Source organism: Gopherus flavomarginatus, chromosome 6 (assembly GCF_025201925.1).
Source record: "Gopherus flavomarginatus isolate rGopFla2 chromosome 6, rGopFla2.mat.asm, whole genome shotgun sequence".
Lineage (NCBI taxonomy): Eukaryota > Metazoa > Chordata > Testudines > Testudinidae > Gopherus > Gopherus flavomarginatus.
This window is the reverse complement of record NC_066622.1, coordinates 18141273-18192999: the sequence shown is the minus strand read 5'-3', so window position 1 is coordinate 18192999 and position 51727 is coordinate 18141273. Positions and strand designations below refer to the sequence as shown.

General features: G+C 43.2%; 2 protein-coding genes across 2 annotated transcripts; one reads left to right on the top strand and one right to left on the bottom strand.

Moving 5' to 3' along the window:
• The first annotated feature begins 21047 nt into the window (after window positions 1–21047).
• OXTR (oxytocin receptor) lies at window positions 21048–38733 on the top strand. The gene is made up of 2 exons (XM_050957516.1): window positions 21048–22071; window positions 38343–38733. Exons 1-2 carry the CDS (start codon window positions 21153–21155, stop codon window positions 38588–38590), a joined length of 1167 nt encoding a protein of 388 aa, XP_050813473.1. The 5' UTR covers window positions 21048–21152; the 3' UTR covers window positions 38591–38733.
• Window positions 38734–45220: 6487 nt separating this feature from the next.
• Window positions 45221–51432, bottom strand: CAV3 (caveolin 3). Its single transcript, XM_050957589.1, has 2 exons — window positions 51176–51432; window positions 45221–46246 (listed from the first exon to the last, which is right to left on the bottom strand). The coding sequence occupies exons 1-2, from the start codon at window positions 51287–51289 to the stop codon at window positions 45905–45907; spliced, it is 456 nt and encodes a 151-aa protein (XP_050813546.1). The 5' UTR covers window positions 51290–51432; the 3' UTR covers window positions 45221–45904.
• Window positions 51433–51727: the final 295 nt, after the last annotated feature.

Below are 51727 nucleotides of genomic sequence, written 5' to 3'. Positions count from 1 at the left end.
AAGCGTTTGAATATTTACTGTGCTTTACAAATGTTTAACAATTTATCATGATTTTACTTGATTGAATGATATTCCAAGTACTTTGAAAAACAGGATAAGACGTGGGGCCCATTCCTGCTCCCACTGGAGTTAATGGCAAAGCTCCCATTAATTTCGGAAGGATCAGGATTGAGCCCATGGTCCCAGCTCAGGAGATTTGACTTTTGAACACGGCGTAGGGTTTGGTGAGATTGTTGCAGGAGGGATCTGATTAGAAATGATTGGTAGAAAAATTAATGTAGAGGATGAGAGAAGGCATTTGCTGCCTAATGTCTGGGCAAGCCACATCTCCTGTAAGATCTGTAAAGAAGGGGAACTTAGTCCAGATGGGAACTCTGTTACTCTTACCTGAGAATTTTATGCACCTTATGGAGCTACATCTATAGGTATAAAGAGTGAGAGACTTTTGGCTACTGCACTAAATGTGCATGACATGGAAGGAAGGATACAAATGGGACTGGGAAAGATGACCAATTAAAAGCCATGCTAAATTCCAAGGGTCTGATGAAAATCAATGGAGTTGCACTAGGACCAGATCAGAGTTGGGCTCTTCATGTCCCTGGTCTGGAAAGTGCCTTTTCAAAGCTCTCTTCCCAGAAATAGTTTTTTGTTGGCCTTTTGCGTTATTGCTTCACTCTCTTGGGAAGGAAGAAAACCACAAGGCCGTCCTTAAGTTTTAATACATTCTTGAGAGCATGGTCTGGGGAGTGGTAGAACATTTTTTGAATGAAGAACTTCTGTTGGAGCAGCAACAACAAGAGAAGCAGCTGCATGGGGGCAAGGACATCATCACAAGTTATTGCACATTCTGATATTACCAAATCGCTCTTCATTTTGGAATCCTGGCACGACAATATTGTTTAGTTCTATCGCTTGTAGGATCATTCTCAATTAGTTAGAGAGAGCTTTTGAAGTTTATTTCACTGACAGCCTAATTAAATCATGAGGACTGGGAAAACAAGCAAAAAAAACCACCCACACAAGAGTGTAATCTAGTCCAGGAGGCAGCATGCTGCAGTAGTTGGGGCAGTGGACAGGGAGTCAGGAGACTTGAGCTCTGTTCCCATCTTTACCTTTGAATCTGACCCTTGGTCACATCACTTCACCTGTCTGTGCCTATGTTTCCTCATCTGTGAAAGGCTTCCCCTCCTTTGTGTAGTGCTTTGAGATCTGAGAATAAGAAGTGCTTTGGAACTGCTTGGTGCCATTTTACACCATTTGTTGCTTTTGACATTAAAGGAGAGGGAGGATGGTTCAGTGGCTGGGGACTTGAGAAACCAAAGATTTCCTGGACAAATCACTTAGGCCTGAGAGGATTTGGGCCTTAATCTCTATGCAAAGGCAGTAATAGTACTTCCACCTCACAAGTGTGTGGAGAGGACAAATACCTTAAAGATAGTGAGATGCTCAGATACCATGGTGCTGGTGGCCATCTAAGTACCTTAAATAGCTAAAAGGGCCACGGTTATAATGTGTCACAGCTTAGAGCAGGTGTCTTGGGGATGTATGGAAAAGTGGTGGAAAGCCTGATTTGTGCCTTTAGGTGTGCTGAATGCTGCTCCAGTGCCCCGGAGAATCAGGCAAGTCTTTGACTTCTGATAAATATTATAGTAAAGATACATTATGGAATTAATTTAATCAGTTCCCTCTGATAGGAGGGTAGAATTTAGCCTTGACAAGAAAACTCTTGTAATTGAACATTAAGATTTCTGCTACATCTCTGCCTACAAGGAAAGTCTGCAGATAGATGCTAGATGCAAAGCTGCATGGCTGAGGGTTAATATATATTTGAGTTTTGATTTACTACCATTGCTGGTAGATTTCTGTGCAATTAAAGTCCTCTAAAATGTTATAAATACACCATTTATTACAAAATGATGCCTGGACCAAGTCCTGCAGTCTTTACAAAGCGCCTGCTCAAGCAAAAATATACCCTATTGTAGTAAAGAATGACAGCAGCCAATGGGGATTTTTGTGTAAGTAATGGCTGATTTGTTCGTACTCTATTGTGTAATGGTAATGCCCTTTTGGAAGGTGGGCTGCACATCAGTTGTATATAGGAAGCATTGTACTCTGAGGAGTATCACGTGTAGGAGGCAGATTAAGCAAAAAGGGAAATTTTTGATACTGGCATAATAATGAAATATTCATGCTGAACACAACATGTCACTATCAGATTAGCCACCCCTTTGCTTGCTAATCACAATGCAGCACTGCCAACGGGGTAATCACTCAATTCATTTTAGCACCATTGGAATTTACAGATATTTGACCCAAGCCTGTCCCTTGACTGCACCTGCAATCATGACACATGCAAGGTGTACCATTAATTACACATTTCACCATGCAAGTAAGAAATGTTTCTAATTAAGTTTCTAATCAATCTGATCCCTTCTAACCTTTCAAAGCTGGCACATAATTCTGGCTTTTGCTTACCTTCCTTTAGAATGTTTGAGCCACAGTGAGGAGAAAAAGTAACAAAGAATGTAAAATTATTGTTTATTATTTGTATTCCTGAAACAGCTAGGAACCCTAATCATGGCCCAGGACCACACTGTGCTAGGTGCTGTACAAACACACACAAAAAAGACAGTTCCTGCCCAAAAAGTTAACATTTTACTCATTGGTCCATATTGTATTAGTTCCATAATAAAATTCTTGTTTTGTTGTGATGGAAATGGTTCTGTCAAACAAGCCCAGCTTTTCCTACCATGCAACTTGCTTGACACTAAAACCCTTTAAGATGCCCACATCACTCACAGATTTAAAAACAAAACACCTTTCTGGCACTCCAGATGGGAATTCTGTCCATTTGCACAAGGAGTAAAATTCTCAAAAGTGCCTAAGTGATTTAGCAATGACCTGGACACTAAATCCTATTGGCTTTCAGTGAGATTAAGGCTCCTAATCATCATTTTGAAAATGGGCCTTACATTTTGAAGTCACCCACGCCCTTTTGAAAATTTTACCCAAGGTATTTTTCATGACAAAAATGCACATTTTTTTTCCCAATAAAGTACATCGGTTTTCCTTTAGAGTGTGGAGTTATACCCGGGATTGTCACTAATGACCATAAATTATCATCTGATGCCTGTTGTCATGGTTCAGGGCTTGTTGCACCTTTACCCCCACTCTAGTGCTCTCCAAGTGCACTTGCTTGGTGTGATAGGCTCTGCAGCCTCACCCCTTTCAGGGTGGAATCCCATGATTCTCCAACCCTCAGACGGGGTCCTAGTGGACAGTTCTCTGTAAAACAGTGGTTCCCAAACTTTTGTACTGGTGACCTCTTTTGCATAGCAAGCCTCTGAGTGCCCCCCCCTTATAAATTAAAGTACTTTTAAATATATTTAACACCATTATAAATGCTGGAGGCAAAACAGGGTTTGGGGTGGAGGCTGACAGCTCGCAACCCCCCATATAATAACCTCGCGACCCCCTGAGGGGTCTCGACCCCCAGTCTGAGAACCCCTTCTGTAAAGTAACTGATTTCTCAGCAGGCCTGAGGAGATTTGAGCCTACAAATCTTCCTTTTGGGAGCTGTGATCAGTGTGTGAATAAAACAAAGCATTTAATCTCACCAATAAAAACAAAACACAAGAGCGAAGGGTTTTTAACATAGCAAGCAATCAACATGCATTTCCATCTTACCTATAGCTTAGTTAGGCCTTACTTATCCAGATACCCTCACACTGTCGGAAACGGGTTTAATCTGCTTTCTCCCAGGCTCGCTCTCTCTCGCTCTTCAAGGGCATCAGGGGCAGACATTTTATTAGACCTGTTTTATTATTTTTGTCTGCCTTGGTTCTCTTGAACCTGGTGAAACAGGTTTATATGGCCCCCAGGGAGTTGGGAATAGACTTCAAAGCAGCTGGTTTGCTGCAGCTTGAATTTGCAAATAGTTTTGGTTGATTCCAAACTGCATTTTTTGGCAAATAAACTATTTGTCCAAAAAATTTCACCCAGAGTACTAACATGGGAGCTAACTCCAGCATTGTTTATTGTAGATGAAGACATCTAGCAACAGAGGATCTGCGACAGTTTGCACCAGTTGAGGTTGTGCCCCAGAGACTGACTCTCCGGGAGGCTCCAGCTAGGTCAGAAAGGAAGTCAGTGCAGTGCATAGTAGAGGAAAATACACTCATCTGGCTTTTCTGTCAGGACTACATTTTGCATCACAAAATGATCGAAACTTAAAGATTTTTTCAGCAGTAACAGTTAATTGGACCATTCAAGTAGTGAGCTGGATGAATTTACCAGATATAACCACTTAATCTTGACTATGACCCCAGTGAAAATGAGCATGCAAAGTACTGCTGTTTGTGTTGGCAGTGGTTTTAAACCAAAGGTGTTAAATTGCCAGACTGGGGTCGTAGACTCATTGAGATCGGCTGATGGGAGGTGAAGAGTGACTGCAAAGTAATGCTATTACTTCGGCAGCAATTCGGTGGAGAGTCCTTCAGTCGCAGACGGTCTTCGGTGATATTTGAGAGGCAGGTGCTTTTGTCTTTGGCAGCAAGGTTTATTACCCACCGCTGAAATACCACCTAAGACCATCTGCGACTGAAGGACTCTCCGCTGAATTGCCACCGAAGACCAGGAAACAAAATATTGGGACAAATGGCGTCCTGACCATACTCTGGTCGGGATGCTGGACAAACTCCCCAAAATTGGGACAGTCCCAATACGTCACCCTAGTTAATGGCACAGTGGAAAGCACATGGAGGTTCCAGGGCCTTTACACTAAGGCCCCTCATCTGCTAGAGAGCAGCATTATGGGGCTTTAACGTGTGCAAGGGATCTTAGAGTAAATGAGAATCTCTAGCCATAGTTAAATACGTTGCTAAATAGAAACCGCTTGGATTTGAACAGGAGTCTTAGGAGCCTAGATCTAACCTTGATCTCTTTCCTTCAGAGGTGCTGCTATGTAGTGAGAGAGTTTTGTCACGTTGTTCACCATTTGGATACATTCGCTAAATCCCTTCAGGGAGGGGGTTATAGCACATTTATTTGTACAAGCATCAAGAAAGGAAACTCGGCAATTTCATTCAGCTGCCTCTGTGACTTTGATGCTCTGGGTCTCCCTGAGGTATCTGTGTTATCCACCATCACTGTTTAAGCCCCTGGTTTCTTTGTTTCATGGCTGACTGGGCATTCTGCATCCGCATAGCGGTACAAAACCATTGTCAGGAGAATGTGTACAATGCAGTTTATTCCTTGTATGTCTGTTTGCATTTGGTGCTCTTAATTAATTAATGAGCTGGCTGGTTTATCTTTACTTCTGTAATGGATGACAAATTACAGCTTGATTTTCTGCTTCGCTGGTCTGTTCTGCCTTTGCTTGTTTTGTCTTGGTTTTCACCTATGACAGAAACATAATCTGCTTGATTATTTTACAAGAAAGGTGTCAGATTCATTTCTGGTATAATCCCACTGAAGTCAGCAATGAATCTGATTGGCCCAATGGCTTTTCTCTTTACATAAAAAAAAATTGTATACAGCTAGAGTTTGACTACTCTCCATTGCCTTGAATCTTGTGTCGTTGTTTACATCTGCACAAAGTGAATGTAAAATAATCACTATAAAAGGGATTTGACTCCCACTTTGTATTCACTTTATATAGATGTAAATAACCGCCATGAGGTGCAAAAGCACTGAGAAGCAGGCCCCTTGCTGGATTTTTTTATTATTATGCCTTCACTTTATATCTTAGATTCCATTTTTTTGGATAATTGACGTACCTGAGAACAAATAATTTGAGGTTTTATGAAGGACAGTATGGTTGAGAGATTACTATTACATGGCACAGTCTGTTTCAAGGAGAACAGATACCGGACCAGATTCTTAGCTAGTGTAAATTGGCCTGTCTTCACTGAAGTCACAAGGGCTATCCTGATTTATACCATCTCAGCTCTAGCCCATTGGCATTGTGATACTTTGACTAATGCTTGCCTAGTGTCATCAGTTCTTTTTTGTCTAGAAGTGTTTGAGAAGTAGAGTTATATTTTGAGATTCACTTTCCTTCTAAAACTGTGATTCAGACATCTATGTTTTTAAATCTTTTCCAATTGCCTGGATGAAATGTCTCTTCAGGTCTAATAATCTCCCTTGGCAGGATATGCAGTGGAATTTTTCTACTTTGACAAATCCACTCTAATTTGGTTAAATGAAGGTCAGCTTTAAAACAGAGAGAGACCTAGGTATATGAAAATGTAAGTAAGGAGAAATCAGGACATACAGTCCCATGAAGCGAGGAGAAACTCTTAACAGCTGTAACGTAAAGCATTGTACAGCGGCATGCACAATCTCACCCATTACAGGATTTGCAGATTTGTTTCAGTTGAGTGATTGTTCTCAGCTTCTTATTTATATAAGTGATTTAGCACAAAAAACAAACAACCCCCCCCAACAACCAACCCTCCGCCCCCAAAATACAAAGGAAACTCAGATCAAACTTCTGTAGTTTCTCGGGAACAGGACAGAATTATTTCTGATGAGAGAAGTAACCACATCAAAAATATCCTGTTGGGCTGCTAAGTGTTTCATGAAAAGAGAATCATTAAAAAGCAGAAGGTTTAAACACAAATGCTTAAAGTGTCTTGCCAAGATCAAGCCCTTTAGAGTTCACGAGGAAGAGATCAAAGAGAGTACATTTTCTTATTTTGTAACATGAAATAATGTAATAAAAAGACTCAGGAACGGTGGGGTGGAGGGACTGATACTAGACAAATGAGTTATGAAGGCAAAGTGTACTGCAAAGTGTACTCTATTTACTTCTCCAAGAGAGAGACTCAGTAATTCACCATGGAAGGATATTTAGGGAGTATTTTGTGTTAGGATGTGGGGGACAATTTATTTTGTTGTCTTTTGATCTACTTTGACCTCAGTGAAGGGATATGGGTCTGTTGCAGCCCTAACTCGAGAGATTTAGTTCTGTAGTAATTCCCACTTTTAGCTCGGAGGGGCAATGGCTCAATACCCATTATGCCGGCAAAGATGGTAACTGCAACACCTGCCTAGCACCTCAATTTTTGGACTGGTGCATTTACAAATCCAAATAAATTATTAAAATAAAACAGAGAGGCTATGCCAATATTAGGTCTGCCAGGGTGCTCAAATAAGGACGAAATACAGGCTGTTGAGTGTAAGAAATGGGAGCCTAACCAAAAAAAAAATAAATTTCTGAAGCCATTCCCTATCCCAGAAGTAGACATGTTACATAAATGTATCAATTTCTCTATCCAAAAAGATCTTCCCACGTAATTAACTTTGTAAGTTACATGGACTGTGCAGGCAGATGAGGGTTGGGATTAAACATTTGGCTTGGAGACAGATATTTCAGTAATTTCTAGCATTCGAGTCTAAAAACAGATTAAATGAAAAATAAAGAAAAAGTGTCTAGAGAACAGAGAGAGAGAGAGAGAGAGAAGGCGCTGATCTGCAAGTGCACCTCTTCAGTTCTATGCTTCTTATTGTGTGGCTTGTAGTGCAAATGGATCTTAACAGAGATCTTAGGTTCTGGTTGTGTAATTACATCCCTGCAGTTATACATGTTCCAAACCATATTTATCTACTGCTCCATTTAATTAATAATTACCCATTTGAAAGCACCTTTAACAATACAAATATTTCTCTCTGATTCACTGATGTCTCATGTTACCACTTTTTTAATTATCTATTACCTCCTGCTGAATAGTATTATTATCAGAGATAATTCTACCACCTAGTTGTCTGTAAATATAGTTGTCTGTAAATATTTAAATATTAAATTCCAGGTTTGAATCATTTACAATTAGCAGGGAATTGTACAAGTTTAGAGACTTGCTTGAGGAGGATGACATTAGATCTTATTGTGCTGTGTTAATTTAAAATGAACTTATGTTATTTTGCTTGATGTTCCTTTTGTTCTCCACTCCTATTTGTGATTGCTGATATGCATATTCCTTTTAGGGGGCTGACTTCATATCTTCTTATTGTCAATGTACATATCGCGCTAGCCCACTGATGCTTTTATCTCTAAAAATGTTCCAACCTAGAGCGTTCATTTGGATGACCTTTCCCGTTGCTTAGTGCTTGCCGCAATCCCATATTATCCCACCAGTAGTAGCCAAAGGGGATGATAGTTTTGATTAAGACTGAGCAGTGCATGCTGGGATCTGTAGTTTCTGCGGACCACATTACCTAATTAAAATAAACGTAGCCATGTTATGCTGCATTTTCTGGAAAGTCACTAGTGCAGCCTTCAAATGGGAAAGTCTAGCAGCTACTGATTTAACCAAATAGTAAGACAAATATAGTGTGTAAAATGTGCATGTAAACTGTGTGAAGCAAAAAAAAAATTTTACAAAAAAATTTTAAAAAAAATTTAGGAAAAATTTCCATGTCTTTCAGAAAAATCAATTTTCAGGTGTTTGCAAGATTCTTTTAAACCTGCGCATTCAGTACATTGTGTGTGTATGAGCCCATGGGTGCTCTTTTTTACATTGTGTGTTACGTTTGGTGGTGTAGGTTATAAATATAGAGATGTGGGATCCATAAATTGGACACCATTGATTAATGTATTCAGACCAATGTCATGGAAAAGTGAATCAGAGGTATCTTGCTCAGTACATATGTGGTCTCAGCTTTTTGTTTGAATACTATGGAAAAGACTTTCTAAAGAAGAACTTTCTGGAGGGACTGAGCGTCGTACCTCTAGATTGCTCCATGAAGGTATGTAGAGTAAATATGATCATGACGACCAATGCACAATAAGCTATTTAGCCTTAATCCTTAGCCAATTTAAGGTAACCTGGTCATCAACTGCTCACCACTGCAAAAATTAACCATAAAGAAATCAGCTCCGTGTCTGTATGCTTGGTTACAGCCTGGAACCTTCCATCATGCCTTGCGCCATTGACCATAGGAAACTGGCTGTGGGAATATATGTGAATGAGTGTGTTCCCAGGTCAGGTTAACCTCAGGGTAGGTATGTAGGCAGGCAATGTGATCTCACTGTATTTATTTTGGTTGTTATTACTTGCTGTTGATGAATGACCATGCTGGGCAACTGATATAAATATGATGAAGTTATATTAAAGCACAATAAAAGAGGGCAAAGCCATTAAAAATCCCCTGGGAGCGTGAAACTGAAATCGGTTCTTGTAGCACAAAATCATTCTCCCCTCCCCCACATCATGTTCACAGACTTTGTTATTATAGGGTTGCTCATAGGTGCTAGGCTGAATAACACATGATAGAACATGGCACAGGCTTGCACACTGGTGACGTGATCCAAAACCTATTAAAGTCCATGGACATTTCTTTCATTGATTTCAATGGGTTTTGGCTGAGGCCCAGTGATGGGCAGCATTAGAGCGAGGCAGGCTTCCATGTACCCTAGGGAGTTGAGCAGTCTGTTTTGCCCACCCTCCAGGCAGGCAACTGGCAAACGAAACAATTTCCTTTCATTCTCCCCCCCCCCCGCCCCATGGCATTTTTCTGTCCTTTTCCTTCTTGTGAAAAACATGGAGATTTGGGGTTTTCCTTGACACTGTTTGCAGAAGGAAAATCCTGTTCGTGCACAGCTCTGCTCCTGAGCACCATAGGGCTCTTGACACTATCGCTGATGTTCCATGCCGGGGGCTAATTCCTGAAGCCCTTTTTTGGATATTCCTATTGAAAGCAATGGAGCTTCACTTTATTAAAGATGTCAGGATTTAGCCCTCAGTCTCTGCATACCTGAAATCGAGTGAAGGGATCCCGATCCTCATCTGCTGTAAATAAGTGCAACTTCATTGATTTGAGTGGAGCTATGCTAATTTATAGCAGCTGAAGTTCTGGCCCTTGGAATCTCATCCATAGGTCTGTATTTGCTGGCATTTGGTTAGAAACCCAGAAGTGCATTTTTAACACACTGTGTGGGAGTTCTTAGCAGCATGACTCCCATTGATTTTAATGGTAGCCAGATGGCTAAAACTCCACGCAATGCTTGGAAAATGTATCTCTTGGGTAGTGACCTAATGCCAGGAAATACAGTGTTATGGCCAACACTCCACATATAGAAGGTCAGTGGATGTTGTTTAGGCTTCGGCAATGGCATCGTCAGGAGACAAAACCATGTGAGTTAAAGATGATGTTTCAGATTTCAAATGGAATAGGATTTCTTTGAAGGAAGTCTTTTGAATCATGTAAAGCTATAAAGCCAATAAGGAGTCTGGTGTCACCTTAAAGACTAACAGATTTATTTAGGCACAAGCTTTCCTGGGTAAAAAACCCCACTTCTTATTCACCTGATGTGAAGAAGTCTAAACTTCTCAAAGGCAGACGTTCAAAGTTAAAGCGAAGTTTCCCTTGATAAGAAAATAAATACTAATTTTCAAAAAGTTCTTGATATATGAAACTTGCTTGTCCACGTCTTTTTTCAGTTGAGAAATACTTGTTCCTATATTCAATGCAATCTGCCCTTCCTCTTTTATCTGTTTGCAAGCCAATGAGATTCTTCCTAATCTGTTTTTTCCAAAGCAAATGTTCCAATGATATATTTTCAAAAACAAAATCTAAACTAATCCAACATAAAATCTATGCCCAATATGGATAACCCTACAATAACAAGCTAGTATGTGCGTTGATAGAAAGAAAATCTTTGCTATGGAAACAGATTTATATTTTATTTTTCCAGGATGTTATTTGGTTATTCTGTTCCAAGAATATTTTCTATGAAATATGGGAAACTGGGCATCTACCTGGGGGCAGATGATCCCATAATGTTATTACCAATACTTTTTTAACCTATATCTTTTAAAATATATTTTAAATCTTTTAATACTTAAGCTCAATAGTGTTACCGCTTAGCTGAAAATGGAATGTAGGTTTATGCAAAAATTTAAAATAAATATTTTGAACCAAATACTTCTATGTATTACTTATGTTACCAGGTATCCCTTAGCATAAATGCAATATGTTTTTACCACATACATACTTATCTGTATAACAACCAGTGTATCTTCTGTAAAGTATATCAGGTAGGTAGGTAGTTAGATCTCCTTCCTATCTATGCACTTTGGGGCAGGGAGTCTTTGTGTTATGTGTTTATGCCAGGTGCTGTACAATAGAGTGTGCGACTGTGGCTTCTAGGTGATATGATAATACAAACAAAAATAAGTTGTATCTACTATTTGACACATAACAGCCATATAGACTTCTAGCAACAGCAGCTAAATATTGATGAGTTTCTCTATAATTATTCTTTTTGCAGGACCTTATTAAAAATCCACTGAAGTCAGCTGGAGCTTGTCCATTTACTTGAATGGCCTTTGATTCAGCTCTGTGAATTGTTTTCATGGGGAGGTGTGTGTATTGGAGTGTGTGTGTGGCCATGTATTCCAATGTGGATGCTTAGCTTCTTGAAGACTCGCTGCAAAGGGAAGGATGTCGGGGTTAGGAAAAGATTCCAAGATAAAATAATTTCCCATGGAAAGCCAGCCAGAAAAAAACATTTTGGCTTTCTGATGTCCTAGGTTGCAACCTCTGCTACTACACATATACAGCTATGGTCCCATCTATAAAGGAACTTGACTTGAAGTGCTAACTTTGCCAGGCCTCTTGTATCATGGGGACTGCAAAACTGGGATTCAAGATGGTTATTAGAAAAAAGATCTATTTGAGATCGAGCACTGAATTAAAATGGAATTAAATTTAGTTTTTTACTATTCTAAAATATGTCTTTGATATAAAAATGTTTCCAACTGAATCAGAGAATTTTTAATGCTGGAAGGGAGCCCAAGGTGAGTCATAAAATCCATTTATTCTGGCAAGATTCTTTTCTTAAAAATCTATTTTTTTAAAAGATTGAGTATCACTTGAGGTCAATAGGAGGATTGCCTGAGTAAGGACTGCAAGACTGGGATGTCTGTTGCAGGATTGGATTTGCACTTGCTTATGCCAGGCCAAAATTTGGTTCAAGGTCCTAGGCAGAAAAGAGCACAATCAAACATCACTTTTGACTCAGTCTGTTAACAGTTAAGTGTTGTTCAATGAGATGAGATGCCATAAAGGGTAGGTGAGGATTTTTGTTATTTGCAGCAATGTCTTTTTCTGCACAGAAAATATAAAAAAAGCAACAATTAGAAACTTGTAGAGGGAGCCTTTTGATGTCATGAATAGAGACCAGCACTTGATCATCCTTTAACTGTGTAGACTCTGGCATTCAGCAACTGTGGCAATGCCAGAATCTAATAGCCAGTTTTAGCCGCAAATGTAACTTGTTCCTTGGTAAATTTCAGTCTGCATGGACCCAATCTCTTGTATCATTCATTCTGAGCACTCACAATCTAGTTCTATCTACAAGTCATTTTGACTGAGCTGATTTTTAATGAAACCCGCATTACATTTCATACTCCGTAACTCATGCCATAACTTTGATGTCCTAACTGAACAGAATCAGCTGATGAAACTTTATATCTGCTTCTCAAGCAGAACTTGGATTCTTTTTAAATATTAACCAACGAACCCAAATCAAATCCGTTTGTTCTTCTATACCACGCATAAAGTGGGACAGAGCAAACATGATTAAAAATAGAGTTTGGATTTCACCCAGCTCCAATTGTATTGTATTTACAGTTCAGGAGGGTAAACTCGCTAACACATTCAATACCACCAGAAATAGTAGCTAAATGTGTTTTTCATGCACACCATGTAACAGGATCCTTTCCTTCGCACCATTCCCTTTACTGTAGCTGGTCTCTGTTTCTTAGGCTGGCGTCAAGATTATGGGCAGAGTGGTGAAGGGCTGATGCCTTGACATGTGCCAGCTCAGTCTCCGAACAAGAAGAAATCCTATTAAATGAATTGTCTGTGTGCTCTTGGTTTACATATTTCCCTCCCATCTTCATTTACTCAAAGCTAACGTTTATAGGCCCCCAGTGCAATTGATTATGATGGCAGCTGGCATTTATGGAGAGAGTTTATTTTGATTGAATTTAGTGGCTGTTAGAGTTGATTGGGAATTTTCCTTTGAAACAAAACTTAAGACAAAAAATGGGGGGTGGGGAGGGAGGGAAATTACAAAAAATGTCTGTCATTTCCTGCTTCTTTATGCAACACGAAGAAATCGCATACAGAAACAGCTTGTTAAATATACAGTACATACACATGCTAGACCTAGTTCCTTACATACTGCAGCTCCGACGGGTTTTCTGGTTATTTATAAAACATCCAACAGGGTGAGTGCCACTAGCAGATATTACCCTCTTCCTATACATGCCAGCCCCCATTTTCTGCTCATTATTCAACTGCTTCTTAAAGTTGCTGGATCAAGAGCAACAGCTGTGGTGTTTTCTCATGAACTGGTCTGAGGCAAACAAATAATTCACAGCTGGGTCACAGCTTTGGTATCTCTACAGACCTGCCTTGATTTTTCACATGATAAGAGTGAATATCTGGGGAAATGTCAGAAATGCAGAATCTGCCGGAGTAGCATCCCCAAGCAGAATGATGGAAGCGCCATTACCTGGGACTTTTAAAACTGGGCTTGACAAAATGCTAAAAAATATGCTAGAGGAAACCATCCTGCCTTGATTGGATGACTTGATGGGGCTTTTCCATCTTCTAATCTTACGTCAATAACATCAGTCTGTGTTATTGACGTAAGACTAATTAATTGACACCTTTCCTAGAGGTGGAAAGGGGAAAAAATGTCCTTCAACTCCTGGTCAGAAGGGACCATTGTGATCATCTAGTCTGATCTCTTGTATATTGCAGGCCACAGAACCTCACCCACCCACTCCTGTAATAGACCCCTATCCCCTGGCTGACTTACTGAAGTCCTTAAATCATGATTTAAAGACTTCAAGTTACAGAGAATCTACTATTTACATGAGTTTAAAACTACAAGTGACCCATGTCCCATGCTGCAGAGGAAGGCAAACCCCTCCCCCCCGGGTCTCTGTCAATCTGACCTGGGGGAAATTCCTTCCTCACCGCAACTATGGTGATCAGTTAGACCCTGAGTAGCTGGGAAAGATCCACCAGCCAGACACATGGGTTAGAATTCTCTGTAGTAACTCAGAGCTCTCCCCATTTAGTGACTCCTTGGCACTGCCAAGTGATGATGAAACCACCTTAAACAGTCAGCTGAGGAGTCAATGCGAGTGGTGGGAATCCCTTGGTGGCACTACTCACCCATTACAGATCCTGGCCAGGGAGTGTGACCAGGTGAAAGGGGGAAATCACAGTTGTGCAGACTATAGCCGTCAGCAACAATGCCCATCTCAGAGTTTAACAGAAGTCCTAGTACGAATGTTACTTGTTCCTCCGTAAATTACAGGCCATGCACAATCTCTGTTATCTTTAAACTCTGAGCTTCAAAAAGCATCTCTGTGCTCTGGCAATCCTTGGCTACTAAACAGGGTCTGATCCCAGGGCTGAGCTGCTGCAAAAGTTGGGATAAAACTACCTTCACACCACTTAGCAATGGATACTGTGCCAAGTATATCTTGGATGACTTTGAGAATTGGGAGCTTTGCATCCTCTTCCTGTTGGAAGGGGTGCACTGTGTTCTTGCTACTACCGAGAAGCGGAAAAGAGAAAAAAAAAACTTTCTCCTATTAATGCCAAGACTTGATGATGAGCGAACCTCCCATGTCTGGAAGCACAGTTGAGTAATAAGCACACAAAAGCTTAGATGCTGATTCAAACCATCTGAAACTTTTAGGGTCTGCAAAAAGCCTGGGATTTGTTGTAACTCTTGTGAGATGAGACTGCAGGGACCTATTTCTAGCTGGGTTGGAATGAGATCAGAATTCTTGGATTGTATTTTGATACTTCCTGCTGGGCTAGTCTGGCTATCAATGCCCAGCAATAGAGAATTCCTTTGGCAAAGGGGAACTCTGCTTAGTGCAGGACGGCTCCTCTACACCCAGGTGTAGGGGACATGCTAGAATCACATGAACACGGGGAGGGGCTCCATGATGCCAGTCCTCTTTTGGCATAGGATCCATTAAGTGCAATGTACAGCTGTAAGTTGTATTTTGGTTGAGGCTGGCCCTGGGAACCAGGGATCTGCAATCAACCCTTAACAGACCTCCTCACCCTCATCTCTGAGCCAGGAGACAATCTTGATCAGTCTCCCCAGGCTGCAGAGCTGATTGGCTAAGAGGGCAAGTGACCTAATAAGTGTGCTGGGAAAGGGCAACAACCCAAATCCCGACCCTGAATTTGACTCCATGTGCGTGCGGACGCCTGCTCTCACATAGAGCTTCCCTCAAGTCAGTCCAAACTGCTGAGCTGGCTGGGGCTGGGGAAAAGGTTAGACAATGTCATTCTCTCACAGTGACGATGTTAAGGGCAAGGAGTCTGACTATGAAATATGGGTACGCCCCTCCCTCCCCCCCATCATACGAGGAATAAACGTGCTGTGTTCTCAACCCAGGGTTGAAGCTTTGCTCAGTGTTGGAGGTTTGAAAGCAGTGGAGGCGCAAAGTTTGACCACACACAGGAAGGAAGTAATTCTGTGTTGGTGGCACACGGTGTTGACAGGAACCTGGTTTACAGATCGTGATAAGTGCTACAGAGATTTCTCTTTTATTTTCATGCCTGAACTGTCACTGCTTGTTAAATCGAATGCAGTTATCCCCAGACTGCTGTGGCTCAAATGGGCTTATTGGATGATGTACAGAAGAGGTGAACCTCACCTAATTAGGGGTTTAACAGACTCAAAAAACCTAGTGAGCACAAAGTAGCCATGAGACAGGCTCAGGTAGGAGAAATTTCACTGTGAAAAAGTTTCAGAGTGATAGCCTGCTGATGATAGCCCATCTTAACTGATTATTCTTATTAGAGTTAGTATGGCAACAACCATTTTTTCATGTCCTCTGTGTATATATCTATCTACTGTATTTTCCACTACATGAATCTGATGAAGTGGATTTTAGCCCATGAAAGCTTATGCTCAAATAAATGTGTTAGTCTCTAAAGTGGCACAAGTACTCCTCATTCTTTTTACTGTGAAAAAGATAATTATTGTATGAACAGGGCTAATCGGAGGCATTGCCAAAATCCTCAGCCCTGAACATACCAAAAAGACACACATGTAGGGAGAAACACACAATCCAGGTGCTAGCTTGGGTGCTGGCTGGATCTAATAAGCCAGTGGTGCTTCATTCCATCCTGAAACTTTCCTGTATTACTGCTCTGAGATTAGATTAATGTCAGACTTTCCATCAAGGGGATACTTTATTTGTTTTGACATTTATAAATAAAGTGTGTCCATCACAGCCTCTGAGAGGTAGTGTCTTCCAAGGATAGGACACTGGACTAGGCCTCAGCAGATCTGGGTTTTGTTCCTCGTGCTGCCACTATCTTGCTATGTGACCTTAGGGAAATCATAGCCCTTCTCTGTGCCTCGGTTTCCCCTCCTACCTTTATGTGTTATATACTTAGAGAATAAGCTACTCAGGACAAGGACTCTCTCTTGCTATAGCTTTGTACAGTGCCTAGCACAAAGAGCCACTGGCTGTTAGGAACAGAGGAATTACCCAGTCTGGGGGGTCCATCTGGTACAGTATCCTGTATCCAAGGCTGTGGCCAGTACCAGCTGCTTCAGAGTTATGAATCACTGAGTGGATAATGATGGACTAATCTGCCCACTGAAGCAGTTTCTTCCTTTCCCCTGTTAGCTAGAGGTGAATTTGGTTTGTTTTGGTTTTATGTGCCTCTACTATTTGTGGAAGCTTCTTTAACATATTTCTTGCATAGGCACTGACTCCGGGGGTACTCCGGGGCTGGAGCACCCATGGACAAAAAATAGTGGGTGCTCAGTACCCCCCAGTGGTCAGGGGCGGCTCCAGGCCCCAGCATGCCAAGTGCGTGCTTGGAGCGGCATGCCGTGGGAGGCGCTCTGCCGGTCGCTGGGAGGGTGGCAGGCAGGGTGCCTTCGGCGGCATGCCTGTGAAGGGTCCGCTGGTCCCTCCACAAGCACGCCTGCGGGAGATCCACTGGAGCCGCGGGACTGGTGAGTGGCAGAGCACCCCCTGTGGCATGACGCCGTGCTTGGGGTGGCGAAATGTCTAGAGCCGCCCCTGCCAGTGGCCACAACGATCAGCTCCTCCCCCTCCCCCCAGCACCTCCTGCCTGCTGGTGATCAGCTGTTCAGCAGCATGCATGAGGTGCTGGGTGAGGAGAGAGGCAGGAACGGGGCCAGGAAGAGGTGGAGCAAAACTGGGAGGGAAGAGGCAGGGTGGGGCCTTGGGGGAAGGGGGTGGAGTGGGAGTGGAGCCTGGGATGGAGCAGGGGTCGAGCACTCCCAGGGAAAAGAGAAAGTTGGCACCTCTGATTCCTTGTGTGTGCTCTCCATCTGGTTCCCATTATGAATCTTCCCAGTTGTTGTCTAATTCCAGCCCATCAGCTGATTGCAGTTTGGATTTATATAAGTGTTCTTAGATTTTGTACTAGGGAGGCCTGAGCTCATTACCTCTGTGATCAGCGCATTAACTTTTATTGGCTTGTAGATAACATTCGTCATTTGGTCACTTAATGACTTTTAAACACAGTTTTCTCTTCGAGCTGGTCCCTCCATTAATCTCAGCTGCTTACATGTGTATATCCTGGAGAATCCCAAAGCATGTTTGTGGGGGCCAGACCCTAATCTCAGGTACGTGGATGTAAATCTTAAGTGCCTCTATTGCCTCCATTATCATGGGCGGTACGCAGCATCAGACGCTGATCCTGTGTATCGATACATCAGTTTATCTCACTTATATGATCCTCATCACCATAGAATCTGGGCTCCTAGTGTATAGAGCTAGCGTGTGGCTTTGCCACCAGCCCTGTGTGAGGGGCACCATGTCGTTACATTGCTCCAGGAGCAGACTCAGTCACAATCTGGTTCCACGTAAAAGTAATTTTTGTGGTTGGCTCAGATATGCTGGTTAGCACGTTGGGGAGGAAGAAACCTGGATCCACCCACGTTCATGGGAGGAGGAGAAGCAGCTCCATGGAGCTCATCCCATCCATGATCCACGTCCCATCACCAGCCAAGGATTGCCAGCATTCTATATCTTGCAATAATGCTAAAGCAGCAAAACACGTGATGAAACCCTGGACCCACTGAAGTCAATGGCAAAGGTCCCATTGACTTCAAGATTTCATCCAGTGTCACTTCTTCTTTGCAAAACTCTCCTGAAAAAGGAAGAACAGTGAAAAAAGCCTTGTGCATGGTACTCACAACACTCTCTTCCAAAGAGATTATTGCATAGCGAGAAAGAACACAAGGGAAAAGCATGCCAAGGTTCTAGCCCACTTAGAATTTCTACATCTCTCACGGACTTAAAGGCCCCCAAAAGATTTTCTTTATGAGATAACTACAAAATGTTTATTCCAGGTGCATTCTAAATAGAAATCATCATGTTTTTATCAGGAAAAAGCAATCCCGTGGAATGAATATTCAGTGTAATGAACAGTGCTTGGAGGGAAGAGGCTGTAGAAGTTAGAAGAAATGAATGTCTAGATGATTTTAGCAAGAAACTTTTGACCAAGTGTCATTAACATTCACTTTAAGCATAAGAACATCTTAGGTAACTTTTATAAACTCCAGATCAGCAAAGGGACTGAGGTTCCTAAATATCTTGGAGGATTTGGGCCTAAGGGATAGATTTTTAAAGATATTTCGGTTCCTAAAGATGCAGATAGGAATCTACTGGGAGTTTCAAAAGCACCTGGGTAGTTAAATATCTTTAAAAATCTGGCCCTAATTTGCTGGAGGAAAAAACCCTCCATTCTGCGAAATCATAGAATCACAGAATATCAGGGTTTGGAAGGGACCTCAAGAGGTCATCTAGTCCAACCTCCTGCTCAGAGCAGGACCAATCCCCAGACAGATTTTTACCCCAGTTCCCTAAATATTCATATTGAGACAGAAGCTAGCAGTGGTGATGCCAGCAGACATTAAAAAAGAAAGTGTTCTTTCTTATTTTGTAGCAGCAAATTATTAATCTAAAAGTATTGCTTGAAAGGGTTCCAGTTTTTGATTTTTTTAATATATTGTCAAATAGTCCACGCCTGAGTTCCGTGTTTAAACTTGGTCTCTACCTCTTGTGGTTGCAGATCAGAGTAAACGAAAGAGACTCACAAAGAGCCGGTCTGGGAGCTGAACTGCAATCTGCTTCTAAACCAACCCTAAATCCCCCAGAGCTGGAGAGTACCTTTAGCCCCATATTCAGTAAACAGTGTAGTTATAAAATGCATGTTTCATTAGTGTTTGACATTCGTTTATGTTGTCTGCTTATCAACACAAAAGAGCATAATTAATCTGCAGCTCCAGCCTGTGGTAACAGATGGGGTGCTTCTCAAACGTTTCACCACAACCGTGATTTTTTACTCAAGACAACAACATCGCTTCACTTCCAGTTTCCCCATATGCTTTTCACTCTTGCCAGCCATCCGGAGTCTGGGGAGCAAGTTTGATGCCCAGTTAACAAAGACAGCCAGAGGCAGAAACAACAGTAAAGCAACAAAAACATGCAAGGCATCATTTGAAACAAACAGTTTAAAGCAGATAAATAAATAAAGTTACACACTGCAGCTGACTTGTGTTTAACCTGTAGAGTTATTTTCTGTGGCATGGATGCTATTTACATATCTGTAAAAGAGGGAGAACATGATTTACCTAAGTCACAGGGGTACTGCTGTGGAGATCAATCAATCCAGGGCTCTGCGTAACAGGGAAAATGTTAAGGCCAATGTTGTTCATTGTTTTAGTGGATCATTTACTTAAAACTGTTTTTACCCACTTATTTGGAAGACGGTGTGCCCAGGTATTATACAGTCTGATGTGTTTCTCTGTGCTAAACAATTAAATACACCTGGGGGCACCGGGGAGTGGAAAATAATAAAATATTTCCCAGAGGAAATAACCTTATTTTGTAACGGATTAAAATGTAGCACAAGACACAGCAACTATAACTAAAGAGGGAAATGTGAACATTTCCTTTCATGCCTTTGTTACCCTCATTGTAAATCCAGACTAACACCCTGAGCAGTTACTCCAGATTTATACCAGTGTAACTGACATCAGCACCCAGTTCCTAATTCTTTAAGCTGTTCTTTAGACGAGCAAGTGAAGCGGTGGCCTCTTTCGCCACCTAGGGGATAGAACTAGAAATGCAGCAATTGTACAGTATGTAGATACCCCAGCAGCAGCATATTTTATCCATGATGAATGAGTGACTCCTGAAGGGCTGACTCCAGTCTCCTTTCCTCCTCCCCTGCTTCCTCACCTCCTGGATTCATTTGAGAGCAAATTTGTAGAGCAGCCAGGCAGTCTCACAGTGGGGGATTCTCACCTGAACTCTTCTGAGCATGCAACTGCTTGGTCTTGTGTTTTAAGCAAAAACCAGCAACTTCAAGAAGGAAAGCTGGGAGCTGCCAAAGGAGGGAGCGGAGGAAGGTAAGAAAGCACCTTTTAATTTTAATCTGTTACGTTATCATTATTTTTGATTGGTCTACGTCCCCAGCTGTGCCTTGGGGCTTTTTCCGATGAAGATGGAAAAGCTGACTGTAAGTGGGAGAGGGAAATCCAAGGATTCCATGTCCTACCCTCCTGGCTGGTTGTTTCTGTGAAGCGAATGAGGGGGAAAATGATTGAGAGGTTCTTGAAATGTAGATTTCAGTAGGAAAAAAGCAATGCCCAGGAAAGGCCCTGCGATGACTCTGAAGGGGATGGGGAGGGAGAGACATTGTTACTGAGATGGGACAGTAACGTTGGTTTGCTGTAATGCTCCCTCCCTTGCTTTGTTTCTGTTTGAGGAGGACACGCCAAATGACTCCGGAGGGGATGAGGTGGATTTGGATGCTAGGACTGTCTCTGCCGCAGGAGGACTGAGATTGGCTTCCCTTGGCTCATCCAGAAGGAAGAGATGACAAGTTCCCAGGCCAGCGGTCACTATTACTGAAACCAACAGAGAGGGAAAGGAATCAAAACTTGGGAAGAGACAGAGGGAAGGGGAGTTCCAGAGGCAGGAGAGAAGAGCTGAAAACCATTAGGTCTCCTGCAAGGGGAGGCTGTAAAGGGGAGATACTGCACAGGGGACCCCCACTGAAACCCTTGTTGGTGCAAAGTGCTGCATGGGACGGGGCTGGCCATGGAGAAGTTGTCCCTGGAAGGGAACGACCTGTGGACTGTCAATGGCTCACTGATCAACTCCAGCCTGAGCCTTGAGAACCGGACTTATGGGGTCAACAGCTCCACTGATCCCCTGAAGAGGAATGAGGACATGGCCAAGGTGGAGGTGACAGTGCTCTGCCTCATCCTCTTCCTCGCTCTGACGGGCAACCTGTGCGTGCTGCTGGCCATCCACACCACCCGGCAGAAGCACTCCCGCATGTATTATTTCATGAAGCACCTGAGCATCGCTGACCTAGTGGTGGCCATTTTCCAGGTTCTGCCCCAACTCATCTGGGACATCACCTTCAGGTTCTATGGGCCGGATTTCCTCTGCCGGCTGGTCAAGTACCTGCAGGTGGTGGGGATGTTTGCTTCCACCTACATGCTCCTGCTGATGTCCCTCGACCGGTGCCTGGCCATCTGTCAGCCCCTGAGGTCATTGCACAGGAGATCTGACCGGGTATCTGTCCTCCTCACCTGGCTGCTATGCCTGCTGGTCAGCATCCCCCAGATCCACATATTTTCCCTTCGGGACGTGGGCAATGGGGTGTATGACTGCTGGGCAGATTTCATCCAGCCCTGGGGAGCCAAAGCATATATCACCTGGATAACCCTGACTGTTTACATTATCCCTGTGCTGATGCTGAGCATCTGCTATGGCTTGATCAGTTTCAAAATCTGGCAGAATGTGAAGCTAAAAACGGCCCACGAGAACGTGAACCTATCCTCCAGTGGTGCAGCCCTCTCCAGGGTCAGCAGCATCAAGCTAATTTCTAAAGCCAAGATCCGGACAGTCAAAATGACCTTCATCATAGTCTTAGCTTTTGTAGTGTGCTGGACTCCGTTTTTCTTTGTGCAGATGTGGTCTGTGTGGGACAAGAATGCTCCCAAAGAAGGTAAAGTTCTCCCTCATTTCATTTATAGAAAATATATATTTGCATGTAATCGTTAGTGTTGGTGACTAATAATTAACACATCAGTTGGCTGCAAAACAACCATTCCAGATGTGATCGGGGTAGTAGAGAGATTTCAGTCTGAATCAAGGCTCATTAGGGTGCTGAAAGGAGAGAGACTGATGACTTGCATCTGATCCAAGGCATGCAGTTCTGACACTTCATTAGAGTCACTCCTGGTTTTCTGGGGGATAAGGAACCAGAATCAGCTCCTCTGGGTCTTGAACTGAAACCTGGACCTGGAAAACAGTTTCACTCCCTGTTTGCCAAGGCAATTCTCATTTACACACAATGTGCACTTCCCTCTTTTGTCTGTCAGCACGGCATAGCTATAGCAGCTTGAGCATGTTTGCTGAAATGGCACCCTGCAGGGTTGGGTGTGTCAGAGAGCCAGGCTGGGGATCTGGGGAGCCCTCCTGGCTAGGCACGTGGAACTTTTCTGGGGAAATTTCGTTTAGCTGAAGCGGAAGCATTTTGAGGAGATGCATTGGTTTAGATGATGTTTTTAGCAAGGAGACAGAGAGAGACTCTCTCACACTTTATGGTCTGGTGATTAGGGCACTAATCAGAGACTCAGGTAATGATCTGAAAACTTCTGCTCCAAATCAGGCAGATGAGGGACTTGAAAATAGGTCTGCCACACCTTACGCCAGGGCCTTAACCACCACTCTACCCCCTTCCTAAACAGAAAAGTTCTGGTTTCAGTGCAAAGCTGGATGTTCCAACACAAATCTGTTTTTGCAAACAAAAAGTTTGAGAGGTTTGGTTGTCATTCCAATGTGGAACAAACGTACAAACCTCGGAATTTGCTGCAAAACAGAATATACATCCCCGGCTCATCTGTACTGGGCATCTTCTTCGTAGTGTAAATTCAAGGTCATTCACAGGAGTCAAGCTTCATTAATAATAATGCCTGGAGATGGCTTCCCCATTAATTTCTATGGTGCTTTGCAGGCATATCCTTCCGAGTGCTGGGTTTTTAAGAATATCAGGTGCTAGCCATGAATAATGTTAAATGTATCAACAGCACAGAGCATCGGCTCTCAGTGGCAGGGGAATTGAGGGTGAGACACCTTGAAACCAGCCGGTTTGATATCTCGTTCTCACATTCCCCAGCATCCTCTCTTCCCTTTCAATGCCCCTTTCTTCTCTCTCCTCTCCTCTTTACTCTGTTCTTTTTTGCTTTCCTTTTTCCCTTTCTTCCCTCTGCTCCCTTTCTCTCTTCTCTCCATTCTCTGCACGCACTGCGATGCTCTTTGATGCTGGCTGTAGGTAGCGTGTTTCCCTTAATGTTCCAGTGATTTATTAGTTAGTTGGAATGAAAACATTTTGGAAAGGGCGAAGTGCCATTTTTCATACAGGAATGCTGCAGTAGCTATGGCTGATAACAGGCAGTAAAATCCATTACAACCCCCTCTTTTCCCAGTACTTTCAAAAGCACTTTCCCCTTCAGGCTGAGGCTTTCTATTCTCACTCTGTGCTCTGAATCGGAGTCGGAAAGTTTGAGGAAAATCCTTTCAGTCCTTTTTTGAGGTAAGGGAGAGTGAAAGAAAAATATCTTGGGAATGGCAGTTTTTAAACAGATCAACAGAAACGTGACCCAGCCAGAGCCCTCACTGAGGGCTAGCACCTTTGCTTGGTGTGGGGGTGTAAAATAAACATGATGGAAAAATAACTGCTAAGTAGACACATTAATGCTACTGGAGACAGCCTGCTCCTCAGCAGCTGACTTCACAGCTGCCCGTAGGGCAATGCAGCTCCTGCCTTCACACAAGATGCTCCTCTCCCTCCTTTGGGCAAGCTCCTTTCAATGATAAATTACTTTGCATAAAAACTGAACTCCCCCATGGGAGATTTTTACATGTCCCCAGTAAATCTGAAACAGGGGCTGTGCCTTAATGTATGTATCTGCAGTTCTTTAGTCTTCTCTCTACTCTCCTTATTGCTGGTGCAGGGATTATCCCATGGGAACTTTGTCCTGGCCAGCTGCTCACCACGTTTGTCTTGGTTGTTCACACTGGTAATTGCATCTGCTTTATAGATGTCTAGTGGGATAAGAAGGGTCCTTATTTTAAACATCTGCTAAGAAGGGCTTGCTAATGATGCCCTCGCACACACAACTCTCTGTCGCACTGTTGAGCTCCCTTTCACAATAGGATAGAATTGTAGATTGGGACTCAAATTCAGAACCGATGATTGCTTTCCGGGCCTGCATGTTTGTGCCACTCGTTCTCACTTACTCTGTCAAATGATCGGTACTGTGGTGCTTTACCTAAGAAGAAGCAGACTTTGAAGGTAGAGCATGTTAATAACTCATCAGGTGTGGGAGCCAGGTGTTTTGTCTACAGCAAAGGATGTTATTTTAGCAAGAGCATCCAGTATATAATAAAAAGAACAGGAGTACCTGTGGCACCTTAGAGACTAACAAATTTATTTCAGCATAAGCTTTCGTGAGCTACAGCCCACTTCTTCGGATGCATGGAATGGAACACACAGACAGGAAATATTTGTACATACTGTTTTTTGAATGTTATGATTCCTGATGTCAGATTTGTGTGCATTTATTCTTTTGCATAGAGACTGTCTGGTTTGGCCAATATACATGGCAGAGGGGCATTGCTGGTAGATGATGGCATATATCACATTGGTAGATGTGCAGGAGAATGAGCCCCTGATGGTGTGACTGATGTGATTAGGTCCTGTGATGGTGTCACATGAATAGATATGTGGACAGAGTTGGCATTGGGCTTTGTTGCAAGGATAGGTTCCTGGGTTAGTGTTTATGTTGTATGGTATGCGATTGCTGGTGAGTATTTTCTTCAGGTTGGGAGGCTGTCTGTAAGTGAGGACTGGCCTGTCTCCCAAGATTTGTGAGAGTGAGGGATCATCTTTAATCTACAACCTATCCTTAAAGATGATCTGACATCAGGAATCATAACATTCAAAAACCAGTGGGAGAACACTTCAACCTCTCTCAGTGACAGACTTGAAGGTGGCAATTTTGCAATAAAAAAACTTCAAAAACAGACTCCAAAGAGAGACAGCTGAACTCAAATTAATATGCAAATTAGATACAATTAACTTGGGTTTAAACAGAGACTGGGAATGGCTGGGTCATTACACTAATTGAATCTATTTCCCTATGTTAAGTTCTCCTCATACCTTCTATGGGTCATCTCAATTATCACTTCAAAAGTTTTTTTTCTCCTGCTGATGATACCTCATCTCAATTGATTAGACTCTTCCTGTTGGTATGCATACTTCCACCTTTTCACATTCTCTGTATGTATAAATATCTCTTGTATGTGTGTTCCATTCTATGCATCCGAAGAAGTGAGCTGTAGCCCACGAAAGCTTATGCTGAAATAAATTTGTTAGTCTCTAAGGTGCCACAAGTACTCCTGTTCTTTTTGCGGATACAGACTAACACGGCTGCTACTCTGAAACCTGTCAGTATATAATAGGATCTAATGGCACAGGAGGAAAGCCTCTTGTGAGTTATATTAGGAACAGCGAATGGTGGTAACACTTTGCAGTATCAATAGTGTGTATTGAACCTTTGACTTTCTTCTCCAAAGTGCACGTTTCCACCACTTGAGCTAAAGGACTAACTAATTCCCTTAGCTAGCAGCAGTAGTAGGCTCTTAGTCTTGATGAGGGGCAGTAACTCAAGGGGGACACAGCACCCAGCACATACACCTGATTTTTTCTAGCAGTCTGGGATTCTATAACCCTTTGAACCCAGTGGATATAACGTTTCCACCACTAAGCAAGCACCCTGCCTCCTTTTTCACTCTGCTTTCTCCCTTAAACAAAATAAGACCCCTGTGAACTCTCTGCCAAGTCTGAGCAGTTGAAACAGCACTGCTGGGTGGGTAGAGTGCCTCATGCTTCCAACCTACTTTGCTGCAGTGCTGGTGCTGTCTCTCTATAGAATACTTCTGGGGTACTTCTTAGCAACTAGTCTTGGCTCCTGATTCATGCCCCTTTCCTCTGCTACTGCTGCTTCTAAATCAGATAAAGCAGTTTGGAAAGTCAGCAAAGGGGAATGGTGGGGGCATAGCAGGAGCGGAAAGTAGAGGTAAGGCTTTCACCAGGTGATGGTGATCAGGGCCGGCTCTAGCAATTTCGCTGTCCCAAGCACGGCGGCACGCCGCGGGGAGCGCTCTGCCGCTCGCCGGTCCCACAGCTCCGGTGGACCTCCTGCAGGCGTGCCTGTGGATGCTCCACTGGAGCTGCGGGACCAGCGGACCCTCCGCAGGCACGCCTGCGGGAGGTCCACTGGAGCTGCCTGCTGCCCTCCCGGCAACCAGTAGAGCAGCCCCTGCGGCATGCCGCCCCAAGCAGGCGCTTGGCACTCTGGGGCCTGGAGCCAGCCCTGATGGTGGTGGGGTGAGACAGGCTCAGCAAACCCAACACATGCTCACCTCCAACTGTTTCAAAAAATCTACCTGCTCCCTCGCATAGTGCCCACTAGTGGTTTCCCCCAGGTCCTTGGATATTACCCAGATTCTAGCTCAGGGATCGGCAACCTTTGGCACGCGGCCCATCAGGGAAATCCACTGGCAGGCCGGGATGGTTTGTTTACCTTCAGTGTCCCCAGGTTCAGCTGATCACAGCTCCCACTGGTGCAGTTCACCGTCCCAGGCCAATGGGAGCTGTGGGAAGCGGCAGCCAGCATGTCCCTCGGCCCGTGCTGCTCCTCGCAGCCCCCATTGGCCAGGAATGGCGAGCCACAGCCAGTGGGAGCTGTGATCAGCCCGAACCTGCGGATGCTGCAAGTAAACAAACCATCCCAGCCGGCCAGCGGATTTCCCTGACCGGCTGCATGCCAAAAGCTGCCGATCCCTGTTCTAGCTGATATCTCTTTGAGAATGAATTAGGCTCCAAAGGGTTCGGTGTCTGTTTTGCCATATGTTTTGCCTCTGCAGGTTTGTGTGGGTGTGCACTGTTTTCTGGATTTCTGTTTCTTTGCACAAAGGAGTGTATCTCATTGGAAGGAAGGACTCGAGAGATGTGTGCAAAGAGGTGTAACAATCAATCGAAATGTAACTGAACTGTGTGCCATTGCGCAATGTCCCTGGGTTTCTTGGGCATGATAGTAAAAGAAAGGGTATGAGTCACAAATAGCTGGCAAGGTTTACATGATGTGTGCAAATTGCAGAAGTCAACAAACAGCAAACAAAGCCCTCTGCTTGAACACACAATTATTAGGGGGCCAGATGTTTGGGAGGAAGGAAACATGTTTCCAAAGGCCGCATGATGTGCTGTTTCTTAATGAACAAAATGTTTATCAGCCACCACGTGGAAAGCCGTCATCATGGGATCTGGAACGGGCCGCAGACAAATGAATAGCAAATGGTTTTCCAAATTAGTCCTAAATTGTCCCCCTGCAAATTGACTCCAGGGCTCTAGAACCTGCAGTGTTCGAAAAGTCTGTCTGAGAAACTATTAAACAGATAATGAGTTATTGGTCTTTGAAGAGGAAAAAATCCTTAGCTGCTTCTCTGAGTGTGTTTGCTCCGTATCTAAACAGTGAGGGAGTATGCAATGTTACCCTAAATTGATGTAAGCTAGTCATTGTCACCTTCTAGTGTTTCCCCTTCATGCCTCTCTATGGAAGGGGAAGTGTACTTTTAATTTTGTCATGGAAGCAAAACATTTCTGTGTCATTTTGCACAATGCTGAAACCTATTGTGATGAGCAGGCTGCCACGTATGGAGTTATATTGCCACCTGTAGGATGTGACAGGACTATTTTGTTTAGAAACTTTTCCAGTGGATATGTTAATTGCATGTCCTTGATAAATAAGATCCAGCTATAATGCACAGGGCCTTTGTACTGCAGAGGGAAATTGGAGAACCTTTTCCTCTGAAGTCAGATTTTCCTTTTATCATGGAGCAGTTCTCCTATGTAAACCTAGGCTAAATACTTTATCAATTATTATTATTAATAATTATTTGTGTTGCATTGGCACCTTGGAGTCCCAGTCCTGAGCTAGGACATCAATGAGCTAGGCATTATATAAACACAGAAAAAAGAGAGAGTGCCCGCCCCAAGGAGTTTATAGTCTAAGGCAAGAGTTTAGAATTTTCTTTTACTTTTCAGGGGTCTCTATCGCTAACTCAGCTGACATCCCTTGACAAACAACACTCTTCTCTCCAGCACCTTGCTGATAATTTGACAGCGTAAATAGGAATGAGTGACCCCAGTATCAAAGCAATCTGTTTGGCTCCTCTGCATCTACCGTGTGTGCTATGCTTTACTGTGTGTGCTGTGCTTTGCATTGTGTCTTATTGCATTCGTCATGGGGCTTAAAAGAGGCCTGAGCCTGTGATACTTGAACAGACCCATCTCCCTGTGATGTGGAAGTTTGAAGCGTGTAAGGAATGAAAGACTGGGCCCTAAACAGAGAGTTTAAAAAGTCCTTTGCTAGTTTACTACGTTACTAATTTTGGGCCTGATCCTGCAAAGTTTTAGGTACATGAAACACAATCCACACATGAGGAATCCTATTGACTTCATTTCAAAAAAGAAGTGAAATAAGGATGTTCTCGAAATACACCCCCCCCCACCTCCCCACACACGTACATACATCTGTGGCCTGACTCATATTATTTACTAACTTTACAGCACGGGAACATGCACTCCCCTCCTTGCTATATTTTTCTGTGATTTGAATTGCCTAGTGTTACGACACCCTGCTCCACTGAGACCGCAGCTTCGAGTTCTTTTTCATGGTTGCATCTTCCTTCTGGGAATCCCACTGGCTAGAAATATTTTTCGGGGAATTTCCAAAAGCAGTTATATATGTGTTTAAAATATTCATCCATTTTAATCTCTTGTGTTTACACCAGATAGTGTAATTTTTAAACATGTTTCATCGGCTTGTGTGGTGTGTCCTATGTCTTAACCTATGTTTAAATGGAGTTGTAGTAAAAAGTAAGCAAACACTTCAACATCTGAGCAACTTTATACTCCAGAAACTTTTCACCATTTCAGGGGGGGTTAGATCTTGGGGGATTAGCCTGGCCCTTTTCAGAGGTAGAGAATTGGCCCAGCTGGAAAACATTAATTTCCCCACTGTTCAGGGAGGAGATTTGGGTATGAGAGATTTGATCTAGGTCCAACACAGTTTTTCTTGCTCCATGCTCTTAAGAAAATGCCTTTTTCATGCCACTTGCCTCCTTATATGATGGGCCAGGGTTTTGTGTTGTACCTGAAAGACAGGACCCATAGCAGCGGCTCAGTGCCCCCACCCATGTTGCTGATTGCTCAGCATCATTCTCAGTTGCGGGAGCACTGGATCAGCTGTGAGTGAGAGAAAACAAGGCAACTACAGACCCACCATCATTTCTTGCCATAGATGCAGATGTGTCATCTAAGTACTGGCTAGGCCCAGCCTCACTTAGCTTGGAAGAGCTACTAAGTTAATTGAAATAAGCAATGGAATAGATCCATAGAGATCTCATCCATTTTCTTATTAGACTGTACCCTACAGTTAGTAATCATAATTAATACCTACTTCCTATATAGCACTTTTCATCAGTAGATCTCAAAGTGGTTTACAAAGGAGGCAAATATCATAATCCTCATTTTATAGATGGGGAAACCGAGGCATGGAGCGGTGAAGTGACTTGCCCAAGGTCACTTAGCAGTCCAGTAGCAGAGCTGGACCCAGGTCTCCTGAGTCCCAATGCTGTGCTCTATTGACTGGACGATTAAAACCTCCCAATTCTCATTTATCTATTTCAGTTTGAAGTGTGAGCACTGTCCCAGCTCATACAGCTGCCATCAGTCCATTGTGGAGAACTTTTTCCTACATTGCCCAGTACAAACAATTCATAATGCTTTGGAATTTTGCAGCCATTTTCATGACATGAACATTTTCTGTTCTGGCAGCAGATGTTGCCTTTTGTGGATGCTGGAATCGGTCTGGGTAAATGTATGTTAGTGTTATACCACGGCAGATCAGAACAGACAGCATGTGGATCAGTTTAGGGCAGGGGTCGGCAACCTTTAGGAAGTGGTGCACCGAGTCTTCATTTATTCACTCTAATTTAAGGTTTTGTGTGCCAGTAATACATTTTAACGTTTTTAGAAGGTTGCTTTCTATAAGTCTATAATATATAACTAAACTATTGTTTTATGTAAAGTAAATAAGGTTTTAAAATGTTTAAGAAGCTTCATTTAAAATTAAATTAAAATGCAGAGCCCCCCCGGACCGGTGGCCAGGACTTGGGCAGTGTGAGTGCCGCTGAAAATCAACTCGCATGCTGCCTTCGGTGTCCATGCCATAGGTTGCCTACCCCTGGTTTAGGGTGTCATTCAAATCACACATGACATCGTCACTTTATTTCCCTACAGAAAAAACTTACAGTTAAGTTGCAGTCTGTCTGACACACTAATCTTTATATCAAAGAAAACAGTTGTAAATGTTTGTAAAGCTCAGTAAATGGATATGAAGCTGCAACTCAGCAAATGGTATCATATTTGTCAGGGTATCGGGACATTCCCCTCCGCAGTGTCACTCACTCATTTTAAACTAATCAACATTTTATTTTCACTCCTAATCTGGAGTGAAATGAGAATGAAGTACAAGCATGTCTCCAGTACATTAATATTGGGATACTAAAGCTCAGACATACTGGGCTACCTTTAACACTCCATACTAGTAAATAATTAATGATAATCAATAATAATTTACCTGTAGATACCGCCTTTTACATCAAAGATCCCAAAGCACTTCTCTATCTATGGCATGTTGCTTAACTGCTTTGATGAATCATGGCCTACTAGAATACACCCACTTCTGGAGTGGAGGGTATTCTACACAACAGTGAGGGAAGTGGAAATTTTGGCCAGGGACTAAGAGGCAAATCTCAACTATTAGGGAAAAAAAAAATGCTGTGAGATCTTTAACATTCATGCAGACAGGGAGGGGACATCAGCTTTTAAGATGTGCCCTTCAGTAAGCTCCATGAAATTCAGCTCAACTTAACTACTTCAGAAGATTGCAGAGCTGCCTGAGCCACGGCTGGATTCTAACTAGTAGTTTCAGGAAGTTGATGGAGCTTAGCCCTTGTGCTTGTACCCCATAAGCAATTCCCCCTGGCTGTTTTTTAACACATCCTTTAACTTATGACCACTTGGACTAGACATCACAAGGGCAAGACTTTTATATGACTCGGTTAAAGGTGCACTGTGAACTTTTTTCTTTCAAGTTGAAAAACCTCGGCTGATTTTTAGCGAGGCAAAAAGAAATAGAGGAAGGATCTCAATTATAAACAGATATCCAGAGAAGTTACGTGGCAGCTCATGTTGATAGTTGTGAAATGTGTGTGTGTTTGTTTTTTAATCCATGTTCATTGACAAAGCTTCCTCAGAGCCTAGCCAAAGTAATGGAAGTCTACCTCTGATCAACTTGTGCCTTTCTTTAAGAGAGCTCATTTCCCTTTGAGTTTTGCATGCGTGGCTATAAATGGCACTGCCTTTTGGCCAAAGGTTTTTCCAGAGGCGGTGCTACTGATTTCCCTGTGCTGAAGAAGCAGCCTTGTTGTTTTGTGACCAAGGCCCTGCTATCCTTTCCGAAAGTGCATTTGTAGCTTAGGTCTCCTGATATTCATTTGCCAGAGGGACCTTTTTACCACTTAGTCTATTCATTCATTTATAAGATACTGACAGCGTGCCGAGCTCTCTCAATACCTACTATGCAGAGCTGGTCAACATTTTTTTTCAATACATTTTTTGTTGTTGTTAAAAAATGGGGTTGCTATGATGATGATTAATTTCTTTCCAAAAATGGCATGACTGACAAACCTTTTCATTGTTGGATTAAAATTTGAAACAAAATATTTTGAACATTTTCCCCGCCAAATTTTCTTTCGTTCAGAATGGTGAGAAATGTTCCCATTTCCCCCCTACTTCCAGTAACCAACAGGAAAAAAAAAGTTTTCCCTCCACTTCTCCCTTTGTGTTACTTTTTTCCCCAAAGAAAGGGGGAGGGGGGAATAAAAAAGTGAGAAATGGGGGTAAAGGAACCAAAAATTCAATATGAAAATTTTCATTTAAAATGTCCTGTGGCCAGGCCTGGTGCAAGGATGTTTCGCGCCCTAGGCGAAACTTCCATCTTGCCCCCTCCCCACCTGCGCCCCCGCTCTGAGGCACCCCCCCTCCCTGCGGCAGCTCCCCCCCTCCGCCCTGAGGCCCCCCCTTGCAGTAACTCCCCACTCCCACCCTCCGCCCTGAAGCACCCCCCCTGCCCCAGCTCACCCCTGCTCTGTGCACAAGCACGAGCACCCTGAGCATGCCATCGCTGCTTCACTTCTCCTGCCTCCCAGGCTTGCTGATTGGCGCTGCAAGCCTGGGAGGTGGGAGAAGTGAAGCAGCCACGGCGTGCTCGGGGAGGAGGCGGGGCAGGGGTGAGCTGGGGCAGAGAGTTCCCCTGCGTGCCCCAGCGCTACTTGCTGCAGGCGGCTCTCCCAGCACTCCCCTGCCCCAGCTCCCTCCGTCTAAATGCTGGCGGCGACTGGGGCGGCTGAAGATCCAGCCACGGTGGTTGCTGCTGAAGAAAATGGCACCCCCCCAAATCCCAGGCCCTAGGCGACCGCCAAGGTCACCTAAATGGTTGTACTGGCCCTGCCTGTGGCACCTTATAGTCTAACAGACGTGGATGCTGATCAGGTAGTTCCTCAGTTTCTTTGACAGAGTATGGCCTAATCTCTCACTGTGTTCTGTGTAGTATGTGGATAGCAGTGGATTTTTCATCTTCAGTCCATTTGGTATGATGTCCATCTGCTTGCATTTGGAAAGGAAGATAATATCTGTCTGTACTTGTGCAAGTTTCTTCATGAGGTTGATGAATTTCCACTCCATAGGGCTAAATGCAGTGCCTTGCATGGTGTCAAGTATCAGAGAGGTAGCCGTGTTAGTCTGGATCTGTAAAAGCAGCAAAGAGTCCTGTGGCACCTTATAGACTAACAGATGAGAATGTTAGTCTATAAGGTGCCACAGAACTCTTTGCTGCTTTTACAGATCCAGACTAACACGGCTACCCCTCTGATACTTCATTTAAAATATTTTCCATGGAGGAATGGAAAAAAGTTGGGAAAACTTTGGAATGAAACCAAACCTCCTCGGTTTTCAACAGCCTTTTGAGAATACGTCTTCCCAAAACTTTTGACCAGCTCTACTATTGGGAGTGGAAGGTGCTCAGGTCCTCACAGTATCAGGCCCCCCTCTTTAGCTAGTTTTTTTAAATCTCCATTTCTGTTTGGTGTTTCCTTTACAAAAAGTGGAGCCTGCCCCGACCTTGTTGCTAATCTAGGACAAAAGCCAGGGAGTGAATGAGCAAGGAGACTGAATTACTGTGCAGTCCCATATTCAGGCCCTGGGCTGAGTGGTAGATTTCATCCCTCATGCACATGCACGTCATCTGCTTGGGCTTTGTTGACCTTATCTAAGGACTTCCACTGACTTCAATGGGCATTGGATGAGACCCCATAAGGGTTAAATGACTTTCAGCACAGTAGGGTCTCATCGTTCTCAAGGTAAATCCCACAGGGATATAGCCTCCTTGCAGATCCAGTGTCACCCAGATCAATCTATAGCTATGTCCTGAAGACTGGCTGGATGTTCAGTGACCAGGAGCACTCCTCCCCTTCCCTCTAAGTCCCATCCTCATCCTGCCTCTTCCCCAAGACCCCGCCCCCCACTTGCTCTATGCCCCCTGTCCCCCATCACTCACCTTTAAGGCAGGTAAAAAATGGTGGGGCCATGGCCTGCTGCCTCACTCTGTTCTGGCGCTCCGTGCGTGACTGGTGATTTTATTGATCCCTGACCATGTAGCAGCATTCCATGGTAAACATGCTTTGTAAGTCATGCTGAGGAAGACTGAAGAGTGGTGTATTGATATTTTTACGCTCATCATCATCGTCAGCTGCTCCATATTAAGTGGCAGGGCAAGATCAGCAATGAGGATATTTGTAGTCAAACCCACTGACTGCCTCCATTGGCACTGATTCGGTTTCAGTGGCTTTCTTGGTATGGGCATATAATTAGGATGGAAGACCAACGAATTATGCAAGCAACTGTAGGTAACTAATAGCAACAGGCCTATGCGTGAACCCCATTTAAAAAATAATTGTCAAAGGGTTCTCTCCCCACACCTTCCCTGCCCTGACCCAAAACTGCACTCTTGAACTGGCAGACTTCACTCAGCTTCTGTTTTCAATGTACAAACCTCACCTGTGGGGTGGAAAGCCATGTATTCTGTGTGCTTGCAATACTTACAATCAGTCAGATGCATATAGGTCTGGTACAATGCCCCATGCATCCACTTTCCCTCCTCCCCCTGCCCTGATTTAACTGTTCATTGAAGAAGCGTGGTTATGCAATTAGATCTCATTACATAAATTTGAAATAACCATAATTTCCAATGGCAAAGTTTTGAGTATGAAAATGTTTAATTAAATGTCAAAGAACAGGGACAGATTCTTTCCACTCTAAAAGATACTCGCTCTAATTAGGCTTGAATGGGAGCAAATGCTGTCTATGGATCGCCTAGAAATGCAATCTGGGCCTTTTCAGGCTACAGCCTGAACGCACAAAATGACTGGTAATTTCTAAATTGGCTAGTAGGGAAAAAGATAGGTAGAAGGATGGAAAAGCAAGGAAGCGGCTATCTCTTTGATATGACAAGTTCATTAGAGCTTTCACTTCCTAATCAGACAATGGCAAGTGGGTATCAGGCTGCTGAGTAGTGGAGTATCTAAGCTTTTCAGCATAACACAAAATAAGGACCAAGAAATTCACTGAATATAAGAGTATAAGAACGGCCGTACCGGGTCCGACCAAAGGTCCATCTAGCCCAGTATCTGTCTACTGACAGTGGCCAATGCCAGGTGCCCCAGAGGGAGTGAAGCTAACAGGCAATGATCAAGTGATCTCTCTCCTGCCATCCATCTCCATCATCTTATGAACAGAGTCTAGGGACACCATTCTTTACCCTTCCTGGCTAGTAGCTATTATGGACTTAGCCACCATGAATTTATCCAGTTCCCTTTTAAACATTGTTATAGTCCCAGCCTTCACAACCTCCTCAGGTAAGGAGTTCCACAAGTTGACTATGCGCTGTGTGAAGAAGAACTTCCTTTTTTTTGTTTTAAACCTGCTACCTATTAATTTCATTTGGTGACGCCTAGTTCTTGTATTATGGGAATAAGTAAATAACTTCTCCTTATCCACTTTCTCAACATCACTCATGATTTTATATACCTCTGTCATATCCCCCCTTAGTCTCCTCTTTTCCAAGCTGAAGAGGCCTAGCCTCTTTAATCTTTCCTTGTATGGGACCCTCTCCAACCCCTAATCATTTTAGTTGCCCTTTTCTGAACCTTTTCTAGTGCTAGAATATCTTTTTTGAGGTGAGGAGACCACATCTGTACAGAGTATTTGAGATGTGGGCGTACCATGGATTTATATAAGGGCAATAATATATTCTCAGTCTTATTCTCTATCCCCTTTTTAATGATTCCTAACATCCTGTTTGCTTTTTTACCGCCTCTGCACACTGTGTGGACATCTTCAGAGAACTATCCACGATGATGCCAAGATCTTTTTCCTGGCTCGTTGTAGCTAAATTAGCCCCCATCATATTGTATGTATAGTTGGGGTTATTTTTTCCAATGTGCATTACTTTACATTTATCCACATTAAATTTCATTTGGCATTTTGTTGCCCAATCACTTAGTTTTGTGAGATCTTTTTGAAGTTCTTCACAATCTGCTTTGGTCTTAACTATCTTGAGTAGTTTAGTATCATCTGCAAACTTGGCCACCTCACTGTTTACCCCTTTCTCCAGAGCATTTATGAATAAATTGAATAGGATTGGTCCTAGGACTGACCCTTGGGGAACACCACTAGTTACCCCTCTCCATTCTGAGAATTTGCCATTAATTCCTACCCTTTGTTCCCTGTCTTTTAACCAGTTCTCAACCCATGAAAGGACCTTCCATTTTATCCCATGACAACTTAATTTACATAAGAACCTTTGGTGAGGGACCTTGTCAAAGGCTTTCTGGAAATCTACGTACACTATGTCCACTGGATCCCCCTTGTCCACATGTTTGTTGACCCCTTCAAAGAAATCTAATAGATTAGTAAGACACGATTTCCCTTTACAGAAACCATGTTGACTATTGCTCAACAGTTTGTTTTTCTGTGTGTCTGACAATTTTATTCTTAACTATTGTTTCAACTAATTTGCCCGGTACCGATGTTAGACTTACCGGTCTGTAATTGCCGGGATCACCTCTAGAGCCCTTTTTAAATATTGGCTTTACATTAGCTAACTTCCAGTCATTGGGTACCAAAGCCGATTTAAAGGACAGGTTACAAACCTTAGTTAATAGTTCCGCAACTTCATATTTGAGTTCTTTCAGAACTCTTGGGTGAATGCCGTCTTGTCCCGGTGATTTGTTAATGTTGAGTTTATCAATTCCAAAACCTCCTCTAGTGACACTTCAATCTGTGACAGTTCCTCAGATTTGTCACCTACAAAAGCCAGCTCAGGTTTGGGAATCTCCCTAACATCCTCAGCCGTGAAGACTGAAGCAAAGAATCCATTTAGTTTCTCCGCAATGACTTTATCGTCTTTAAGTGCTCCTTTTGTATTTTGATTGTCACCAGTTGTTTAGCAGGCTTCCTGCTTCTGATGTACTTAAAAAACATTTTGTTATTACCTTTGGAGTTTTTGGCTAGCTGTTCTTCAAACTCCTCTTTGACTTTTCTTATTACACTCTTGCTCTTAAGCTGGCAGTGTTTGTGCTCCTATCTATTTGCCTCACTAGGATTTGACTTCCACTTTTTAAAGGAAGTCTTTTTATCTCTCACTGCTTCTTTTACATGGTTGTTAAGCCACGGTGGCTCTTTTTTTCATTCTTTTACTGTTTTTCTTAATTTGAGGTATACATTGAAGTTGGGCCTCTATTATGATGCCTTTAAAAAGGGCCCATGCAACTTGCAGGGATTTCATTTTAGTCACTGTACCTTTTAACTTTTGTTTAACTAACCCCTTCATTTTTGTATAGTTCCCTCTTTTGAAATTAAATGCCACAGTGTTGGGCTGTTGTGGTGTTATTCCCACCACAGGGATGTTGAATGCTATTGTATTATGGTCATTATTTCCAAGCGGTCCTGCTATAGTTACCTCTTGGACCAGCTCCTGCGCTCCACTCAGGATTAAATCTAGAGTTGCCTCTCCCCTTATGGGTTTCCATACCAACTGCTCCATGAAGCAGTCATTTAAAGTATCGAGAAATTTTATCTCTGCATTTCGTCCTGAAGTGAAATGTTCCCAGTCAATATGGGGATAATTGAAATACCTCACTATTATTGGGTTCTTAATTTTGATAGTCTCTCTAATTTCCCTTAGCATTTCATCATCACTATTACTGTCCTGATCCGGTGGTCGATAATAGATCTCTAATGTTATATTTTTATTGGAGAATGAAATTTCTATCCATAACGATTCTATTGAACATGTGGATTTGCTTAAGATTTTGGGATCTTTGAGATGGGGGGAAATGGCTTCTACCGTGGGGAAGATTTAAAAACAATGTGTCTTAAACATAAATTGATTTATTTTCCCCATATTTTTTCAAAATTTCTTTTTTGCCACTTGCAGCAATCAAGCTATTTTTGCTCAAAGGGACATAGTTTGTTCTGCACTGGACTATGGAAGGGTTTGGGGGAAAATTCCATTGGTTTGTCATAGTAACATTAAATCAGCGAGACCTGGGCCCACAAATTTGTGTGTTGATCAACTGGGGGCATGGGAATCAGGCCAGGATGTTGGGGAGGATGTAGGTGGATTCTGGGATCAGGATCTCCAAAAGCCACTATTTCACTAGGAGGGTGGTGAAGCACTGGAATGGGTTATCTAGGGAGGTGGTGGAATCTCCATCCTTAGAGGTTTTTAAGGTCACAGGCTTGACAAAGCCTTGGCTGGGTTGATTTAGTTGATGTTGGTCCTGCTTTGAGCAGGGGGTTGGACTAGATGACCTCCTGAAGTCTCTTCCAACCCTAATATTCTATGATTCTATGAAAAGCCACAATTTCTTCTCATTGGACGTGCCCAGGTTTTCTTGCCAATGCCTAAAGATCACTGGATGGCACTTTCACGTTGTTTTCCTGCTATGCTTTCTACCTTGCAGCATCCCCCTTTATCATCGCCATGCTCCTAGCAAGTTTAAACAGCTGTTGCAACCCATGGATCTACATGCTTTTCACGGGCCATCTCTTCCACGACCTTATACACCGGTTCCTCTGCTGCTCCACACACTATTTAAAAGCCAGGCAAGGATGTGACCTGAGTGTCAGCAAAAAAAGCAACTCCTCCACATTTGTCCTGAGTCGCAAGAGTTCAAGTCAGAAGAGCGTCACTCCCCCTTCCACAGCCTGAGAACTGTCCCAGCGCTCCATGGACTGCATTACTACTTCACTCTGACCATCTTTAATAAGTATTTGTAAAAAATCTGTGATTCAGAATATGGTGGGGAGGGATTTATATATGTGTGTATATATATGTGTGTGTGTGTGTATATATGTGTGTTGAATTCTTTATTTAACTGAGGTAGGAATAAGAAAAGAACTGCTGTAGTCAAAAGCACAGTTCGGAATGGATGGCTTAATGGAGTTCAATTCAACGGACCAGATCCTGAATCCTTTACTTGTCCAGATCAATGGAGGTTTTGCATAACGACTGAATAATAACTGAGGGACTTGTCCTGAAAGCTGAGTAGACTTACTGAAGCTGATGAGCCAAATTCTAACTTGGTGTAAGTGGGTACAGCTCCACTGACTTTAAGGAGTTGCACCACAGGGATGGCACTGTGTAAAAGCAACCTGGGCTGTCCTTACTCAAGGAAGAAAGTATTACTCATGGTAGCAGTTTCACTGATTTCTGTTTGGCTCCAGGTTTGTTTAAGGCCTTCAAATATGTCCTTATTCAGCAATAGTGCTCCATTGGCATCAAGCGAGTTTTGACTGAGTAAGGATTTTGGCTCTGATCCTGAAACTATGTATGCACATGATTAATTTGAAGCACGTGAGTAAGTCCCATTAGCTTCAGAGGGACCATGCACGTGGTTCAGTTTAAGGATGTACATAAATGCCTACAAGATCAGGGTGCTGGTACAGTAACGTATGCTGATTATGTTCAAAAGCTTTAGTTAAGGCAAATACTTGGGTTGAACTTCTGGCTCCATTAAAGTCAATGACAAAACTTCAGCGGGGTCTGGCTTTCCCTCTTTGGTTTACCGTAGGCCATGAAGTGTTATACCAGTACAATTTTCTTGCCATGTAATTCACACTATCTTGGTTATGGCAGGGAGTATTTGTTAAAAGATTGGGTTTTTTTTTTGTAAATTAAATTTTATAAATTCAACTTGAAGGAAAGAAGGGAGCAGTGAAAAAAAAAAAAGCTGCATATGAAGGAAACCTGGGAGGAAAAAATGCTTCATGCACAAAATACAAGTATATCTAGATTGTATGGAATGCTTTTGTTTCTAGATGAATGCACCCAACATTTATGACCTGTACAACATTGTATTACGTAAACATAAAGCTTGCCCCACTGTGGTACCGCTTTGGAAAATGCAAATAGTTAGGGCACGATCCTGTTCCCAGTGAAGTCAGTGTGAATTTCCCCACTGAATTCAATGGCAGCAAGATGAGGCCATGCCGGGCTCAGGGGGCAACTCTTCGCTCATGTTCATCGTCCTTTCTCACACAAGTAGTTCCAAAATCAATGGGACACCATGCATGAGTTATGACTGCACATGAAGGAGGGGCTGAGGGATTTGATTGTGTGTTTGCAATGGATATAAATACTGCATATTTATCAATTTTGCTGTTTCATTATCATCAACCGATCCATTTTCAGCTTTTAGTTCTACAGATTTTGTTTTGGTCTTCAGGTAGTTTTTTAAAATAGTAGCTCGGGACTGACTTTTAAGCATCGTGTCACTCATTGGTTCAGCTTGGAGCTTAAATCCCAGCTTGTTCTCATGCACTAAAGCAATGGAACAGTGGAGTTCTGCACTTTCTCCATCCTTTATCCATTTAAACTCAAGGAAAATGAGAAATGTGTAGACTTCCCCCTTTCTGCTCTTCCCAAGGAAAGGACTATACTTTTATTTTAATGATTTAATCGTGATCATGGAAAAAAATCTACAGCTAGAAATACAGGATCTCATTCATCACTGTTTACTCTTGTTTTATGCTTGTCATCTCCACTGATTTCAGTAGAGTCAAGCCTGTTGAGAGTAACTTGGGACCGTGGTACATCATGTGTGCTGCTCCCATTTCACCTCAGTTACAGATGCTTTAGGGGCCCCCTCAGCTTGGGGCCCTGGTGCAATTGTCTCTCTTCCCCTCCATCCGCCCTGAGTGGAGTTCCAGTGGTGTAAAGCAGAAGTAGCATAGGTGAAAGTAGGCCAGTACGGCGTACTGGTAAGAAGTGGCTGGCGGTACCGGCTTGTACGCAGCCGACCTTAAAGCGCTTTAACATCATTGCCCCTTTCCCGCCCCACCCATCGGCAGCCCTGCCAGCAGGAACCCTCCTGGCAGGACCGCTGCTGACAGGGCAGGGAGAGAGGGGGGCAAAGAGGCAGCTGCCACAGAGCCAGTGATTTAAAAGGGCCTGGGTGCCCCGGCTGCTGCCACTGCTACCATAGCAGTGGCTGGAGCCCCGGACCTTTTAAATCACAGCTGAAGCCCCAGGAAGTGGAGGCCAGGCAGTGCAGATGGGCTGGCTGGGGGAGGCTGACCCATAGCCCTGCCCCTTCTACCCGAGGCCTTACCCCTTTGCGGGGCCCAGGCCCAGACCCAGATCCCCGCACCGGTAAGTGCTGAATGTTACTTTCACCCCAGCACAGCTGTGACTCAGTCCGACAGCTGAGCCCCAGGCTAGTCCTGCAATCTTAGCATGCACACAACTCCAGTTGGACAATGTCCAATCTTGCATTGTTCTATCATGCACAACTCCCACTGAGTCGAAGCGTGCACTGCCTGGCAGAGTGGGATTCTGATTTAGTTAATTGCAAGATTTCAAAGCACATATTTCCTATTCAAACTAGAGAAAGGACAGAACCAAAACCCGAAATCTAATCTTTCCGAAATGTTTGGAAAATTCAGAAACTTATTTATATAATAGGCCCAACCAAAATCCTAAATCCCACCCACACATGCCCTCATATCTCAGGATTATTTAGATTGGACTTTATGGCTTGGACCTGTCTCTACAAATTGCCCATGACACTGCCTTTTTGTAGACAACATAGTAGACCTGATTCTCCTCTGGGCCCCATTTGCATCTGGGCAAATTGGGTGTTAATACAATAGCCCAGGGGTCGGCAACTTTTCAGAAGTGCTGTGCCAAATCTTCATTTATTTGCTCTGATTTAAGGTTTGCCATGCCAGTAATACATTTGAACTTTTTTAGAAGGTCTCTTTCCATAAGTCTATAATATACCGGTATAATTAAACTATTGTTGTATGTAAAGTAAATAAGATTTTAAAAATGTTTAAGAAGATTCATTTAAAATTAAATTAAAATGCAGAGCCCCCTGGACTGATGGCCAGGACTTGGGCAGTGTGAGTGCCACTGAAAATCAGGTCACATGCCACCTTCAGCACACGTGCCATAGGTTGCCTACCCCTGTATTAGTCAATTATGGTCATAAATTGAGGACCGACCTAGAGACTGAACCAGGTGGTGTTCCAGATGCAAGGAAGGTATGGCTCTTTAGGATTGATTGATGATGAAAGTGGGTGTTAAACACTACTGTTTTGCTCTGACAACGTTTTAATGCATAGGTGTAAGTGACTCCATAATGTGCCAGCCAGTGGAGAATCCAGGGCCATTGCTGTTTCCTTGTGTTATTCTTACCATCCATTGTACATTCCAGATCTTTCTGGAACTGATTACTGTGCACTGCATTATATTCCACAATGTGCTGGAAATAGAGGGCCATCACGTAACCACCTTCTTCAACCCTTACTTGGGCAAAACTCCCATTGATGTCAATGAACTTCAGTTTTGCCTGAATAAGGACTTAAAATTTTGTTCACTGAGCTTGATCATGCTCTTATTAAAACCCAATCCTGCACTTTCTTCTTACCACCATCCAGTAAGGTAGTTTAATCAGTTTGTGCTGCAACTGCATCAGCATTCTGTATATTAAGGGAAGTGAATGATGAGCTGCTTTGCAGAAATGGTTTACAACCAGAAAGTTCAGTAAATTGTATTTGAGACATGATCACTGATTACAATTTAAACCTAGGGAACAACAAATCACAATAAAAAAAATAAAGTCCCCCTGCCCCAATCTACCTATTTTTTAGCCTTTATTATTTAGGACAGGTCATGATCCTGGATACAATCCTACGGCATAGTCAGCCACTTTGCTGCACTGTCTAGGCTAATGGTATTGTGTGTGCATGCAGGGGAAGAACAGCCATCACTGAGCCACTCCTTCTCCTCCTCCAGTGCATGGTGAGTGTGATGGGTGGGCAGAGATGTGAAGTGGGTGGCGCCAAGGCTCTGGCACTTCCTCCCCACCAAGTACTATGCAGAACAGCTGAACTAGCATGGACAGGTGTGTGAACAGTAGGCAGACCAGATGTCCCAATTTTATAGGGTTAGTCCTGATTTTTGGGTTGTTTTCTTATATAGGCTCCTATTACCCCTCACCCCCTGTCCTGATTTTTCACATTTACTGTCTGGTCACCCTAGTGAACTGTACCAGGAAAAGGTCTGATGCCACTTCCTCCACCGAGCAAGAGGGAAGCAGGGAAGCTTCTGGGATGATGCAACTACTCAGTACTAATTGGATTGCAAGGTGCCAGCAAGTCGATTGGAAGGATTTCACTAAAACACTGCACGGCAGAATCCCTGACCCAAAGCATTTATAACCTAAGATGCAGATGAATGGGTTGGCAGCCCAGAAGAAATGCCCTTTATCATCCAGACCCCCAGCTCTGAAAAGGCTAACTTTAGAACAGTGAAAAGATGAAACAAGACACCTTACACAAGAGAAAAATGAATAAATGCATTGCATTAACACATTCAAAAGGCACATGAGCTCAGATACAACGCCATAAAGGCTGCACACGTACTAATAACCTAAGACTACAGCTGGGAAGAGTTGTGTGTGTAGCTTTTTGAGTTGAGTGTGTAATCAATAGAACAAAAAGCACACACAACCCCTCACATCACCTTTCATTATAACTTTTATTACAATGAAAAACTAAAAATATTGCTCATAACCATATGATGTTCTCCGGGTATCAGGTCATAAGAGGCAAAGAACAAATAATCAATTTAGAGTGTTTCTTTAAGGATTAACTCGCTCTCAAAAACAATGGACACACCCTATTCCAATGCAACTTCTCAAACAATTCTGTCATCTTTTGCGTTTTCATGTTTTGCACCTGCAATATATGCACCAATTATAGCATTTTGCCTGCTACCTACCTGGCTGTGCCCTAAAATCAGCTAGCTGATTGCCTGATCACCATCATTTCTGCCTGCACTGGCTGCACAATTAGAAGTGAGGCTGAAGTTTCTTTAAAAATGTGTCCCACAGGGCATAGCTTGGAGCATACTCACATGTCTGCCTAGACCAGCAGTACAGCTGTTTGGCTCATCTATGTCTAAGAGTTTGCCTTATTCTTTTTTCAATCACCACATTCCTTTTTTCTCTATTATTTCTTTTAAAACATTAGTGTGTTTAGTGCCATTACTTTGCAATAATGAAAGCACAAATCCCTGACATCACTGGAATAGCGCCAGTAGAGAATTTGGCTCTTAGTAGTCATTGGAGGCGCACCATTAATTTCAGTGGGAATTAGGCACCTAAATACCTTTTGAGGATCTAGGACCTAGTACTTATGGGAAACCAATGCACTGAACTGAGTAAAGGACCATTAACCCTACCAGGAAAAATAGCTGAAACGTGAGCTAGCTCAGGCACTGATTTAACAAGACTCTTAAGCGTGTTTAAAGTTAAGCATGTGCTTAAGTGCCTTGCTTGATAGTAATGGAATCACTCACATGTTTTATGTCCAGAATAATCTTCCTAGGGAGTTGATGGGTTCCGCACTGTGAGATTCATTAAAAATGGGCTGGACAAATTTCCTGAGAATATAGAGTAGGAAATACCCTTGCATTTGACTGAATGCCCTTTTTTAATCCCCAATTTTTATGGGCCAAAACCCCTCTGACCTGAAATGTGCAACTTCCATTGAAAACAAAAGGTCTTATTCGCCTCTTACTTACACAGAGGTAAATCTGAACTAACTGCATTAAATACACTCAGGTATCTTGTGTTAAACATTGCATGAGCAAATTAGGCCCAATGAGCTAAAATCTAGTCTTGTGTACACCAGTACAACGCTCCCTAATGTTAATTCTAGCTAATTCTTTCTCCCCTGTTAAGACAGTTGCAACTACAGGGAACATAGAAACATGGCAACAGGACTGATTAGCTATGACTAAATGCAGTGAGGGAGGTAAACGAATTTGCCAGTTGATCAGGTGATCAAACAAGAAAATAACATAACCCCCCCCCACACCTCCTCAACAAATAAGCCAAAACCTTTTACGAAAGCCAACCTGGTCATTATTTAAGTAAATTAGTCAAATATGTTTGCAGTCATTGAGGTAAATATTCAGATGTGGTAGGGAGGCCCAGTTGTCCGGTTTGCAAGTGTAATTTGGGTCTGAGAAAAAAAATTGGGCCAAATGTCTGCAGTTTTTGTGCCTGCCCTTGAATCCTGGATGCAGATTGTAATAGCTGTATGTTTAACTACCTGATTTATTCCCACACTTAGTTAAGGGGTCTAAACGGGGCGTCTCCAGGCCCCAGCATGCCAAGCATGTGCTCGGGGTGGCATGCTGCGGGGGATGCTCTGCCAGTCGCCGGGAGGGCGGCAGGCGGCTCTGGTGGACCTCCCACAGGTGTGCCACTAAAGCTGCGGGACCAGCGGACCCTCCGCAGGCACGCCTGCAGGAGGTCCACCGGAGCCGCCTGCCGCCCTCTCAGTGACCGGCAGAGCGCTCCCCCCCACCCGTGGCATGCCACCCTTCTTGGGGCAGCAAAATGTCTAGAGCCGCCCCTGGGTCCAAATGCCATGATATGCACTTGCAGCCACAAAACAACAGACACAAATTGCACCCCCTGAAAAAGCATGTTGAGCTGTCAAAAATGTACCCAATAAGGTTACCTGGATTTAAAAGCTTTGCTTAAATGGAAACACACATGGAAACAAAACTTTGTCATTTACATCATCAAGCCATACACTTTTGGCATATTGCGAATTAAAATGAAAGCGTTTGCAACAGCCACTATTTGCAGCAATAATAATTATTACAGACCTGTGCTTCCTGGTACTATTTTGAGCTAATGGCTAACTAAACAGACAATTATGCACTGTACCCAAATGTACTTTAGCTTTCTCACACCCTTATTTGTTACTTAATAAATGCATGTGTTAATCTAAGTTTGTGGTCCATGAAATAATTACAGAGGACGTTCTGTTCTCCTTTACATTAGACTGAATGTGTAGTAACTGCATAGGTGTCATTGGAGTTATTCCCTGGTTATGCCAATGTAACTGAGCGAAGAATACGGTGCACAGTCTTTCAGGAAAACTTTGAAAGTGTGATTGTTGGGTGAGTGATTGTTTCTGCTAGTTTTCTCCGCCAGTCACTCTAGATTTCCTTGCGTAGGGCAACTTTGATGCTGCTAAAGATCTTCCCCAGGGCCTCACACAGTGGGTCACAGAAGGTGTGGATGCAGAGGGAGTAAATTCTGCTGACACACTGGATTTCGATCACATAGCTTTTGATGCAGGGCACTACTGCCCAGATATGACAAAAGGAGATTAAAGCAAAGAGGAAGCCCCAGATGACTGCCAGAGGGATTCCCAACACAACCGAAAGCAGCCGGTAGCACCAGTACTTGCTGACTGTGAAGGTGGTGTAGCTGGCTTTCCATACTCCATCAAAACTGTATGTACCTGCTGGCTCAGCAATGATATCTTCAAAATCCACCTGGAATGCAGACAAGACAGAAGGGTGGATTAGGGGGGTGCCACTCACACAGAATTCATGCAGGGCAGGTAATTATCATCCAACTGGAGAACAGTGCTCACAATCGCTCCTTTGTTTATTGGCCAGCTGAGATCTGTTATACATAGGCACGCCCCTATTCTACTAGTGACGATTCCGAAGAACTGGAGAAAATAGAGGGTACAGTGAAGGAAATTAGGTATATATCATCAGACTCTGTACCCCTTCCAAAATAGAGGGCCGAAGCCAAGAACCAGTGGAAAATGGGTCCTGTGTGGTAGGTGAAAGTGTCTGCCCTACTTTCCATTCACTTCTCATCAGCTGGCTCTAGTGCAGCTGGGCCAGAGTAACTGCCGTTGTCTGAAAAGTCTATTCCACACTTGAGTTTGGGGGCCAAAATTAGCTGCAAAATGTTGAGTCCTTCGCCAGTTCTTCACCAAATCACTGTCTGTTTTCCTTACATCATATGGCACAAATGTATGGCCAGACATAACAGGGTCCACAACTGTGTTGCCTCTGAGCATGCCTGTTATGGGGCACAAAACATTTTTACCTCCTACGCTGATGCAGGAACTACCTCTAAATCATGGTTTAATTTTGATGACAATGTTTTTACCATTAGCTAAAGTATGATTGGTGTAAGCAGGTAGTCCCCGCACTTTAAACTGTTGAATACCGCTACTACAAAACACAACAATTAGATTGATTTGGGTGTCAGGAAGGAAACGTGAAGGCAGTTATATAACGAAGAGCATGCAAGAACAAAAACATTGCTGTCTGAAACATATTTACTGCTCTTGGGATGCTTCCTTTTCATATATGATTTAATATCTGAGTAATGAAAGTGCATCCCACAGTGGTTTGGTCTGTGCAATGAAAAAAACGTAAGGATACAGCTAAACCTTATCCAGGTACATTCTAAGATACTGCACCTGCTGAAATGAGTGGGGACCCAACCAGGTCAGATTTGTGGTGAGATTTCCCCGACATCCTGCTTCTCCTTGGGTCTGAAATGCCACTAGAGCAGCTGTTTAGTGAGATCTGCACTTCTGATTCTGATCCTGCATAGATACAATGCAGCAGCTTGCGATGCTGTTCTCAGGAAGGGTAACTCTGCCCCAGAAATATCAGAGCTAAAAACAGGAGGCGCATGGAAAGGCTGGCTCAGAGAGACGTAGGGGTGAGTACTGGGGAGCAAGTTGTATCTTCCTGATCCAACCCTAACACCACTTAGAACTACTGCTGGGCAGTTCTAAGTAGCAGCTCTGATATAGGACCCTACACGGACTCTATAACAATGGAGGATTGGTGGACTGGAGCTCCACTCCACCATGACCCCTTTCCAGCCCCACTCTTCCCTCCCCTCTATATCGGGGTGTTGGTGGGCCCAGATGCTGCAGAGAGTTACTCCATGCCAAGGGGGAATTCTCATTTGCAGCTGGATAATGGCTCTTTTTCACTGAGCTGCACAAAGAGGCTGGAACACACAAGAGTCTGACCCAGAGAGTTGAGGTGCTTTTTGTGGAAAATCATTGCCTTTATTAATCTAGCTCTTGGTGCTTAGATACCTTGATTATGCAGCCATAAGAAACAGAAAGAGAAACACAAAGCTCCCCACTGGAAGAGGAAGATACATAAAGACTAAATTAAATTAAAAACAATAGTCACGGACATGAGCCAGTCTACAGCATTGGTTTCCTCACAAATCCTGAAGACAAGGGCTCTCAGCTGGGGAGGCTCTTCAATTGGTCATAAGAATTCAATGCTAGGCATTTTTTTAGTATCTCATGCAGTCAGAATTGCCACTAGGTGACACTAGGTGACTTAGGAAGGTGGGTTCCAAACATGCAGGTCTTTGTCCCCATGGTGCTTTGTCACCCCCACCACACCACTCACAGGTCCATCACCTTGAGCACCCAGGGCAGGAAATGTGCTGTGAAACTGTTTACTCTTGAAATAACACACACCACCTAGTCCTACCTTTTCGAGCCTTCAAGGGCATTGGCGGGCTTGCTGCTAAGAGGCGAATTGCACTCATAAAATACCCACAAACCTATTAATATTTTTAAATATTCAGAGCTCAATCAGCTTTACACACTCTGAAGGGGGTAGATCCACTTTCCTCTCCACATCTCCTAGGAACATTGCTGCTACCCAGCAGAACTTCGAGGCGGGTTTCTTTTAATTACAAATCTGCTTAGTTGAGATTAAGATACGTCTGTGAGAAAGCAGGAGCTGACGTATTTCTTGTGGGTAATGTATTCATCAGCTGCATTTATCACTGTAGCGTTGACAAAAAATATTAATCACGGCTGATAAACACAGGTTAAAAGGCATTTGTCATTTTATTATGAAACCATTATAAATTGTGCTTGCTGATTCTCCACATTAAAGAACCTCTGGGCATGACTGAGCATGAGAGAATGGTTTTATGCTTGACCTAGGCTCTGATTCAATAAGGAGTTTAAGGACATGCCTAACCTTAAGTACACGAGTAGTCCCATTGAAGTGGAGGAGTGATAACCTGGCTCCGAAGTCAACAGGACACCAGGAGAGCCAGAATTGCATCCAAAATACTTAAGTGCATGCCTGATTTTGAAGCCAGAAAGTACTTCAGCATGTGCCTAACTTTAACTTTTTGACTTTCTAGTGGGGAGCCCCTTTTTCAAAGAAGGGTGCACCTGGTCCTAATTCTTCAGGGAGTGGAGTGCCCTTAACAATCCCCATTTGTTCTGTTCTGGTGCAGAAAGGCTCAGGGAGCACAGATGAGGTTCCACCGAGGGTAATTGTTGTATTGCCAATGACCTAGAAGTGCCTCACATAGTCAATAATACTTGGATGGAGAGTGAGCCCTACAACAGGAACTCTAGCCGTCTTCCAGTACACATCTGAGGTCAACTGGCTCTAACAGGAGTTGAAGGCACTGAGCACCTTGCTTGAGATTCAGTTTGGATCTTAGGTGCATAGAGTACATATTTATATGAGCATCTAACTGCTGACTTGAGTGTCCTAATATGGACTTGGGTCCCCTAACTTAGGCATGCTGTCAGTTGATCTCTTCTACTTGTTAGGAAACTGCATGGCAGCCAATAATATGCATTTCCCTTATTCTTCTGAAAGTGACAGTCACAAAGCCTAAGGGCATTGACAAAGAGCAGTGATCAACTCCTCCAAGCTGGCATCTCTGCTTAACTCAAGCAAGGGACACAGATTCAGCCAGCACAGTAAGGCCTTGGAGATTTGTAAATGGAAATTCACCCAGACCCAAGGGAAGCATGTGACTCAGCATGACTTCTTCCCCAGTCTCTCCCACTCCCTGTATATACCTCAAAGCTGCAGGTCCTCTTGGGCTTCAGTGGTGTCTGGGAGCCAGAGGGAGAATGCAGGAACCACACTTTCCCACACTCCACAGGATTGGGACCTAAACAACTGCATTTTGCTACCTTCAGGGCCATGTAACAAGCAGTGGCATAGGGCTTCAGTTTCTGAAGATGGAATCTTAACATACAAGTAATTGTGTTAGATCTGTAGAAGCACAGATCCTTCAGCCACAAGGCTGCTTTTAATCTCACTTCAATCTAATACCATCTTCTTCCTGGAAATTTCAAAGCGATTCTTTGATGTAATTCTGATAAAATCCTATCGTTCCATCTGTAGCAACTAGACACCTTTTCATTCTCTCTTTTTCATTTAAGTATGGAGACACGGCTAAAGTATATACCAGTCTGGCCTATGTTTATCCCTCTATATAATCAAAAATAGCCTTACTCCATATGTACATTGGTATAGCTGAGTGCCGTGTCTGGACCAATATATTTACTGGTACTAACAAAACAGATAGTGATGTGCAGAGAGATACAAGAATGCATGTTTGGTGGGGAACATATGCAGGATATAACACCACTACCCAGCTGTTCCAATCCCATTTTGCCCTGCTCACTGAATGTGCATCTACAGCATGCTAGCTGTTGCACTTGGTGGCCGATCAGTGAGCCTCCCACTTTGAATACTAACCTGGCCTTTGTGTCTCCTGTTTTCAATGGTGGCTCTTTTTCTAAATGCAGAAACCAAAGCTCACATTCCAAGACCTCCTCTATTGACTTTAAGAAGAGGTTCAATCAACACTCATTTATCTCATCTGAATTCCTGTGATGCTTTAAGGAAAAAGAATAATTTAACAGAGCCTTTTCAATCTTCTCGCTTACCCTTCTGGGGCCAAATTCACCCTAAGAGGATAGAGTTGCACCAAGCCCACACGCTTCAATGGTCATAGTTAGAGACAACGCCCTTTTGAGGTTCAGCCTAGTAGTCCTTGCTTGGTGCCTCTGTTAATCAGGGCTTGTTGGTGTGAGGGAGAAACAATTCTGTTCTAAATAAGACTGTGACACTGTGAACACATTCAGCAGCCCCATCATCTCCCGTGCTGCACCAACCTGGAACAACTTGCAGAGACAGTCAGTGTCATGAATTTTGGCAGAGGTTTTTTTTTAAAGGTTCACTTTCATTCTTTAGCGAGACCTGGGCGTGAGGCTCTGTTTTATATTTGACTTCCTGCTCCCCAAAACTAATGGGAAAATGTCAGTCAATTGGCAAGCGACAGTCACGGACGTCGGAGTGAGTATGTTCAAAGAATTAAACAAGCACATTCATCAGAGATGGGAAAGCCACATGAAATCACCTAGTCAGTGTATGCATCTCCCTGGCAATGCAGGATTTCCCCCTACAGCACATTTTCAAACTACTGTCCTCGATAATCCCTCTTCCTCTGTCATATTGTCCAGCTACACACTATATTTAGTGAGTTAAACATACTATAGAATTTGAGCCTGATACAAAAGCAAACTATCAATAGATTTATTGCACTAAGATGTAGAGATGCTTATAAAAATCAAAGGTGCTCAGAAAATGTACCTTTATAACATCTTCATTAATGTGCTTTGGATCTCTGTTCACCAGGTCTATTTCCTTTGTGTGCTGGTCCTTTATTATTATCCTCTCCTCAAGTCCAGTTTGCTCTTCTGCCATAGTGTCTCGATAGAATGGCACAAGTCAATCTAATAAAAGTCCCAGAACCCTTTCTCTGCTGGCAAAATACCTCGAAAGGAAGTTGTGCATTCAGAATCTCAAGCTTTGTGCTCTTCTTTACTTAGCAAACCCCACCCTGGATACCAGAGAACAGCTGCCTCGCTATAGCTTCAAGACCCTCTGTGAAATCTGCCTGTGGCAAACCTCCAAGCTAAAATTAATAGTGTAGCTCACACTGAGGCCTGAAAGCATTCCTTAAAGGGGCACTGGACTCATCTATGCTTTCACACCATAGAGCTATCTTTTCAGAGGAGTTGGCCTGGATGATTCATAGAGAGATTGAAGAAGGGTAATTTTAAAGAGAAAATGTTGCAAAATATATTATTGGCGGCATTAATGGGACTGCACTCTAGGCGAGTGTTAGTTCAGAGTATAGAA

What these genes read in the sequence shown, in the direction of transcription:
- OXTR (XM_050957516.1), top strand. Translation starts at nt 21,153, where the DNA reads ATGGAGAAGTTGTCCCTGGAAGGGAACGACCTGTGGACTGTCAATGGC. An exon ending in CAAGAATGCTCCCAAAGAAG is followed by an intron (nt 22,072 to 38,342) that starts GTAAAGTTCTCC and finishes TCTACCTTGCAG; the next exon opens with CATCCCCCTTTATCATCGCC.
- CAV3 (XM_050957589.1), bottom strand. Translation starts at nt 51,289, where the DNA reads ATGGCAGAAGAGCAAACTGGACTTGAGGAGAGGATAATAATAAAGGAC. An exon ending in TTAATGAAGATGTTATAAAG is followed by an intron (nt 46,247 to 51,175) that starts GTACATTTTCTG and finishes TCTGCATTCCAG; the next exon opens with GTGGATTTTGAAGATATCAT.